The sequence below is a fragment of the Heterodontus francisci genome, chromosome 6 (assembly GCF_036365525.1).
Source record: "Heterodontus francisci isolate sHetFra1 chromosome 6, sHetFra1.hap1, whole genome shotgun sequence".
Taxonomy (NCBI): Eukaryota; Metazoa; Chordata; class Chondrichthyes; order Heterodontiformes; family Heterodontidae; genus Heterodontus; species Heterodontus francisci.
In genome coordinates, this window is record NC_090376.1 from 132104819 (window position 1) to 132176907 (window position 72089).

Sequence of the window (72089 nt, forward strand, 5' to 3'; positions counted from 1 at the left end):
TATTGGCAGTAAGAACAAACTCTTTAAATTTATCCTACATATATATCTGCCATATTAGCGCAGGGTACTTCAAGCTATGGCATAAATTTCCTTATGATAATGAATGAGAATGAGCCTTTTGCATCCCTGCTTCATATATGGGTGGCATAACAGCCAGATGAGATCTGGGCACAATATAGTGAGGGCCTGGAAAAAGGTCCTTAAAAGGTATTATAACATGAAAAAGCTCCCACAGCAATGCTACCTACTACGAAATATCAAAAAGGGCGGATTAGAACATAATGGACCTGCTCTGGTCTGCTATCCTCTTTCCTTGCTTTGTAGTTAACTACCTCATGGCACCAAAAAGGGTTTTTATTCCATTGGCCGTCTACTATCAATGCTGATGCCCCACTCATTAAATTTGTCTTCACAAATTGGAAACTGAGCTATAACTCCAACATTTTGCCTTCCCTTGTGTGCACCACAGCTGGGTAAATCTAATATTCACTAGCTATACTAGTTAAGTGGCAATGTATATGCTTGAAAAGTGTGAATGCAATATTATCATGGGGTCATTGTGATTGGTCATTTTTTTCTGCGCTTCCCACTGTCAAATTCATGTTTCATAAAAATTCCCCCGACTATCATTGTGAACAGATATCATCTAGAAATGGCAGATGCTAAAATCTACCAAAAAAAATTAAAATCTACTTCATACCAAAATAGGAAAATATGTTCTTGAAGTTAGCTCATTTTGGCTGATCACAAATGCTGACTTGTTCATCTATTAGAGAATAATCTTTCATCATTTAGTAATATTTTTCTTAGTATTGATAAACTGGATCAAAATGATGCAATATTTCCTTTCCTGTTACAAAACTGAAATTTAAAACAGCTACCAAAATAGCTGCAGAAGTTTTAGTCAATGCAATTTAACTTGTTCAACATTTCTGCTTTATCTTTTTGTATGTCCCTTTTTGTATGATTATCAACAGGAAAAAATTAAATATTTCAAAGGAAAAGATGCAGTACAATTGAAAAGCCCAAGGAAACTTGAAGGACGGGTAAATGTGATAGGAAATACTTTCAATGTAGCGTACTTCCGAACTGTTATAAAATGCAACATGTCCCTAAATCTTTATCTCAAAGAAGCACTGTCTTGCTCATTGATGAGAGATAAGCAGAAGTAGCATGCAGATTTACAACAATAAAGTGAGCCTTTCACAATGCAATGTTTAATTTCAATAAGTGTGATGGAATCAAAATTTGCAAACACCAGAAAGTGGCTAGTCATACACATTTTTGTAAAGACACTTGTCATTGTCACATCCTATTGTCTTAAAAGTGTTTAATAAAACAGCTGAGCTTTGTGCACTTCAAAATATATATGTTTTGAAAGGCTCACAGTTTATATCTTCTGATATGATCAAGAGTGAAAAAATAATTTTAACCTTCATCGCCTGGGTAGTAAACTGACAAGTGTGAATCGCCACCCATTGTAGGACCTGCCCAAGTTTCACTTTGCCAGAATATTCCAACCATTAATCACCACTTGAATAATAAAGTTATAGCATACCTGTTTTAAAGTTTAAACTTTCATTCATTTTAATTTTGTTCTCTGATCCTAATTTTTGAAGTACTGTTCTAGGTTTACCTTTTCTATTGCGTTAGATAGTTCAATGAAACTATTAGACCATCATCTTCAAGAGATACATACTTGTTCAGCTTATTAATAATAAATTGTTAGAAAACAGTCCAAGACAATAGTGCGTTTCTACTTTTTGTGATGTTGGGACCTTATCTTGAGTCTCTTGCCTTCATTTTAAATTCGCCAAATAATACAAAAATTATTTTTTGCAGTGCATGTAATACCTTTCTTTAAGCTAGCAAACATCTTACTTTTTAGAAACAAAGCTTAGGCATCACAAAACACTTGGCATTCGATGAAAGGATTCATTTGACTGGGAAAGCTTGAAAACATATCTGCAAGCAGTGAATCAGCCATATAAGGAGTATCAGAATTCACAAAACAAAACTTCTGTTTAGTATTTTGCCACATGGCTAACATGATGTCATTCCGAATGGCCTCCTTCTGTGCTGTAATCGTTCTATAATTAATTAAAATCGAACTGAAAGAGAAGTGACATCAGACGTGTTTAATTTAAGTAACATGGTTTAATTATTAAATTGTAATGATTTAGCAGATACATTGTGCATTTCAGTTTTACAAACAGTATGGCTCCTTTTCAGTGTCCCTGTTCCTCCAAACACCAATGAGCGATTCCGAAGCTCAGCTTTCATCACATTATCCACATGAATGAGATCTGTTGTTTGACCAGTCATTATCATTTTCTCCTATTAACATAGTACTGGGGTCCCTCAAACTAAGACAAAGTTCTCAATTACATCTCGATTTCTGCCACATTGGTCTACATGGTACACAGCCACTGCTGGGAATAAAATCAACATGTTACTCATTTACCACACTCTTTGATTAATGAGCGTCCTATCTGCATGACTGGAAACTAGTAATTGGTTTATACTTTGTCACTTTGTTAACATATATTAAATAAAAACAAATGTGTCTGCAAATAAGCATGTAACAGCTCAGTGCACAATTCAGCCAGCCTGACACTCTTGCTGTCTGCTTTGCAAATGTAAAGCACTCTCTCTCCACTTACACAGCATCTGTGGAATGAAACAAGACATGTACAGCAGCTGTCTTAAAGGTACAGTACCATTGGATTCCCATTCTGTAAGCCACAAGTTACTGTGCACAAAGAATCAAGGATAGCAGTGGAAATACAAGTCTGTTAACATTTTTCAAATTAAAATATTTCGGACAGATTTAAAGATGTACTTATCACAGTACGTTTTTGCACCTGGATTATACCTTGGAAACGATTCAAAACTGTATCCAGCATGAAGCTAAAGAAATTTTCCATTGTCACATTTATTTCTCCAAAATGACTGTAGTTTGTGCACAGACATTTCCAGATAGTGAAATGCAATAGTAACATGATCTTTTTCATTTTCACCCATCCACTTTGACCTTCTCTCTTTGCCCAATAACCTGTGAAGGTCACTTGTCCAGATCCTAAGCCTCTATCAATGCCATTCTGTCAGCAGTTATTTAGGTGGTGCCTGAGAATAGCTCTTCATTCTTCCTTCCCTGTGGACCTCTATGTGGTGTCTTCCCACACATCTCAGCTAAAATAGGGAACCGAGAAATGAGGGTGGGCAAATTAATCCACATTCTACAACTCTGCCAGAAAATCATACTTGATAATCCTTTTTAGTCAGACATTTGATTTCTCTCCTTGTCTTGAAATAGATTTAGATTTCTTTCAATTTTATTGATTAGTAGTTAATAGTAATCCATCTGAAGGATCCTACTTCAAAAATTCACAGAATTTATTCTGTCAATTTTAGTACATTACTTTCACTGTTCTTTACTGGAAGCTAAATGTATTTTGGCTGCCGCATTGAAGAGAACCTCTGAGTTCATTATACAACTACATATTGTTGGGTAATGTGTACAAAGTAGTGCCTGTGAAAAATATATCAGCACTAATTCTGGGAATTACTACAAAATCTGGTGTCAATTGTGCAGGTTTTTATGATTTGAAAGCTCAGAGGGGCAACTTTAAAATTTCTAAAAGTCAACTGTAAATGCACTGGGATTTGCCTAAAAAACTAACTTGACAATTATATTTATTAATTATGATTGCAGCTTTAGATACTATTCACTAAATAGCTGAGTCACAAAACCAGGGAAGTCTAAAGTTTAAGCCCTGGTCTCTTCTGAGTTGGCCACTCTAACTTGGCTGTGATGCCCCTCATGGTTGGCTGCTAACACTCACTGCCGAGGTTCACAGATAAATAATGCTCATTTGGGTTCAGCTATTGAACCATAGCCCAGCAAGGCGTCAACACAATCAGTAACAGACAGATAGAAGAAAATTGGCAGGTAAAAACTGGCCTGAGATCCAGAGCTAATGTTTATTTAAAATGATCTGTTCTGATTTCGAAGTAACTGGTCTAGGAACTGTAATTCCACAAAAGTTCAGAATTCCCTTGGTAATTTCTGAATTCTCTCCAATTTGTTTTCCTCTTGAACTCGAATCTTTTCACTATAAACTTCTCACAATCTGCTTTCTTCCAGTTATTTCATTTAACTTTTTATTCCACTTGTTACCCACCTTTTTATTATCTTTTAAGGACTGGGCCGTATCCTTTTCTCCAGTCTTACGTTTGCAATTTCTTTGATACACAACAGAATATTTTGCAGCTTTTTACAACTAAAAAACAGCAGGTCCCAGACACCAAACTAGTGCATCATTGGCCCCGGACTTCAAAGTAACAATTCTGAATATTAAAAAGAACCCAATGGGGTGATTTAATTAGTTGACTGCAATGGGTTCCAGGGCAGACAGAACTATCTCATTCACAATGGGAGCTGCCAAGTCCTCTTGTAATATGCTTCATTTACAGCAAGCATTAAATGAGGAAGGGTAACTTCCTGCTTGATCTTGCAATTCTGCACAAAATGACTTTAGTTCTGCATTGGAAAGTAATTTCTGACAAAACATAATGTGGAAACTTACTGTCAGGGGTAAGATATAAGGGGCGGGGGGGGGGGTGGGGAAATCAAAATTCTTAAAATCATACCAATGTCAAGAGTGACTTCCAATAATGTCTAAGTTTAATCTTTGCAAATGTTATTTTCAAAATGGCAGACAAAAATTGAGAGGAGTGAAAGCTAGTTCCAGGAAGGGAAGTGGTGAAACACACTCCAAGTCTAATACTAATCCAGGCAAAACACTACAGGGGAAGATTACCTTTGGGTGTGTATAACAACCTGCTTACAATTTGGTCATATATAATCTGCAGTGGAAAGCTTCCCTCAATCCTTTTACTTTGTGTCGTCAGATTTTATACCAGACTTGGGGTTTAAACAGAATACTGAATGACAAGCAATTGCCTATCGAATTTACCACACTGATCATGGGCACCTGCAGAACATGCCCCTCTCCCCAATAAACAATACCCTAAAAGGGACTATTTTGGTGCATTGACCGGTCCCTCGAGACCTAGCGGAGGAGTTAGTGACCAGAACCCACATTGTAATAAATTAAACAATCGAGACTGCTGAATAACAAACATTTATTCATGTTGTGCACCTCCATACCAGTGGAATAAAATTAGTTAATGTCATCGCTCTGTGCTATTGATTGCTTCTTATCAGAATCACTAAAGTAACATATTTGAACCATAGTTTCCAGCAGCAACGCTTTATTTTGGCTGTTATCTTATGCGCTACATGTGGTTGTCTCTGGTCCATTAGTGGGCATACCTGCTTAAAGTCTAACCACACCATTGAGTGGTCTCACTATATTGTCCTACCATAGTACTCACACAAAGAAAAAGGTTAAGAAAAGATCCATTCTGGCGCAGTGGCCAGGCAAATATCCTCCAGCTCCTTCGAACAGGATAGGCAACACGGCATTGAAGAGAGGTTTGTTTATTGAGGAAGTCGCTCCTGTGATCCTGGTGAGTTCACCCTCTGCAGAAGACATACTCGGTGTAGCTGGTCCAGATCTTGTCCTCTCCCTGGTCACTGGCATAGGCACAAGTCCCGGTGGAGCTGCATGCCAGCATTTGGAACCCAGCCTCCGCCAACAAGTCAAAGGCCTGCTCCAGAAAATTGAATTTGAGATAGTAACGGGACGTGTACCTCTCGGGAGGGCGGTCGGGGTCCCTGCTCTCATTCAAGGTCTCCCCAAACACCTCCTTGGCCAAAGAGGTCTTGCCACACACGGTAATCCTGGCCACCCTTCTGAACTTGGCATCCGCTTGGCAATCTCTGCCAATGGTATAAGACCCCCTGTAGCCAACAGTGATGTAACCTGACCTCCTGGTCTGGGTGCTCTCCGAGGATGAGGGTGGGCTTGGTGGCACTAAAAGCGAGGATGTGACCAGCCGGGGCTTGGCTGTGCTGGATGCTCCTTTGACTCCCTCCTCCTGGTCGCTGCCCTGCCAGTTCTCCTCGTTGACGGAGTTCTGCTGGTTGACTTTGAGACTGAGCTGTCTGACCAGTTCCCGGAGCTGGAAGTACTCGGCTTCGCGTTGCAACCTGCTCCTCTCGGGGAAGTAATCGGGCAGCACTAGGTTCAGATCCCTCATGTAATCCAGGACATAGCGGAATAAGAAGCCGTCCCTGTCCAGGAAGAAGCGCCCCTTGCTGTCCTTGGGCAACTCTTTGGGGGTTTTGCGGCTGAACATGTCCCAGAGTAAAGAATCAGGGACAGCCACCAAGGTGCGGTGGCGAGTCACATAAACTTGACCCCCGACATTCAGCTCCACCACTGCGGGGAAAGGAGAGTCCCCGTTCGGTAGTTCACAGAGACTGTCTGCGAGAGCCATTTCAGGAAGGTAGCAGAGACCCCAACTACAGTGTCTGCTGGAAATGCAGTCTGTCTTATGTAAATATCAGATGTGGGAGGAAGAGATTTAAATGTGTGTGTGTGTGTGACGTTTGGTTTCAGCAAATCAACAAGTTGGAAACAGAGGCTGACAATTTCTCTCCCTCCAGCAGACAGATAAATATTAACCATGAAACTATTCGCATAAAACGTGTAGGAAGTAGCAACTGGAACTTCTACTGCTTTTTTTTTACGTCCCCGCTGCCGGTTTCCCAAAGCAGTTTAAAACTGAGCAGAACTGCTCCCAAACAGAAACCGTGTCAAAGTTACAAAACTCTTGCACTTTTTTTTTTGTTTAACTCTTTAGGGGTCGTTTCCGATCAACTCTGCAGATTATCTCCTCCGGGGAAATGTGCTATCGGCCGATTGCCTGATCATTTATTTAAAAAAAAAACATTTTTTTAAATGCAAAGCACATGATGATGAACAATCTCCGAGATACTCAGTTTATTTTTTTAAAAGCCTTGTCTGTTCATAGAATGCAATCATTAAAAAACAGGAGCCCAACCGCAAATAGTATGAACTCTCGGTGAAACATCACCCCAAATATAAAGAAGTGACGGCTGGAGCCACAAGACAGTAGTGCGGATATAGACTATTGCTATAAAATTTAATGAGTAAATCGAAACAGTTGCAACTTCAGGCATTATTCCACTGAATCTCTTGCATGTAGTGTTTGCAATAAGCATCCTTTACAATGAGATATACAATTGACAATGTCCATAACAACTTCAATCCAGATTTGATCGTTTAAAAGTCCATGTTTTTGTTAGTTGCACAAATTTATTTGGCAGGGAGTCGCCCATTTTTTGATATTAACGTCAGGAGCTGCAGTTTTACAAGACTCTTTTGTGCCACCGACGTCAAACTGATCCGAAACCCGAGACGTGGGAGAAATGTGTTTTTCTTTTTTACCCAATAATTTCAGAGGCTTCGGCACTATTGAACTTCAAATACTGGCCCCATATTAAGACCCTACCCCAGCCCTCCCGATTCCACCTTCCTCCAGAAAGTTTTGTGTTTATAATGGAGGCTGTGGGCCCTCTAGTGGATTTTTAAAAAGATTGTACGGGACAATCCTTAATGAAACAGTGAAAGGGTTCACGTGGTGGCCCTGACACCAGCCTGCCATGTTCGCTGTTAGATATTCCTTCCTGCACTCAGCTCAGATGATGCTCAACACCGAAGCATTACAAACGGATATCTACCTTAACTCTCTCTGTAATATTGTGAGAATTAAATGTATAGATCAATAAATGCCTTACTTATTGCTCTCAGTCATTATGTTTCAATGGGTGCATCTTGAAATTGGTTTGTGATAACATATTCTTCAGATAAACTGCAGTTAAACAGTGAAACCTCCACGTAGTTTGCAGCAAAATGCTTACCGAAAGTCAGATCTGCATGTCAGCCAACCCCCAGCTTTCTTCAATAGATCCAACACAAATCTCTTTCGCCCTTTTCACATACTAACTACAGAACTAATCAGCCACAATCCTAATCTCTTGCATTACTAAATTGATGGAAAACTGAGTTCAGATTTACTTTAAAACACAGTAAAGATATATTCTCTGTTGAACTTGCCTTCAATCTTTGTACCCATTTCAAAAGTGACATATGCAAATTACTTATACCCAACAATAATTTTTTTAATACTCTAACAGAATTCTATAAAATATAATTCCATGCCAGTCAAGGTTTGATGCAGTTCTCTGGATATATCATCTTTATACTAATACATAATTAAAGCCTGATCAATATTACATTTATTTATAGGATCTCAATATCACGGAAACAATTTCTAGTGTGATTACAATTTTGCTTCAGGGCATCAGATGAAAGCTGGATAAAGTCAACTGATATCCAAACACAATGGAATGCTTTAATTAAATTTCTCCACATAATACATTGGAAAATATGAATGTGAATTTGCACCATGAGTCAACTTAAAGGCACAATGTCATCAATAATTCCTGAATTGTAGGGCAACAACGTTCAGAAAGAATTACAGAGAATCAGTAAAAAAATACATGCATATGAATTTGTCACGTGTTTATTTTCAACAGTTTGATATTGTGCTCTTCATAAGAAGGGTTTTCACTGAAGATTTCTTATTTAAAACATATCTATGGGTCCTTTATATTTAAAAATAATGGATTTGTTATAGTCTATCCTAATTTTGATTTGCTGAATTCTCTGGTTGCATTAAAGAATTTCTAAATTGTTAGACTAAATATTTAATGAAAATTTATTTTACAAAGGGTGTTGTTTTTATTGACCAACATCTAAAGTAGTTATGTTTCTGCTGAATACTTGATCCTAGCCATTTTATGGTGATAGCAGTTGTAATCACAATTTCTATAGTGTTGTGCTGTGTTTTCTGAAGTCTTCATGAAATGATAACCACAGGCTTTACATTCGGATTCAACACAAAGACTATTTGTCTTAACTAACTACATTGCATGATCTCAGGTCTTTTCTTCACAATGTGTATGTGCTCTGTGTAAGCCCTGTATTGAATGTGCCTCTCAAAATGTCTAATGATATCATCGGTTGCATCAGTAGCCTGGTCCCTTAAACTTATGCTTTCTTAAAGGTGACATCACCACTACACTACATTACAATTTCAAAAGGATTAATTGACAAGAGTCTAGGTATAATGTGAGTTTTCTATCAGGAAAACTCACTAAGATTTATTTTAAATACTTATGCTTTTAAACATATTGGGCTGAATTTTACCAGTCCCTCAACGCCTTGGGTCGCGGTGGGGAGGCGTGTAAAATGCTAGCGGGAGTGGCCTGCCTCGACCCACAATGCCGGGAAAGCCCTGTCACATATTAGCGGTGGGGGCGAGGCCTCGGTGCGGCCTCCCTGCCACTTGACGGCGGGACCTTCATTAAAATATTAAAATGAGGATAATTAACATTCAAATGTTAAAACACGCAAACACTCCAAGCAGAAGGATTGCCCACGCATCAACACGAGCGGGCGTTGAATTTCTCATCCACAGCTGTTACATAAGTTTCTAAATTCACTTGAAAAAGCCCTTCAAAACACTCCCACAGGGGATGCAGAGACCAAGTGGGCCCACATCAGAGATGCCATCTATGACTCAGCAATGACCACCTATGGCAAATGTGTGAAGCGGAATGCAGACTGGTTTCCATCTCACTTCGAAGAGCTGGTACCTGTCATAGACACTAAGCACATTGCACTGCTGAACTACAAGAAAGCCCCCAGTGAGTTAACATCCATAGCACTTAAAGCAGCCAGAAGCGCTGCACAAAGAACAGCCAGGCGCTGCGCAAATGACTACTGGCAACACCTATGCACTCATATTCAGCTGGCCTCTGACAACGGAAACATCAGAGGAATGTATGATGGCATTAAGAGAGCTTTTGGGCCAACCATCAAGAAGATCACCCCCCTCAAATCTAAATCAGGGGACACAATCACTGAGCAATGCAAGCAAATGGACCGCTGGGTGGAGCACTACCTGGAACTGTACTCCAGGGAGAATGTTGTCACTGAGACTGCCCTCAATGCAGTCCAGTCTCTGCCAGTCATGGATGAGCTGGACGTACAGCCAACAAAATCGGAACTCAGTGATGCCATTGATTCTCTAGTCAGTGGAAAAGCCCCTGGAAAGGACGGCATTACCCCTGAAATAATCAAGAGTGCCAAGCCTGCTATACTTTCAGCATTGTATGAACTGCTTTGCCTGTACTGGGATGAGGGAGCAGTACCACAGGACATGCGCGATGCCAATATCATCACCCTCTTTAAGAACAAAGGTGACCGCGGTGACTGCAACAACTACCGTGGAATCTCCCTGCTCAGCACAGTGGAGAAAGTCTTTGCTCGAGTCGCTTTAAACAGACTCCAGAAGCTGGCTGAGCGTGTCTACCCTGAGGCACAGTGTGGCTTTCGAGCAGAGAGATCCACCATTGACATGCTGTTCTCCCTTCGCCAGCTACAGGAGAAATGCCGCGAACAACAGATGCCCCTCTACATTGCTTTCATTGATCTCACCAAAGCCTTTAACCTCGTCAGCAGACGCGGTCTCTTCAGACTACTAGAAAAGATCGGATGTCCACCAAAGCTACTAAGTATCATCACCTTGTTCCATGACAATATGAAAGGCATAATTCAGCATAGCGACGCCTCATCAGACCCCTTTCCTATCCTGAGTGGCGTGAAACAGGGCTGTGTTCTCGCACCTACACTGTTTGGGATCTTCTTCTCCCTGCTGCTCTCACATGCATTCAAGTCTTCAGAAGAAGGAATTTTCCTCCACACAAGATCAGGTGGCAGGTTGTTCAACCTTGCCCATCTAAGGGCGAAGACCAAAGTACGGAATGTCCTCATCAGGGAACTCCTCTTTGCTGATGATGCTGCATTAACATCTCACACTGAAGAGTGTCTGCAGAGACTCATCGACGGGATTGCGGCTGCCTGCAATGAATTTGGCCTAACCATCAGCCTCAAGAAAACGAACATCATGGGGCAGGACGTCAGAAATGCTCCATCCATCAATATCGGCGACCACGCTCTGGAAGTGGTTCAAGAGTTCACCTACCTAGGCTCAACTATCACCAGCAACCTGTCTCTCGATGCAGAAATCAACAAGCGCATCGGAAAGGCTTCCACTGCTGTGTCCAGACTGGCCAAGAGAGTGTGGGAAAATGGCGCACTAACACGGAACACTAATGTCCGAGTGTATCAAGCCTGTGTCCTCAGTACCTTGCTCTACGGCAGCGAGGCCTGGACAATGTATGTCAGCCAAGAGCAACCTCTCAATTCATTCCATCTTCGCTGCCTCCGGAGAATCCTTGGCATCAGGTGGCAGGACCGTATCTCCAATACAGAAGTCCTCGAGGCGGCCAATATCCCCAGCTTATACATCCTACTGAGCCAGCAGCGCTTGAAATGGCTTGGCCATGTGAGCCGCATGGAAGATGGCAGGATCCCCAAGGACACATTGTACAGCGAGCTCATCACTGGTATCAGACCCACCGGCCATCCATGTCTCCGCTTTAAAGACGTCTGCAAACGCGACATGAAATCCTGTGACATTGATCACAAGTCGTGGGAGTCAGTTGCCAGCGATCGTCAGAGCTGGCGGGCAGCCATAAAGGCGGGGCTAAAGTGTGGCGAGTCGAAGAGTCTTAGCAGTTGGCAGGAAAAAAGAAGCGCAAGGAGAGAGCCAACTGTGTAACAGCCCCAACAACCAATCATATCTGTAGCACCTGTGGAAGAGTCTGTCACTCTAGAATTGGCCTTTATAGCCACTCCAGGCGCTGCATCACAAACCACTGACCACCTCCAGGCGTTTGCCCTTTGTCGCTCGAGACAAGGAGGCCAAAGAAGAACATTCAAATTAATTTACCTGCCGACGGCGGCTGTCCCACGCCAATTTTACGGCCAACCGGCTGCGTCTCGCGTGCCTTTGGAACCGAGGGGAGACACTGGTGGGGAGGGGGGAGGAATAAAATTATCAGGGCAGTGGGGGTGGGGGGGGGGGGAGGTGGTGGGGGGCAGGGAGCAGGGAGAACATTTTTTATTGGCTGTGGGGATAGTGGGAAGGGGTTGAAGGGCAAATGTTAGGAGGTTGGGGGGGAAAATGTGGGTTGGGAATAAAGTTCCTTTTGATGATAATGCCCCGTAAACAAACATTAGTGGGGGGGGGGGGGGATGGATAGGAAAGGGCCTACAATATTTATTTAATTTTTCGTACATAATGCTGCACAGTACAACTTTAAATATTAAAACTTCTGCTAATGGCTTGCAGACCTTTAAAAATGGAACTGCGTCTGCGCAGTGGTGCCGGGCGCTGTTGCCGGGGATGCGGCGGCCGCCCCCTCAATGCCATTGGGAGGCGGCGACTCCGCCCTCTCCATTTAAATCAGCCCCCGCGCATAATATCGTGTTGGAAGGCTGCCACTTTAACAGCGCGCCGCCGCAGAGCACAGCGCTGATAGAATTCAGCCTATTGTGAACAATTCTTTACAGTTATAGTGTCTTTCAAAAATGCTGAAACTCGACAGAATTGTACACTAGCTGAAACAAATACTATTGCATGTGGCTGTAAAATTGCAAAAGTTGACAGATTCATGCCTACTATCCAAATTGGCTTGAAGTTTACAACCAAAATATTTAAAATCAAAGGTCGATTTTTTTTGTGGGACTGAGGGTTGACCTTAAAGATTTTTAAGCTGGAAGCAAAGAAAAATTCTATTCTGGATTTTCTTGAGGGATTTTATTTTAATAGTGGCTCCTCCACCACCACCCCCCTGCACCCACCTTTAACATCCTTGTCTGAGAGATTGTTCAGACAGTCCGCCAGCAGACTCTTACCAATACAACCAATCACAATGAGATCTGTGAGAAATAACTGTCCCTCCAACTTTTCTTTGCTGCCTATAGGGAAGCACTGGGGCACTAATTGGCACCAACCCCTGATGACATAGCTCAGATGCACTTTTGGAGGAACAACATGGAGACACATCACAAACTATCTGGCACTATTTTGTGAGGAGTCCAAGGGCAAAAGGACCTGGGGGTGCATATTCACAAATCTTTGAAGGTGCCAGGAAAACATTAATAAAGTGGTTACGAAAGATTTTCAAAGATGGGCATTGAATACAAAAGCAAGGAAGTCATGCTAAACCTTTATAAATGACTGATGAGGCCTCAGTTGTTGTATTGTGTATCATTTTATAGAGAGATACAGCACTGAAACAGGCCCTTCAGCCCACCAAGTCTGTGCTGACCAACAACCACCCATTTATACTAACCCTACATTAATCCCATATTCCCTACCACATCCCCACCATTCTCCTACCATCTACCTACACTAGGGGCAATTTACAATGGCCAATTTACCTATCAACCCGCAAGTCTTTGGCTGCCACACTTTAGCAAGGATACCAAGACCTGGGAGAGGCCACAAAGGAAGTTAACACGGATGATACCAGTGATAAGGGAGTTCAGTTGTGTGCAGAAATTGGAGAAGCTGGGATTTGTTCTCCTTGGAGTGGAGAAGGTTAAGGGGATATCTAGTAGAGGTACTCAACATAATGAAGGGTTTTGATAGAGCAAGTAGGGAGAAATTGTTTCTTTTGGCAAGTTGGTCAGTAACCAGAGGTCATAAATTGGTACAAGAATTAGAGGAGAAATGAGGAGACATTTTTCATACAAAGGGTTCCAAAGATCTGGAGTGCACAAAATGAAAGGACGGCAGAGTCAAATTCCATCAGAACTTTCGAAAGGTAATTGAGCATGCACTTGAAGAAGTCTAATTTTCAGGGTTATGAGGAGAAAGTTGGGATTAAATTGGACAGCTGTTTCAAAGAGCCAGCACAGACATGACAGGCCAAATGGCCTCCTGAGCTGTAAGGTTCTATGGTTCCAAACAGAATTCATTTTCTAGAGGGTCGCAGGTGAAAGCATTGTGGCTTGGAGTGTTTGGACTCCAATGCATTGTGCTACCAAGAAGCAATTCCTGTTTCATAACCAGCACAATAATTAATGTGAGGCTTTTGGATCTAGTGACTAGAACTGCTCAGCAGTCATCTCATTTTAAACCGCTTTAAGATACAAGTACAGAAACAATTCCAAGACTATTTTGATTTTCCCTAGTCTTATTTTAGTTTGGGTAGTTATTAACTAAGCTTGAATTTTAGTAATAACCATCATCCCACAGACTTGAGTTCATATGAGACTCCGAAACAACTAAAATCATGCTGGTGAATACACACTATCCTAGCAGCAATCATGTTGCATTCATCCTGCATCAATCTGCTGTGCCAGCAATCTTCCTGCCACCACATCAAACCCATGGGCGACAAGGACGATCCACTCTACACCTGGTTAATGACTCCCCTCCCCAATGCCACCACTCGTGGCCAGCACACATATAATGAGCTATGCTGCCACAAGGAACATTATCGAGCAGACTACAGGCTGCTAAAGCAATGGTTCTGCTGCTAGGATCTTTAAGGCATTTGGATATCATTTGTATTTTTGTTATGCTGTGAGGCATTTATTAATATCTCCTGTATTTCGGTTCATAAGTAAAATGTAACCAGTTGTGGTGCGGACCAGTGTGTGGACCTCTGCCGGTGGTACAAATGTGGAGGCGAGGAAATCGGGATGAAGGGAGAAGTAGTCTGACCCAAGACAGCATCGCTGGGGTTCATATTGGACTTTTAAAAAATAAAAGACAATGCAAGTAAACTAGGACACACACACACACACACACACGGATCATGGCATATCACTGATGTGATAGACTGGGCTGTTAAAACATCAAACAGCCTGTCTACAACCACATTCAGGGACAATGGTCTTTTGAAATAAGTGTGAATGATTTCCTTCTTGCCTTATCAAGATGTATATATCACATTCATGGTGATGCTAAGACATCGTCCATTAGATGCTGCATCATGGTTGGGTCCTCAAATGTTCTCATGCATTTGGCCACCACTTCCACTCTGGAAAGGATGGGCTCCAAGCTCTACGCAAAGTCTACTCTCCCTCTAAGGCCTTCCGCCTCAGACACCAATGGTTGGCCTGGTAGCAGTTCTTGAGTATCTGACAGCAGAACTGCACAAAGGAAGGTTTGAGGTGAGGAAAGGTTGGTGGTTGGTAGAGTGGGGGGAGGCCATGCGGTGGGGAATGGGGAAGCAAGAGGCACATGGTTACACCACCTGCAGCTTGTACATAATACCAGATTGCAGGATGAGGGTGAAGTGGGATTCCAGAAGTTGCATTAGGCAGGAACATACCATCATCCTTGGTGGCTTCAGCAACACCGGATATCACTGCCTCAGTGACAACTTCTCCAATCGGCTCCAGCACCGTCTCCTCCATGGGGGTGAGCAGATACAGCCAGGTCTGTCCCCCAGCCCCTCCCCCACAAGTCCCACCTCCCCCCCCCCACAGCCCAGTTAGCTGCTGCTGCCATCTATTATGGGCCACCTTGTCCTGCAAGAGTGTCTGTGAGGCATTGCAAAGTGTTTGACTGACGTGCCTGCCACAGTTGAATAGCTGGCAGTATGTGCAAGCTGTGAGATTAAAGTAAGCGACTTGCAACGAGGGTGAGGTGAAGCAGATGAGTATGAGGTTTGAGTCCTGGTTGATGTCGATTGTTGATAGATGAGTGAAGTGGGTGTATTGATTGGAGCAGTGTGTGAGGTGAGTGGTGCAGTTAGTAGTATTTAGCATGTAAGGATCCATTCACTGACCTTGACTAGTCGTGTGAGGTCATTAAACTTCTTGCGGCACTCCAGCTGGATCCTCGCGCCAGGCTTTGCCTTTGACTGCCATGGACGCCTGCTCCCACTGCCTTCTGAACACTTGTCTGGAGAGACTCCTGGCCTCCTGAAGTAAGAGAACCTCTCTCCCCCTGTCCACCTCCTGTACCAATGACTCCAGCGCAGCGTCCGAAAACGTGGCAGCACACTCTCTTGCCTGTTGTGCCATTTTGATTCCTTCCTGAAGGTATTCAAATGCTGCCCAGCCTCATTCAGTCCCCACTGCAGCCAGAATGCACCTCACCTTTAAAAGGTGTAGTCTGTCTTTTAGGTAGTGCAGACTAGCTTTAAGTGGTGCTCGCCTCACACAAACTTGGGCCCCCTGCTGAGGCGCGCAGCCACTCAGCAGCGTGTTCAGTGTTGGGCTGCATGCCACATTCATGGAAGCAGGCAGGCAGCGTGAAGTTTGTGTGCTGCCTGCCTCACTTTTGATTGGGGTAATCGCACATCGCCATCTCCGTGCCTGATTTTGGATGCTGTCCAACTTAGCCCTCGTTCTCGTTTTTTTTTGTCTCTTCTAAATAAGTTATTGAAGTAAGAACAGAAAATGCTGGAAATACTCAGCAGATCTGGCAGCATCTGTGGAGAGAGCAATTGAGTTAATGTTTCAGATCGATGACCTTCCATCAAAACTGGGAAAAGTTAGAGATGGAACAGGGTTTAAGCAAGTGGAAGGTGGGAGGGTGGGAAAAAGAGCAAAAGGGAAGGTCTGTGCTAGGGACAATTAGACTGAACCTCCAGGTGGGGAATTAATCACTAACACGCTGTGGGCTTAAAACTGACTGACTGACCCACTCCCTGCATGTCAGGACAGTGAAAATTCTGCCCAGTATGTACAAATATCCTGTAGTTGAGGATAATAAAAATGCTGAGCTTAAGAAGACAAATAAGGTCTGTCTCGACTAATGTAGGATTAATTTGAATATAATTAATCTAATTAGAATGTAGCACCAACATATGGAACTGGTGTATTAAAGATAAATTTAATGTGGAATGGATGCACTGGTGAGATCCAGGATGATACAGACTGGTACTAGATTAGGACAGACCTGGGAGATGACGGATTCCTAAGAGTGAATAGTACCCAGAGATGGAAAGAAAGTGCTGGGTGTTTGGATAACTGGTATCTATACTGATGCCAATTGCAAGGAGACCCAAGTGTTAATTCAGCAGAAGGCTGACATCTGGTCAGACACTCGGGAAAGCTGATTTTACATCCCCCCGCCCCCCACAAATATTACTTGTTAACTTAAATGGAGAGTAAAATTAGGCAGGGTATAAAACCAACACTGCACCCGACCCCTTCAGTTTGTCAACTGGAGGTGGATAGGTTAAAATTGCTCCCATTGGGCTGGGTGTAAAATTAGCATTCCATCTGATCCCATGAGTTTCCAACCTGGCACATTAGGTTAAAATTGCCCCTTCTCTCTCAATGCAATAAAGTTTATGTAAAGTCTGGGAAACAAAGAGCACATTGCGAGCTGTCATGTGGCTGTGATCACAAGGGTACATTAGGAGAGGGTCTGTACCCACATGAGGAGCTGCAGTGAACCTCCAGGGTACAAGAGATGTCAGCTGGCCGTGCAGTCAGGATGCATTGGCACTATTACAGTCAATGATGCTTTTTTATTGATGGTGGAAGTTCTATCGTTAAATGAAGATTAAATTAATTCACATATCGTCATGTGAGGACAGAAGCCAACCTATAGACCACAGTTACTAAATTCTGCAACCACACGCATTCTTCATTTCTCATGTCTTTAAATTCTTCTAATATGTTTCTTCAGATCATCTCATGTTAATCTCACCTCAGCTATTTAACTTCCTGTTTTTCTTTTAAGCATGTCACAGATGTAACATGCTTCATCTCTTGTCTGTCTGTTTCCTTTTGTTCTGTTCCTATTTAGAGCTATTCATTTAAAAAGCAATCAAGTATGTAAGATCAGGGAAACAAAAGCTAGAAAATAGACAACAAAGAAGTTGTTCAGTGATAAGTTGTATACGCTTCAATGCAAGGAATCTAGTAAGGCAGATGAGCTGAGGGCATAGATAGATAGTTGGAAGCATGATATCATAGCTATTATTGAAACATGGCTTTAAGAAGGGCAGGAATGGCTGGTCAACACTCCTGGTTACAGGGTTTTCAGACGGGATTGGTGGGGGGGGGGAGGGGTTGGGGGGGGGGTGGTGGTGGTAAAAAGGAGGGGTGTCCGCAACCTTGGTTGAGGAAACAATCACAGCTGTGAAGAGGGATGATATGCTAGAAGGAACATCAAACAAAGTCATATGGGTTGAACTGAGAAGTAATCTCAGTGCTTGGAGTGTACTCTAGACCCCCAAACAGTCAGAGGGAGATAGAAGAGCAAACATGCAGGCAAACTGCTGAGAAGTGCAAAAACAATAGGGCAGGAATAGTAGGGGATTTCAACTATCCTAATATCAACTGAGACAAATTCATAGATAAAGTGGATAGGAAGGGCCTATCCTGTTAGCAGAGAGATCAATAACCAGGCAGCATAGATTTAAAGTAATTGGTAGAAGGATTAGCGGAGAGTTCTGCAGTAACTTATCCACCCAGAGGGTGGTGGGCATCTGGAACTCACTGCCTAAAAGGGTGGTAGGGGAATAAACCCTCATCACATATAAAAAGCAATTGGATATGCACTTGAGGTGCTGTAGCCTACAGGGCTATGGACTAAGAGCTGGGATTAGACTAGACAGCTCTTTCTCGGCCAGCACAGACACGATGGGCCAAATGGCCTCCTTCAGTGCCATGAACCTTGCTATGTTTTATGTTACTATGTTTCTCGTGGTGTCTGGTCCCTCCACAGATACTGATTGACCTGCAAGTATTTCCAGCAACAACAACAACTTGCATTTATATAGCATCTTTAACATTGTGAAACGTCCCCAAGGTGCTTCACGGGAGCGTGATCAAACTATATTTGACACCGAGCTACATAAGGAGATATTAGGACCGGAGAACAAAAACTCAGTCAAAGTGGTAATTTTTAAGGAGCATCTTAAAGGAGGAGAGACCGAGAGATTTAGGGAGGGAATACCAAAGCTTCGGGCCTAAGCAGCTGAAGGCACGGCTACCAATGGTAGAGCGATTAAAATCAGGGATTCACAAGAGGCTAAAATTGGAGGATCTTAGAGGATTGTAGGGCTAGAGCAGGTTACAGAGATAGCGAGGGGATGAGGCCATGGAGCGTTTGAAAAGAATGATGAGAATTTTTAAAGTGAGGCATTGCCAGACTGGGAGCCAATGTAAGTCAACAAGTGTAAGGGCACTTTCTGTTTATGTTTAAAATGGACATTGGTCAAGTCAAAGGTCTTCCATAGGCCTGATTAATATCATGGCTGTTATCCATTGCAGAAATGTACTACTGAATCATTTTGCAGCAAAATACATTGTACGTTGTTACTCTACAGATAGATGGTAAACTTCCAATAAAGATAAAAAAGACTTGCATATATAGCCCACATTTCACAGCCAATGAAGAATTCCTGAAGCGTAGTCACTGTTGTAATAGGGCAGTATACTTGTGCACAGCAAGCTCCCACAAACTGCAATGTGATAATAGCCAGATAACCTCTTTTTTCTCGTGATGCTGATTGAGGGATAAATACTGGAGAGGACACCAGGGATAACTCCCCAATTTGTCTTTGCAATAAGAACAAAGAACAAAGAACAGTACAGCACAGGAACAGGCCATTCGGCCCACCAAGCCTGCGCCGATCTTGATGCCTGCCTAAACTAACACCTTCTGCACTTCCGGGGCCCATATCCCTCTATTCCCTTCCTTTTCATATATTTGTCAAGATGTCTCTTAAACGTCGCTATCGTATCTGCTTCCACCACCTCCCCTGGCAGCAAGTTCCAGGCATTCACCACCCTCTGTGTAAAAAACTTGCCTCGCACATCCCCTCTAAACTTTGCCCCTCGCACCTTAAACCTATGTCCCCTAGTAACTGATTCTTCCACCCTGGGAAAAAGCTTCTGACTATCCACTCTGTCCATGCCGCTCATAACTTTGTAAACCTCTATCATGTCGCCCCTCCACCTCCGTCGTTCCAGTGAAAACAATCCGAGTTTTTCCAACCTCGCCTCATAGCTAATGCCCTCCAGACCAGGCAACATCCTGGTAAACCTCCTCTGTACCCTCTCCAAAGCCTCCACATCCTTCTGGTAGTGTGGCGACCAGAATTGCACGCAATATTCTAAGTGTGGCCTAACTAAGGTTCTGTACAGCTGCAACATGACTTGCCAATTTTTATACTCTATGCCATGGGATCTTTAACAGCTCATCAGAAAGACAGCACCTCCGACAGTGCAGCACTCCCTCAGTACTGCACTAGAGTGTCAGCCTAGATCTTTGTGCTGAAGTCTCTGGAGTGGAACTATGAACCCACAACCTTCTGACTCAGAGGCGAGAGTGCAAGCAACTGAGCCACAGCTGACAATCAAAATAAACATTTTTGTTGGTTTTATTGTTTCATGCTGTTCTTTTACTGATGGCATGTTCCAGCCAAAGCGCACAAAGGAAATGTGTAATGTGAAAAAAATTATAATTATATTATTCGAATTTTTATTTGCAGTCCTTAAATTTTGCTGAAAAGTCTAGGGTTGTCTAAAATTGCTTCATAAACCACAACATTGGGAAGCAAAAACTGGCGACCATTGCATTCACCACTGGGTGGAGCCATATTAAAATGATGATTCAAGTAGGGCATCCTGTGTCACAGATATTTTGATTTGATTAATCAAAAGTGCAAAGAGAAATGAAAAAGAAATGAGTTAAATCGATTCTGTGAAAACAGTGCAAGAGCAGAATGCAGTTACTAGAACCAACTTCTGTCCTTCAGTAAAGCATTTTGGAACATTATGTGACTTGAAAGGTGCTATCTAGATGTAAAATATTATGGTGGAACCAGCTGTTAATACAATGTAAACACTTCCTAGTTTAAAATGGGTGTGCTGATTCATGTTGCGTTTTCTCTCTACATTTTAACTAGAATTGATACAAATTGCACATTGAGAGATTGTCCTGCACGAATTTGATCAGTTCTCTGCAGCAGCTTTTTCATTTTAAGTTTATATAGCTTAATGGCAGCACAAAAAAAAATGCTGTTTAAAATCCAGTCAAACACTGGACCTTGTCAGAAACAGAGTACAAAAAAACTTCTGTATTGAGTTCAAACTCATTCTGGACTCCTGCACTGAGTCAAACAGCTACTATAACAATAACATTTCCATACTACTTTATAGCAACCAAACAGGGTTGAATTTAGTGAGGCAGCCCCTAGTACCAGCAATGGGACTGGAAATGGGCACAGTTCCCGATCATCACGTGGATGGCCGCCCCATCACGATCACACGGTGAGTGGCGGTGTTGCATTCTGGAAGTGAGGGGCCCCCTAATCACGAGCAGGGGCAGGAGGCAAGACGCCGAATACAGTGTCAGATAGCACCATATTTAAAGGTCTGCCAACCCTGCCATTCACCCCTGCCAGGTTTAAGAAGAGTGCCTTCCTGAGTACTGTCTGCTGCCCCGAGACCCCTTCTGCTGCCTGATAGTCAAAGAGCTGAACCCGAGCCTGTAGCAACCATGGCTGAAGGAAGACACCGTGTGGCCCCAAGGTTTAGCGACGCCTCCCTCGAGATTCTACTCCAGGCTGCAAGGGAAAGGCGGGAGGGCCTCTTCCCCCGTGATGGCAAAAAGAGGTCCTCCTGCCTGACCAAGCAAGCCTGGACAGAGATCACAGGGGAGGTCAGCAGCCATGGGGTCACCCTCTGGACATGAGTACAGTCACAAAAGGGTCAACAACCTAATTCGTTCCTCCAAGGTGATCGTTCCTTACCTCTCTCCTTTCGAGGGATTGCATGAGGCTACGCAGGAGAAAGCGGGACATGGGGAGGGAGGCTCCAGACTAGTATAGGTAGGTGGTAGGGAAATATAGGGACAGGTGAGGATGTGGTAGGAATATGGGATTAGTGTAGGATTAGTATAAATGGGTGGTTGATGGTCGGCACAGACTCGGTGGGCCGAAGGGCCTGTTTCAGTGCTGTATCTCTAAAAAAAAAGCACGGGCAAAGTGGAGTTAAGCATCACCTCATCCTGACAGATGCATGGATGCATGCCTCACAAACCTTATTGAGTTTTTTGACAAGGTGACCAAACAGGTGGATGAGGGTAAAGCCGTGGATGTGGTCTATATGGATTTCAGTAAGGCGTTTGATAAAGTTCCCCACGGTAGGCTATTGCAGAAAATACAGAAGTATGGGATTGAAGGTGAATTAGTGCTTTGGATCAGAAATTGGCTAGCTGAAAGAAGACAGAGGGTGGTGGTTGATGGTAAATGTTCACCCTGGAGTTTAGTTTCTAGTGGTGTACTGCAAGGATCTGTTTTGCGGCCACTGCTGTTTGTCATTTTTATAAATGACCTGGATGAGGGTGTAGAAGGGTGGGTTAGTAAAATTTGCGGATGACACGAAGGTCGGTGGAGTTGTGGATAGAGCCAAAGGATGTTGTAGGTTACAGAGGGACATAGATAGGCTGCAGAGCTGGGCTGAGAGATGGCAAATGGAGTTTAATGCGGAAAAGTGTGAGGTGATTCACTTCGGAAGGAGTAACAGGATTGCAGAATACTGGGCTAATGGGAAGATTCTTGGTAGTGTAGATGAGCAGAGCGATCTTGGTGTCCAGGTACATAAATCCCTGAAAGTTGCCACCCAGGTTAATAGAGCTGTTAAGAAGGCATATGGTGTGTTAGCTTTTATTAGTAGGGGGATCGAGTTTAGGAGCCACGAGGTCATGCTGCAGCTGTACAGAACTCTGGTGTGGCCGCACCTGGAGTATTGCGTGCAGTTCTGGTCACCGCATTATAGGAAGGATGTGGAAGCTTTGGAAAAGGTGCAGAGGAGATTTACTAGGATGTTGCCTGGTATGGAGGGAAGGTCTTACGAGGAAAGGCTGAGGGACTTGAGGTTGTTTTCGTTAGAGAGAAGGAGGAGGAGAGGTGACTTAATAGAGACATATAAGATAATCAGAGGGTTGGACAGGGTGGATAGTGAGAGCCTTTTTCCTCAGATGGTGATGGCAAACACGAGGGGACATAGCTTTAAGTTGAAGGGTGATAGATATAGGACAGATGTCAGAGGTAGTTTCTTTACACAGACAGTAGTAGGGGCGTGGAACGCCCTGCCTGCAACAGTAGTAGACTCGCCAACTTTAAGGGCATTTAAGTGGTCATTGGATAGACATATGGATGAAAATGGAATAGTGTAGGTCAGATGGTTTCACAGGTCGGCGCAACATCGAGGGCTGAAGGGCCTGTACTGCGCTGTAATGTTCTATGTTCTATCCCGGCCACAGGCCACCTTCCTTCAAAGCTTACCCCCATTAACTCCCCTGAGAGCAGACAGGAAGATAAGCTACATAGGATATTCCAGTAGGGGATGAGGGGCTGCCACTAGCAGAACTGTCATGTAGATCTCTCTGCGAAGTATGACTATCTCCTTCTTTCCACTTGCAGGACAAGAGGGCCCATAACAGTAGGGAGATATCGCGAACTGGTGGAGGCATCCCAGACATCAGGACTCTCTCCATGGCTCAGTAGGAGGCACTTGAACTAGCGAGGACACAGGGCAGCCATTCAATAGCTGATGGTGAGACTGGATTCTCCGTGCAAGAGAGTGAGGATTGTCTTCATTCGACATACAGTTCACTTCTGGAGATCCACATCACGCATGGCTGACATGACGAGATCTGCTCATCCTAACCCACATAGGTTTGTGTTCTCTCATACAGGTTGGCGTCTGCAGGAGACTTCAGTAGAAGGGGGACATTATTCCACCTCTGAGAAGGATCCGGAGCCAGAGGAAGCACCGTCCCATGACTTTCCTGCACCTTCCACCAGTGTAGATACTTTCACCTTGGTGGGTTTTTGCTCAGCTCTAAAATCAGGGTCACAAGCTTGTGAGAGCACCACACATACACCCGAGCAGCTGGCCGAGGCTGCGACAGCTGAAGCCCCTGACAGTCGGAGGACTTTGGGTGGCCAGGCCCATGTTGAGCCCCAGGCTGATGACGAGCCTCTGATGTAAAAAGCACAGGGCATGCTGGAGTTGCGGGAGAGATAAGGCAACATCTGGCAGAGATGCCAGAGGCCATGCGCAGCCATGAGTGGATAATGGAGGAGTCCATCCATGCCATGACTGCTGCCATGTCTCAGGCATGTAAGTGCATGGTTTCATCCATCGAGAGGCTGGTGACCCTCATGGAGAGCCAGATCCCATAGATGCATGTAGACCTGCGCACCATTGCCTTGGCCTTCAGCTCGACGCAGCAATGGCAAGGCAAGAGAAGGATGAGGCACCTGGAGACTTTTCCTGCTCTTCGCCCTTCTCTGGTGAGGTTCAGGTGAGCCTCGAAAGGGAGGAGGAGAGGCTGACCTCCATAGCTGGGGGCTCCCGTCAGGGCACTCCGAATGTGGACACCGGCTTCTCAGCCCCATCGCCAGTGAGCCCAGCTCCAGCAGCTGTGACACCTGAGGACAGTCCCACACCAGTGCCGGACACCCTCAGGCAGCCAGGGCTCTCCAAGCCTCAGGCAGCAAGAAAAAGCCCGCCAATGTCATCACAGGCCAAGAGGCAGCCTGATCATCAGACTGTATCCAGCCCAGCTGTTGTCACTGGGATCATACCTAGTAGGAACACTTGCAAATGTATTAAGAAAATCGCCTAGGCACACTTGGGATTCACGGGTGCTTCACATCTGACACGTAATAGTTAATATAAAGTTCCTTTGTTCAAGTCATTAACAATAATTGTCTGAAAGCCATATTCCATTATGCCTTAATTGTGAGCTGCTGATTTCCCCCTTCCCCCTTAGTGGAATGCCAATGTAACCACAGCCTTCATTAACATATGATCTCCCATAGGCACTAGTACAGTTTGCCGCTGGGCACAAGTCAGGGAACACAAATGGAAAGGAGGTGACAGTCTACATGCATTGGGTTGAGTCTTTCTTGGTTTCTGTGTGAGTGCGCATCAGGGAGGCTTGAAGCGTGTGATTGTGAAGTTGTCTTTTGCCTCCTTGGTACGTTGCTCAATCTGCCTGGCCTCCAGTGCCAGGACTTCACCATTCAGGGACGCTTCCTCCTTTCCCTCCTCTGCATCCTCCTCATCAGTGGAGGATTGTCGCTCAGGCATCTCATCGTCATGTAAGGCCTCCCTCCCTCTGCAGTGCTCGATTGTGTAGAGCACAGCAGAACACCACAATACGTGAAACCCTCGCTGTGACATACTGCGGGGCTCCACCACATCGATCTCGGCAACAGAATCTCATCTTCAGCAACCCAATGGCCTGCTCGATGGTCGCTCGGGTGGAGCCATGGCAAGTGTTGAACCTCTCCTCCGCTGCGGTGCAAAGGTTCCTCACAGGCATCAGTATCCACGTCTTCAATGAGTAGCTGTTGTCCTCGAGAATCCATCCCTGAAGGTGAGCAGAGTGCCTGAAAAGCTGTGGCACCTGGGACTGTCGAAGTATGTAAGCATCATGGCTGCTTCCCGGGAAGTGGGCACACATCAAAAGGAAAAGCTTTCAGTGGTCGCAGACCAGTTCAACGTTGTTTGAATGGAAGCCTTTCCTGCTGATGAAGGTGGCTGGCTGGTCCATGGGAGAATTGATGGCCACATGCGTACAATCTATCACACTCTGCACCCGGGGAAACCCAGCGATGGCCTTGAATCCAATGGTCCTCTCTGCCTGACTGTCAGGGTCAGTCCAGTAGCTCACATATTCGCAGGCTCTCTTGAACAGGGCATTGGTCACCTTGATGCAGTCATGAGCTGCTGCCTAGGACACCCCACACATGTCTCGGTGGATCCTTGAAACGATCGTGCATAAAAGTTCAGTACCACAGTAATCTTTAGGGCCACTGGCATAGGGTGACCCCCAAATCCCATAGGTCGCAACACGTCCTGCAACAGGGCACATACATTGGTGACGGTCTTCCTGCATGGCTGTAGTCTTCACTGACAATGACATTTGGAGGTAGCTGATTCAAGTACAGTACACTCTCTGGCATATGTGGGCCCTTCTTGGCATTGCTCTTCGTCTTGCTCTTGTTGTGGAGTTTCATGGGCAGGCGCAGAAACCTGTTGGCACTCCCTCCATCGGAGGCGCCACCTCATGCCATTGGGGCGGGGGGGGGGGGGTCCAAAAATACAGGGTGCATGAGGCCCATGCCAGGTGACCAGCAGGCCTGTAGATCGCTGACAATGCAGAGATGACCCTGTCTTGGCAACTGAGCTTTTGACAATTCTCTCACTGGAGTCCCTGATGGACCTCAGAACCCAACCTTGCTGATGTCTTCCAGCAGCATGAGTGACCAAACATCTCATGCTACAGTTGGTCTCTCAAAACAGGCACCCAAGTTCAAGCCCCCCCCCACTTGCAGAGACACTAGACCCCAACCCCCTTTGCAGAGACCCATAGTCACCGAGCCCCCTGTCAGGGACCCCGAGACACCAACCCTCCCACCTTGCAAAGACCCTGAGATCCCGACCCCACCTCACCCCTTGCAGACCACACAGCAACACAGTCCGATAAATGGCCTCTGCACCTCCCCTCTTCCACTATACAGCACTGTTCATGGCTGCCTACCCGTCGTGGCATTGAAGCCTCTCACTTCAGTGCCGCCAGCTTTTAATGGTTGTGAACCTGAAAGCACATGAGTGCTGCCCATCTTCCTGTAAATCACAAGGCACCATTAAATTGAGGTGAATTAGCTACAAATGCATTACAATCAACTGCTCAGCTATTTAAATTAGTACCCTATCCCGTCGGGATGGCAATTCAGCCTTGGTGCTTTCCCGCCGCTGACTAAATCCGGAACCGACGACACAACACCAGATTTCCAGGCGGATGCTTCTGACCCGATTCCCTGTGCCCCCCCCCCCCCCCACGCCACCATTCACGCTTTAAATGCCCACATTAAATTCTGCCCTGTAAGTGCAGGTCAGAAAATCACAAGCTTGCTGCCATAGTGCAAATATAGGCTATATCCAGAATCAGGGTCTGACCTGAGTGAGGTAGGGTCGAATTTTATGGGCCCTGCAGTGGAATCTGTGGCGTGAAGGGTGATTAAATTAGGCAGCAGGTGTTTTTTCAGATTTCCAACGGCAGGATTATTTACCGAAATTATGTGGCGTGTTTGTGGCGTTCGGGTGCTCCCCCTGCACGGTGGTGGATTGCAGCTTTGCATTCATTTACATGCCATGAATACTCATTACCCTACACTTAGTTCCTATTATGTCTTACCTGCCAGATTAAATGAACAGTGAGTGCTATTCCCATGCCTGCCCCGTTTCACATTCATTTGAACGTAATGTGCAACTTTTGGCTTCGTGCTGTTGAGTCTGAAGTCAGTGTTTTTCTTTCTGGAACCCATTGGCAAAAGAACACCAGCATTGTAATGGATGTTTGCCTCCAGGCTCAGCCCCAGCAAGGGTGATTCTTCTCAGGGGATGGATGCAAAGGCATGGGTGGGTCAACATGGGAGGCTACTCAGGGAGGATAGGGTGGGGTTACCAAGTCTAGATGAAGAAGCAGGGAAGGGAGGAGGGTAGAACTAAGAGTGGGTTGATTGGGTGCATGAAATATCAGGGGAGGGAAGGAGGGAGTGTCCAGGGTGTGTATTAGCTGTTTTTGCGACTGAAGCTGGATGCGGGCAGCTGTGAGGTTGTTGGGTAGATTTGGGCATTTCAGTCATAAGAACATGAAGGACATAAAAGGAGGGATGAGTGCTGTCACCGCCAGGGACCTGTGGGGCAAATTTAGGGTACTGGCTTGCAGAGGGAACGGTCACGGGAACAGCTGGCAGACATTTAAGGGGATATTTCAGAATAGATACATTTCAACGAGAAATAAAAATTCCAAGGCTGGGTAACCTATAATTGTGCAAAGATGAGAGGCAGGTCAGAAGATTGGACATAATATAAAAAACAGCAAAGAATAACTAAAAGATTGATAAGAAAAAGTAAAATTAGAGTACGAGAGAAAGCCAGCTAGAAATATAAAGTCAGATAGTAAGAGTTTCTATAGATAATTAAAAAAGAAAAGAGTTAACAAAGTGAGCGTTGGTCCTATAGAAAGTGAGTCTGGGGAATTAAAAATGGACAATAAGGAGATGACAGATGAATTGAACAAATATTTTGCATCAGTCTTCAATATTGAGGATACAAGTAACATCCCAGTATTAGCTGTCAGTCAGGAAATGGAAGGGAGGGAGGAACTCAAGAAAATTACAATCACCAGGGAAGTGGTACTGAGCAAATTGTTGGAGCTGCGGGCTGACAAGTCCCTGGGTCTTGATGGACTTCATCCTAAGGTGTTAAAAGAAGTGGCTAGTGAGATAGTTGATGCGTTAGTTTTAATTTTCCAAAATTCCTGAGATTTGGGGAAGGTTCTGTTAGATTGGAAAATAGCGAAAGTAACTCCTTTATTCAAAAAGGGAGACAGAAAGCAGGAAACTACAGGCCAGTTAGCTTCACATCTGTCTTAGGGAACATGTCAGAAGCTATTACTAGAAACGGTATAGCAGGGCATTTAGAAAAATTCAAGGTTATCAGGCAGCGTCAACATGGTTTTGTGAAAGGGAAATCATGTTTAACCAATTTACTGGAATTTTTTGAGGGAGTTACATATGCTGTGGATAAAGGGGAACTGATGGATGTATTATACTTAGATTTCCAGAAGACATTTAATAAGGTGCCACATCAAAGGTTATCACAGAAAATAAAAGCTCAAGGTAACATATTGGCATGGCTAGAAGATTGGCTAGCTAACAGGAAACAGAGAGTCGGCAGAAATGGGTCATTTTCAGGTTGGCAAAATGTAATGAGTGGTGTGCCACAGGGATCTGTGCTGGGGCCTCAACTTATAACAATTTATATAAATGACTTAGATGAAGGGACTGAAGGTATGGTTGCTAAATTTGCTGATGACACAAAGATAGGTAGGAAAGTAACTTGTGAAGAGGACATAAGGGGGCTACAAAGGGATATAGATAGGTTAAATGAGTGGGCAAAGACCTGGCAAATGGAGTATAATGTGGGAAAGTGGGAAATTGTCCACTTTGGCGGGAAGAATAAAAAAGAAGCATATTATCTAAATGGTGAGAGATTGCAGAGCTCTGAGATGCAGTGGGATTTGGGTGTCCTAGTGCGTGAATCGCAAAAGGTTAGTATGCAGGTACAGCACGTAATTGGGAAAGCTAATTGAATGTTATTGTTTATCACATAGGGAATTGAATACAAAAGTAGGAAGGTTATGCTTCAGCTATACAGGGCATTGGTGAGACCACATCTGGAGTACTGTGTACAGTACTGGTCTCCTTATTTAAGGAAGGATGTAAATGCGTTGGAGGCAGTACAGAGAAGGTTTACTAGACTAATACCTGGAATGGGCGGGCTGTCTTATGAGGAAAGATTGGACAGGCTAGGTTTGTATCCGCTGGAATTTAGAAGAGCAAGTGGCCACTTCATTGAAACATACAAGGTCCTGAGGGGTCTTGACTGGGTGGATGTGGAAAGGATGTTTCCCCTTGTGGGAGAATCTAGAACTAGGGGTCACTGTTTAAAAATAAAAGGTTGCCCATTTAAGACAGAGATGAGGAGAAATATTTTCTCTCAGACGGTCGTGAGTCTTTGGAATTTTCCTCAAAGGCAGTGGAAGCAGAGTCTTTGAATATTTTTAAGGCAGAGGTAAATAGATTCTTGAAAAGCACGGGGGTGAAAGGTTATTGGGGGTAGGTGGAAATATGAAGTAATCAGTTCAGTCATGAACCTATTGAATGGCGGAGCAGGCTCGAAGGGCCGAGCGGCCTACTCCTGCTCCTAATTCGTATGTTCGTATGTCACAATCAATGGAGTTAGATGGATTCTGTAGGGGGGCAAGGTCGAGACTTAGGGTTGGGTACTCTACAACAGAGTCGGGAGGGGAACAGGACTCAGCAATAATATTCAGTTTTATTTCAGGAGGATCAAGGGTCAGAGTCAGCATTTCGATGGTAACAGGAATAAGAATGGGGGGCAGGAATGGCATGAATAAATTTATTGTGACACTGTGCACTGTAATGGGGGAGGTTCAATGGTAACAGAGGGAAGGTTTAAGGTTACATTGGGTGGGTCAAGTGTGATCGGTTCAGACTGGAAGATGGCAGGAGAAGGTTGGGAGGTGGGGAGACTTGCCTTAAATTGCAACCGCACCATTTTCTCGATCGATAATGAAAACACGTGACCAATGAAGGATTGCAAGGCGAGTGGGAGGAGATTGTAGATGGGTACTCAACCTAGCTGCATCTCTAAGGCACAGAGAAAAAGACTGCACATTGCCTGGATGGTTCCACTGACTGGCAACAGAAGGCTGAATTGGAATGTTATGCTCACTTCATTATTTGCAAAGCTGCAGCGACATGGGGTTTCAGACCCCAATTTGTCTAATAACATGGGAAGAGAAGCACATGGAGTGACTAAGGATGGATCTTCTTCCTCAACCTGATGCCTGAACGCCAGCAACAGGCAGAACAAGAAGGTAAGGATGCTGCAACTGACAACATCCAGAAATGGCATTATTGAAGACAGGCACTGGCACATCATCGCATCCTCAGGACAAGGACAAATGACCTTCAAATGTCTGAGGGGCAATGCCAGAGACGCACAAGAATGTTTTGTGAAATGCTCACAGAAAATTCTAAGATCCTGCAGTATAACCTGCATCCACTTTGGTTTTGTGGGACACCCATGCCACTTTCCCTCGAGGTTAACTCTGCACTCAATTGATTGCGTACCTGTGTCTTCCAGGAATGAACAGGTGACATATGTGGCTTATACAGTCTGTGACAGATAGTAGTATGGAAGAGGTGACCATTACCCTATTTCTTTGTGCCAATAATTAATCTGCTTACCTTTCGACGAGGACAGCCATGCAGCATGATCGGTGGACATCGTCACCATTGCTGGTTTCCCTAGACTACAAGAGGTTATCGACTGCACTCATGGGGCTATTAGAGCTCCCTGAGAGATGACTGCTGCATGCATGAATTGCAAAGGCTTCCAATATTTGAACGCTGAACTGTTTTGCGAGGATAAGAGAAAATTAACATAGCTTTGAGAATATTTCCAATGGATCTGTCACAACTCATACATCTCGATGAAAACACAGCCGCATGAGTTACTGAAGAATGATCCAAATTGAACGCCTGGATTTATCGTGACAAGGGTTACCCCCTTGCCACATGGTTGATGACACCAGTGCATCATCCCTAAAATGGAGCTGAAGATAGATGCAGAGGTACTCAGGTGCTCTCACATACACCAGAGGTATAATGGATAACACCATTGGCATTTTTAAAATGCCCTTACGCTGCCTTGAAAAGTCTGGAGGGGCTCATCGTGAAACACCAGAGAGGGTCTCGTGAATCATGGTTGTCTCATGTGTATTACACAACCTGACACTTAGACACGGTTACTTTCTGTCGGTGGAAGAAGAGGAGGAACAACAGTTCTATGCAAATGAGGATCACTTTGAAGAGGGTGAGGAGGACAATGCAAACGCTGCTGTAGTAAATGTAAGGACCATAGAAAGACATGCAACAGGCATCAGGCAGAACCTTATATTTGTATTTCTCTAACAGTAACTCAATGTAAAAGTGATGTTGACAGGAGAAAACATACATTCTCCGATTATGTTCACAAAAGCCTGAGGTCTTAATCATTCTGTAATCAAAAAGAAGGACTCTTCTGACAACATCACATAAACCTGCAGTGGAGATGTTACAAATGGCCTGTCTGCTATCCACTTCATTGAAAGTGACAAGCGTCTACATTGAAAAATTTTGAAAAGCATCAAGGCATTAACCTGCACACATAGAAAGCTGCAACTTTGCAGCACTTTGCTGTGCATAGCAGATGTCATGTTCTGTGGCCTATGATTCATCCGGGAACACAACAATGCTCGGAAAGTAAGGTTGTGAGCATGAATAGAAGGCATGTTTGCACTTTGAACATTGAACAATATACAGATGTAATACAGCCATCATCGAGGACTGAAGGCTAACATAAAACTGAGAAATAGACAGTGGACATTTTCTAAAGACATTGCAAGCAACAATGCATTCCTTCCATACACCTCAAGTTAGCAATTTCCTCTTCAAATGAAACCAAACAACATTTTATGAGAGTGGATTACAAATTAAAGTAAATAAAGATGTATTTAAATTTGATTAAAATATGGACAATATTAACAGTACCCATGCCATCTTCATGCTCATAAGTTTTTCATTTTACGTTTTCTCCCAATACATCTAGGTGCTACCTCAACATTAGCAGCTGAGGTGGAGGCAGTCTGCTCAGTGCGCTGTCCCGTTGCTGTGGATGACCGTGTTGGGCGTCCTCTGGAGGAACAGGGCCTTGATGGCTCCATCCTACTGGGGGTCTGCAGCAATTGGGCTTGAGTATCCACTGTGTGCTCACCTGCTGGAGGTAAGGGGGTCAATGTCGGCAGGGAGGATGAGACGCCGTTTACCCGGAGGGTGTCCTGAGAGGAAAAACCTGGGGCTGGCACATGCTCCTCCTCCATCGATGTATACAATGGCACCTGCCTGTCTCCCTGAGGAGAAGGAGCACACGTAGGGAGGTCCAAGTTCCTCATCCACCTCTTGCTTAGACTCTGCAACATGCAGCCCATGGCAACAATGATGGAGTGCAGGTCAGATCGCATATTGCTCGAGTGCTCAACCAGACTCACCATGGAGCTAACCAAACTCTAGACTGAGGAAGCTATTCGCTCATATGCTTGGGACATGGCAGATGTCATGGCCTGCATGGACTCCTCCATGGCACACGCCAAGCCCTGGGGGAGGCAGTGACGTAGCAGTAATGTCACTGAGCTAGCAATTCAAAGACTCAGGCTAATTTCTTAAAAACACGGTTTCAAATCCCACCATGGCAGCTGGTGGAATTTAAATTCAATTAATTCATTTTAAAAAATCTAGAATTGAAAGCTAGTCTCAGTAATGGTGCCATGAAACTATCATCAATTGTTGTACAAACCCATCTGGTTCACTAATTTCCTTTAGGAAAGGAAATCTGCCAGCTTTATCTGGTCTGGCCTACATGTGACTCCAGACCCACAGCAATGTGGTAGACTCTTAACTGCCCTCTGAAATGGCCTAGCAAGCCACTTAATTGTCAAGGGCAATTAGGGATGAGTAATAAATCCAGGTCTTGCAGGCGATGCCCACATTCCATGAAAGAATTTAAAAAATGCATGACCTCAGGCATCTCCAACATATTTTCCACATGGCTTTTTTACACATCCAGCAGACTTATCACTACAACAAACAAAGGATGATCATGAGCGTGGGGCTGAGCAGGGGTCTGGTTCCCAGCAATCCTCCGATTGTCAGGGGGCCCGGCTGGCACATCAGCTGCTGGGACATGTCTGTATGGTGACCACTAGATTGTGACCCTGCTTCTAATCTTGAATCCCCCGCGGACTGTGTGGATGTATCTGCGCTGGCGGAGGTGGAAGAAGAGGCGGGTGACAGTGCACCCTCTGAGGCATTGGTTTCATCTTCCTCCCCAGAGGAGTCGTCTTGGGCCACGTGACGGTTCAGGACTCGGGTGCCGGTACCTGCAGTGGAAACACAAACAGAGGCACCTTAAACATCAGCTTTACATGAGCTCACACACTTTCCTTTTGTGTCCACAGATGGCTGCAAGAGTGGGAATGACACTTCATCCCTATGCCTTGTGGATCCTGCCTCGCCATCTGCAATCACCCTGCCTCCCTCCTCTCTCGCGATCTCTGACGCCTCCTCCTCCTCAGCCAGGGTCAGCACCCTGATATCAGGGACACGTCCTCCCATTTTAGCTTGTTAATGCTGATTGAGGTGAGTCTATCCTGCAGGAGACAGTCAAAAGATGCATCACAACCATTGCATAACATGCAACGACATCACTCATTCCGCAGTGACACATCCAAGCACATGAACAATTCCAAATGTCCACTTTGTGCACAATCATTTAGTGAATGGCACCGACGCTGCTCACGCTTTCCACTGCATGCCTTATCTAACCTCTGTCTTAAAGAGATGGAGCCAGGCAGGAAAAGAATGGAGCTGCTTCACCAAGACCACTTCCCCTCACCGATCTGAGCAAGTCATTGATCCATTTGTGGCACTAAAGCCATGTTCAGCACATCACTTCATGGCTCGAGACCTCCTCCGCTACCTCCATCCAGGCCCCCTTGGTCAGATGGGAGGCTCTTTGTACCCCATCTGCAGAGAAGAGGACCTCCCCTGACGGCCTAGAGGAGAACCTGCAGGGAGGCATCACTGAAGTGTGGGGTGGGATGCTGCCTGCTGGCTGACATCTGCTGCACTTTGCTGCAGGGAAAATAAATGATGTGAAGTTGGTGCTGGGCTCAAAAATTAAGGGAAGCTAAAGCATTTTGAATTAAGTACAAGCTTTACTTTAGGTTCCTATGCAGAGACTTACAAGACAGGAAGGCTTCTGATGCTTGTGGCTGCAAGGACAGAATGCTTTATATCCATGATGATCTGGGTGCTTGGTCCAGTGACGGCAGGTTCCACCAATGAAAGGCCATCCCTGCCGCATAATCCCATGTGTCTCCTGTGCCCGTCGCTGCACGATTCATTTACAAATAAACTCGCATGGGATATGGGAAAAATGGCGGAAGCAGAAGTTACGCCAACTTCTGGTCCCACCGTCGGAAATGCCGCCGCACTCATAAAATCCCTGTTGTATAGAGAGGCACCTTGAAGGAGGTGAAGTCTTATTCTACTTTGCTCCAGAGTCAGGCTGGTTTTAACAGCTGATCTGCACTGAGGTAGGACATGCATGCTTTGGGTGCAAAACCATCAAGTGCTATGGGTTTCTCTTTTGGGTCCCAAGTCCACTGAGGAATTAAATTGTTGGTCTGACTACACTCCAGCTTTAATAGACTACTGCTCAGCTTGGAGTGTAAATGCACATTGCATGTCTGAAGGTTTTAAGAGAAATGATAACCTGACCATTTGACAGTAGAGCCTCTTGATATCTGTCTTCTACCAGGCTGGCATCTACATACTGTTGCATCTCCATTTATAGATGGGTGTTGTGTTTTTCTGACCTGGAATGATGAGCACGTCGTGTTGGGTCACATCTAGCTTGATCAGGTTCTGGATGTGGCCTCGAACAACATGGGCACTCTCTGTCAATACATTACAGGTCTCCGTGCTTGGCTTCCTGCTTGAGTGCTCAAATACTTGTAACTGATCACAGTCAGGTGCAAACATGTTCAGCAACAAAGAAGGCAGGAGCTGCTGCCTGGTGCCAGAGGCAAAGACAAGTGGTGGCCATGATGTGGTCTGCTGCTGCCTTGCCATGGAGAGCAGGCAGCTTCCTCAGAGGGGCAGCAGAATGAACAGCTGAGGCACTGGTTCCATAATATAAAAAAACAGTCCTGTGCTGGGCCTAGTGTAAGATCTCTGTGGGCTGAAAAAATTTCTGCCTCAAACAACAAAGTTATTCCTCTGCCCTCTGCGAGCCTGACAGCTGTGCACTATCGTGCACCAGAGTGGTCAGGCTATTCAGATTGCTGTTTGAAAATCGTGGTGCAGACACCTCCACCTCCTTTGCGAGCTCTTTCATGAACTTAACGGCCCCTTAACTGGAGGCGAGCACTTTCCCCATTACCTCTCCCTCCCCCCTGCCCTCACATTGAAAATTACGAACTGTCCCAGAGACACCAGGTTCCAGAGAAGACCTCCAGGACCGTGATTTTTAAATCACAACTGCACCAGCTCCCAAGCCCAAGGCCCTTTGAAAATCTGGCCCTGTATTTCTGATTCCCTTGGTTGCATAAATTTTTTTTTCTCTTTCTTTCTACTGGTTCCCTTTCTGGCATAGCCAATGCGAATTTTGAAAGGTTCTTTTTTATCTAAACTGCATTTGCACCATTGTGATAACGCACAAATATAATTTTACACTGATACTGAAATAAAGTTTAACACTGTCTTATGACCACATTTTGAGGCTAGACCCCATCTACTACACCAAAATCAGACATACTATACTATATTCTATACTAGTGACAATGGAAAGAGCCATTGAGTTTAATTAGTGATTGTTTAAAATATTTGTTCTGGGGTTTGGGTTACTCTGGCATAACGGCATTTATTGGCCATCCCTACATACCCTGAGAAGGTGGTGGACCTTCTCCCTGAAATGCTGTTTTGGTGAGGTGTACTAATGGCAATGGTGCTCCAACAACAGTGAGCCAGGATTTTGGCCCATTGACAATGAAACAATATTGATATATGCCCAAGTCAGGGTGGTGTGCAACTTGTAAGGGAATTTGGAGGTGAATATATTCCCACGGCATTGCTGCTGAGTGGTTGATATCACAAGGGAGGGAAGTAACCTTGGTGAGTTGCTAAGATTCATTCTGTCGATCATACATAGAGCAGCAACAGGTGTTGGAGGGGATGGACACAGAGTCCAGTAGCAGACGCACCGGTCAAATGACTTGCTCTGTCCTGGATGGTTTCTGCTACTTGAATGTTATTGTCGTTGTCCAATACCCCACTTATTTGACTTTGCTCTATCACAGCCTCTGCATAGGTAATACAGTTTACCCTAATTAATGTGCATTCTTATAACAATTTCTCCTTCTCATACTCTTTCTTTAAATGTTTATTTTGGCTGGACATTGATGAAAAGAAGTCATAAGATTAATCTTCGAAAATCTGTATTTTTAAAGATATTTATCAAAAAAAGTCATTTTACAATTATTGCTGTTTTTGCATTCATAAAATATACAAAAAAAGTTGATTTACATTATAAATTTGCTTAACATGCAACTTCCATAGCCAGTGGCTTAACTCTTCAAAGTCACAAGAAACAGTTTACTCACCAATTAAAATGGAAATTTGAATCACTTTCAATAGCTAGGAGCAACACTGATCCTTAACATTTTAATTAAATGCTTTTGAAGAAAGTAATGCAATTCTTTCCGACCTTCGTATTCAGAAAACAGGGACCACGTCTTGATTTCAACCGTGGATCATTACAATTAAGGCTGCGGATCAGATTTGTACTTGTGTCTTACCTCTGCTTCAGCCCTGCTCAGATGGACCAGAATTGCTGGAGCTTCATGAATTTCAGTGCCATCTTAAACCCCACAGTGACCCAGAATCAATGCCACATGTGCCACCATCATTGCAGAAAAGTTGCCAAGAGATTAAACCTCACAAAGATATTTCAAATATGGTACGGGGTGATGCCTGTTGAATGATCACTTGTGGCAAAGTTAAGAAGTGTTACTGTTATAAAATGACTCAAACAAGTAGATCAGGTGTGCAGGCTTTAAATTCCCTCAGGAACAAATAGTTAGAGATACATCTCACATTGAGATTCCATGAGGGCCTCTACATCTGTAATTAGTGCCACTTGAATGATAAGGAGAAACACTTCAGTTTACATTTGACTGAACAAAATGTGTTAGCCATTCCTGAATTTACATTTGTTAATACTCAAATTAAAGCAATAATGATTCTGGATGCAATAATTTTGTGTTTTTGATGGTTCCGAACTATTAACTTATTAAAAACATAAGAGTTTCATTACTGCATGATACTAATGCTGTCATTAAAAAATACAACACAAATTGCAAAAACAATATGGTAAAATTTACATGGCTGCGCTCTCAGTATGGAGCCTCCCTTGGTGGGAATAGAGTGAGCAACCACTGGAAAATAATGAGTGGCATATGTTGGATATGCCAATCTCCATATTGTTTAAGAATAGTTAAAGTAGAGGTCCCAGGAAGAAGCAGACCCCTGCCCGCTCAATTAGTCACTGCCGTTCCTCTCTTTCTGACATCTTATGATACAATCTACATTCATCATTTTCGTGCTTAGTTTAGTTTTTTTTATTTGTTCGGGGGATGTGTGCATCGCTGGCTAGGCCAGCATTTATTGCCTAGTCCCAATTGCCTTTGAGAAGGTGGTGGTGAGCTGCCTTCTTAAACTGCTGCAATCCATGGGGTGTAGGTACACCAACAGTGCTGTTAGGAAAGGAATTCTAGGATTTTGACCCAGCGACAGTGAAGGAACACCAATATAGTTCCAAGTCAGGATGGTGTGTGGCTTGGAGGGAACCTTGCAGGTGGTGGTGTTCCCATGCATCTGCTGTCCTTGTCTTTCTAGGTGGTAGAGGTCGTAGGTTTGAAAGGTGCTGTCAAAGGAGCCTTGGTGTGTTTCTGCAGTGCATCTTGTAGATGGTACACACTGTTGGCACTGCGTGCCGGTGGAGGACGGAGTGAATGTTGAAGGTGGTGGATGGGGTGCCGATCAAGTGGGCTGCTTTATCCTGGATGGCGTCAAGCATCTTGAATGTTATTGGAGCTGCACACATCCAAGCAAGTGGAGAGTATTCCATCACACTCCTGACTTGTGCCTTGTAGATGGTGGACAGGATTTGGGGAGTCAGGAGGTCAGTTACTCGCTGCAGGATTCCTAGCCTCCGACCTGCTCTTGTAGCCATGGTATTTATATGATTACTCCAGTTCAATTTCTGATCAATCCCCCAGGATGTTGATAGTGGGGGATTCAGTAATCATAATGCCATTGAATGTCAAGGGGAGATGGTTAGATTCTCTCTTGTTGGAAATGGTCATTGCCTGGCACCTGTGTGGCACAAATGTTACTTGCCACTTATCACCCTAAGTCTGTAAGTTGTCCAAGTCTTGCTGCATATGGACATGGGCTGTTTCAGTATCAGAGTCGCGAATGGTGCTGAACATTATGCAATCATCAGCGAACATTATGCAATCATCAGCGAACATTCCCACTTCTGACATTATGATGGAGGGAAGGTCATTGATGAAGCAGCTGAAGATAGTTGAGTCTAGGACACTACCCCGAGGAACTCTTGCAGTGATATCCTGGTACTGAGATGACTGACCTTGTTACAACCGAGGTGGGAGGAGTGCACTGTTAATTCAATCTCACTTCTCCACAGGTCTCAACATAGCAATAAATTTTCGCACTTGGTGAAACTGTCAATTAGATACTCTATTTCTCCCCAGAATAAAGCACACCGACCAGGTTTCTTCAATAAACAACAAAATTATCTGTTTATTATAAACCAAGTCTTAACTAATAATTATGTAAATACACGCGAATTGAAATATCAAAGCCCCTTATTTTTATGCTAGGCCTCACACATATACTCACATACACAACCGGCAAACCAGGAGAATAAAAAAAAGGGATTTTTGTTTACAGTTGTTACAAAGAAGAAGAAGGAATAAAAATAACTTATAATGGATAGCAGGTGTGGAAGTCCTTTGCTTTGGCGAGGTGCCCCAAAGGTGAAAAAGGCTGGCATTAGGAATCTTTCCAGGCAAAGTTGATAAACAGTCTGTTTGGGTAGACATTCAAAGAAATTCAACTACAGAAGGCTTCACATAGGTCTTTCATCAGGTGTGCAGCAACAAAGGTTTCAATTCTCACACATTCGATGCAATGTCGTTTTAAAGATGCACGGTTTCTGCAAACATTCAGGATTTTTTCAAAATACATATAACTTCATATAGGATTTGCTTTTCAAGAGCAGGGATTCTTCAAAGAGAGGTAACAGTTGTCTGGATTTTCTTCTGATCTCCTGGCAGGTCTGTAAGCAAATTCCAACTGCCTCTTTTAGTCCAAAAACCAGCTGGCTTTTAACAGTTCAAAATGAAACCTACTTTTTTCCAGGCAAGTCCTATGATAATCATAAATCCTGTCTTGTCACAACACAACCTCCGCTATGTTTACTTGAAATCCTGTGCCTTCCAGTAAAAACTTGTTCACTGGTCAATCTTTTGTTGACCTTCCTTTAAAAAAACACCCACAAATTTCAGCAATCTCCAGATGATTCAATGTCCATGAAATCCTTTTCAAGCTACAGATTCTCAAGCTTTAACAAAAAATGATAACCTCATAGCATGTTGCGCTAGGTATGACTCCAACCAATGGAGAGTTTTCCCCCTGATTCCCATTGACTCCAGTTTTGCAAGGGCTCCTTGATTCCATACTTGGTCAAATGCTGCCTTAATGTCAAGGGCAGTCCTCTCACTTCACCTCTGGAGTTCAGCTGTTTTGTCCATGTTTGGACCAAGGCTGTAATGAGGTCAGGAGCTGAGTGGCCCTGACGGAACCCAAACGGAGCGTCAGTGAGCAGGTTATTGTTGAGCAAGTGCCGCTTGATAGCACTGTCAACGACCCCTTCCATTACTTTGCTGATGATGGGGAGTAAACTGATAGGATGGTAATTGGTTGGGTTGGATTTGTCCTGCTTTTTGTGCACAGGACATACTTGGGCAATTTTCCACATTGCTGGGTGGATGCCAGTGTTGTAGCCTTACTGGAACAGCTTGGCTAGTGGCTAGTTCTGGAGCACGTCTTCAGTACTATTGCCGGAATGTTGTCAGGGCCCACAGCCTTTACAGTATCCAGTGCCTTCAGCTGTTTCTTCATATCATTTGGAGTGAATCAGTTTGGCTGAAGACTGGCATGTATGATGCTGGGGACCTCAGGAGGAGGCCGAGATGGATCATCCACTTGGCATTTCTGGCTAAGATGGATGTAAATGCTTCAGCCTTTTCTTTTGCACTGATGTGCTAGACTTCCTCATCTTTGAGGTTGGGGATATTTGTGGAGCCTCCTCCTCCTGTCTGTCATTTAATTGTCCACCACTATTCACGACTGGATGTGGAAGGACTGCAGAGCTTAGATCTGATTTCCAGCATCCACAGTATTTTGCTTTTATTTTAGATCTGATCCGTTGGTTGTGGGATCGCTTAGTCTTGTCTATTGCATGTTGCTTCCACTGTTTGGCATGCAAGTAGTCCTGAGTTGTAGCTTCACCAGGCTGACACCTCATTTTTAGGTATGTCTCGTGCTGCTCCTGCCATGCCCTCCTGCACTCTTCATTGAACCAGGGTTGGCTCCCCAGCTTGATGGTAGAGTGGGGGATATGCCAGGCCATGAGGTTACAGATTGTGGTTGAATACAATTCTGTCACATGCTGATGGTCTACAGCACCTCATGGATGCCCAGTTTTGAGTTGCTAGATCTATTTGAAATCTATCCCACACAACATGCTGGTGGGTACCCTCTGTGTGAAGACGGTACTTCATCTCCACAAGGATTGTGCTACCAATACTGTCATGGACAGATGCATCTGCGACAGGTAGATTGGTGAGGACGAGGTCAAGTAGGTTTTTCCCTCACCACCTGTGCAGATCCAGTCTAGCAGCTATGTCCTTTAGGACTCAGCCAGCTTGATCAGTAGTGGTGTTACTGAGCTACTTTTGGTGGTGGGCATTGAAGTCCTCACCCAAAGTATATTCTGTGCCCTTGCTAACCTCAGTGCTTTTTCCAATTGGTGTTCAGCATGGAAAAGCAGTGATTCATCTGCTGAGGGGTGGGTGGGTGAGGGCGGGGGCAGCAGGTGGTAATCAGCAGGAGGTTTCCTTGCCCATGTTTGACGTGATGCCGTGAAACTTCATGGGGACCAGAGTCAATCTTGAGGACTCCCAGGGCAACTCCCTCCAAAACTGTATCCCACTGTGCCACCACGTCTGGTGGGTCAGGACATACCCAGGGATGGTGATGGTGGTGTCTGGGACATTGTCTGCAGGGTCTGATTCCATGAGTATGACTATGTCTGGCCCTTCCTTGACTAGTCTGTGGGACAGCTCTCCCAATTTTGGTCCAATCCCCCAGATGATAGTGAGGAGTTTGCAGGGTCAACAGGGCTGGGTTTGCCGTTGTCGTTTCCAGTGCCTAGGTTTATTTATTTAGAGATACAGCACTGAAACAGGCCCTTCGGCCCACCGAGTCCGTGCCGACCATCAACCACCCATTTACACTAATCCCATTACCCTCTCATATCCCCACCTTCCCTCAATTCCCCTACCACCTACCTATACTAGGGGCAATTTATAATGGCCAATTTACCTATCAACCTGCAAGTCTTTGGCTGTGGGAGGAAACCGGAGCACCCGGCGAAAACCTGCCAGGTGGTCCGTTCAGTTTCATTCCTCTTCTTAGATTTTGTAGCAGTTTTGATAAACTGAGTGGCTTGCTAAGCCATTTCAGAGGGCAATTAAGAGTCAACCACATCGGAGTCGCATGTAGGTCAGACCAGGTAAGGACGACAGATTTCCTTCCCTCAAGGGCATTAGTGAACCTGATGGGTTTTTACAACAATCGATAATGGTTTCATAATCACCACTTGACGAGCTTTTTAATTCCAGATTTATTAATTGAATCCAAATTCCACCATCTGCTGTGGTGGGATTCGAGCCCATGCCCCCAGAGCATTAGGTCTGAGGCTCTGGCTTACTAGTCTAGTTATCACTATGCCACCGCCTCCCCTATTCTCAGCTGACTTTTGCACAACTCCTTCTTACTTCCTCGATTATTTCTATTTGGGCTTTCAGGTGATTTTGTTTTCTTCGTGGTTTGCTATATCTCTCCTGTCAGAATAATGTGCTTCCTTTGCACATCAGCAACAACTTGCATTTACATAGCACCTTTAACATGGTTAAAATGTCCCAGGACGCTTCACAGAAGCATTAACAAACATTTTTTTAAAATCAAACATTCATTCAAATGGCAATGAAAATTCTATCTTGTATTTTCCATTCGAGATCAGCTTCCTACCTGATTCTCCATGGCGTAATAGTGCTGTTGTATTTAACCTTAGGCTTATGAATTTATGTATCAGGACAGGAAATGCCATCAAACCACAAGGTGTTCCTCTAATCTTTTGGCTGAATTCTTTTGCATATGCTCTAAACATTTCTTCCATCCACCTCCCAAGAGAAGAATATCAGCAGAGAACATCATGTCCACACCTTTTATAATCTGAAATAATGCATCAGGTGCCCTCTGTTTTGCTCTCTCCAGAGAGTACAAACCCAAAGCATCAAGTCTATGTTCATCATTCAATGATCTCAGGCTGGGATCATCCTTGTTATCCTTCTCCGTATCTTTCTTTAGAGTCACAATATTCTTTCAGTGGGGGAAACTAAATACTGGGCACAATATCTGAAAGCCTTATATAACTCTATTAATGTGTTTCTACTTATATAATGAATTATCCAGTTAATATTGAATCAACATTTAATCAAATGATGCAGTAATTACAAGAATGCATTTAGTCACCCACTTCTAGGTTACCAATCAGTTCTGATGGACTGAGAATATGAAATCTACTGCCTGTTGTGCTGCTCTGCATCTCACCTTGTGTTAAGAATCAGAGAACGATTAAAGCTTTGAAATTGGTGTGGATGAGGGTGTCAGGCAGCATGTTGGACTGTCAGTGTTGGAACACCTCAGAACTTTGCCAAGTTCCCAATCCTTCCCCAAAAATAATCTGCCCAAGTTTCTGTGGTGAAATGAGTGAACAACTGGCAGCTGGAGACCTGCAGACAGATGCTGGAGAAAAAGAGTTCATAATGGAGGACAGAACGGAATAAAGAAGGACTTGTATTTGTATAGCACTTTATACAGCCACAGGACCTCTCAAAGCACTGTACAGCTGATGAAGTACTTTTGAAGTATAGTCACCATTGTAATGTAGGAAATAAAGGAACAAATAGAAGCAAATGTCAACGTGAAGTAAGAAAATACAAGTGGCAGAGAAATGGATTATCACCATTTAGTTATGACACAGTCATCTTAGTTAAGGTAAACTATGTAACTATTTTAGTCAATATTGTACACCATGAGATCCAGCTAATTCAGTTTTTACATTTGAATTTGCAGACATTGTGTTCTGAACATGTTCTGTCTACTCAAAGATATAGATTAAGGTTTTGACTGTAACTCGATTTACTTCGTATGCTATTCTCAAATAGCTCCATTGTAAACAACTAGTAAAAGTCTTCTTCAATCTAAAATTACGGTAGGAAGTTGATGGGCATTTTAATATAGACTGAATTTAATATAGAACAAGCTCATTACTAGAACACATTACTATTTTGAATTCCAGTTCCAATTTCTCATCCATTCGGCAAACAAAAAGATTGTTTTCCCATCTCACTGAACCTTCAAGCATTGAGGATAAAGTGTTGTCAGGCTGAATTTAGATCTTTTTTGCATAATGACAATCAATGTACTTCATAAAATATCACTATGTATGACCAAGTCATTAAAATAATCATTTGTTACCCCTGAGACTGGTATATTTTTCACAACAGTCTACTACAATGTATTATTGAAGGGAATTTAGAACTACCAATGATGATAACAAAAATGAATTCATGTTTGTGCTTGAGAGTGGAATATTCTGTAAAAGGAGTGAAAACTAAAATATATTTACAAAAATAATGGTAGCACCTATGACTTTCACGGCCTTAAAGTTATATGACTTCAGCACTGTTTCTGGATCTGGATATTTGACAAAGTGCATCTCAACACTCGGGCATGCACACGTGGTATAAACTATACTGACCAAGGTTTTCCCAACATTGGTAATGTGCCACTTTTGGATGAGTTGTGAGGCGTAATTTTCGAAGAGTTGCACCATCGGGGCTGTGCTTGACCAGGGATTGGGCAGAATAGTGTTCGTGCAGGTGAACAGTGAAGTGCCATGTGCATCATAGTATTGTTTCCCCCACAGCCCACCACAATTGTGTCATGCAGCTACTGTTGATTAAACGAATGTTGGAAAAATGAGTCAGTGCTCTTTGTATGCTTTCCAGCTTATGTTCTTGAAGATGCACCAAATGGCATTTATTTTATGTCCATGCCTTGTTTGAAGGAAGAGTACTTTGGGGGTGAATTCCCCGTGTTCTCCCACTCATTTGCCATAACTTTGGTGGAAGGCCTGCAGTAACTTCTTAAAAATGGGGTAAATGTCATTTACACCATTTGTCCAGAGTTTCCACAGCTCTTCCACTGACGCTATGGTGGACAAGTGGGAGAACATCCGTGGAAATTCATCCCCAAATGTGCAGAAGGTGCCAACACTGACTCTTGGCACATTTCCTGATGCCACTGAACTTCTTTTTCATTTGATCCCATGTGCGGCAGATCTAGAATACTACAATCACTTGGTTAGGAGGCCAAGAAAGCAATAAAGGGAGTGGGAAGGGTAAATTCAGAGGCATCATTCAAGCTCATGTATGGTATCCTTTCTCTTCATTGTTTATTTCTTCATTTCCTCAATCATTCATTCCCTCACACATAGGCCAGATAGCAGCATTTCAGTGAAACACTCTACAATTAATTGCCTTGTGCATCTATGTTCCAAGGAGTATATTACTGCACATATAAAATATGTTCTTCTTTTGCTTCTTTTCCTGGTAGCGAAGAGAAGGAGCTAGACCAGCCAACAGTACAGCCTCGATGTAGCATTTCACAGCTCCCATGGCAACAAGCACCAGTGGATATATATATGTCCACAGAAGTAGAGGGAACATGGTGAAGCATTAAACATGAGTGAGAAAGTGCAGGTGTAATTTCAGGAGATACAACCTACTGGCTAAAGGGTGAGTTGTGAAGCCTCTTTCAGTTGCTGTGCTGAAGGTTTAAACCTCTCAGGGCCTGTCTACAAATCTGGGGAGTCAAACTGACACAGCCATTACGTAGAGCATCAATTACCTCATTGCTGCCCAGGGACCTGCTCCCACACAGATATCTGGCCACGCTGAGGAGTGTCAAGCAGCAGAGGAATGGCAGGAGTTGTCATAGAGAATAGCATTCTCTTACAGCACAACGCAACGTTCCAAGCTCCTTGCCACTCCAGTCAAATGATTTGCAAACAATATACGAGCAATGACGGACCGGTAAAAGCCCTCTGGTCCATCCAGCCTGCCGACACAATTATGACACTTTATGTATCACAATATATATACACTCTACCCCACCCAAAACCATGTGATTTCCTGGGAGGGGCAAAAACCTCGACAATTTGAAGGGGGGAAGAATTTGGGAAATTCCTCTGTGACGCATCTGGACGATTGAAACTCGTGCAGTTGATCACCCTGGTTCTGAATTCCCTGAAGTACCTACCTTTTGTAAGCAGTAATATTCAGTTCAGCCAGAATGAGGGCTAACTCTCGCTTGAAGAAGTTCAGCAAATCGGTGTCCACCACATGAGATGGCAGCCTATTCCAAAGGTGCACTCTTCTCTGGGAAAAGAACTGTGTCCTGACTACAGGAGGATCGTCCATTGTAGCTGCAACACAACCACTTTATGAGTTTGCAGGGTCATCAGGACTTGGAATGTTTGGGTTGCCCACTGTGACATTTAGAGTTTTTAGAGTCATTTACAGTACAGAAGCAGGCCATTCAGCCCATCAAGTCTATGCCAGTTCTCCACCGAGCTATCCCGTTAGTCCCACTCCCCCATTCGATACCCGTAGCCCTGCCAGTTTATTACCTTCAAGTGGCCATCCAATTTCCTTTTGAAGTCATTGTCTCAGTTTCCACCACCCTCATTACCACTCGCTGCATAAAAAAGTTCTTCCTCATATTCCTCCTGCATCCTTTGCCGAAAACCTTCAAATCTGTGTCCCCTAGTCCTTGTACCTTCAGTTAATGGGAACAGCTTTTCCTTGTCTAACTGATCTAAGCCTGTCATAATCTTGTACACCTCTTAAATCTCCGCTCAATCTCTTTTGTTCTACGGCAAACAACCCCAGCTTTTCCAACCTAACCTTGTAATTTAAAATCCCCCATCCCTGGAACCATCCTGGTAAATCTCCTCTGCACCTTCTCAAGGACCCTCACATCCTTCGTAAAGTGTGGTGACCAGAACTGGACATAATACTCCAGTCGGGGTCTAACCACAGCTTTATAAAGGTTCAGCATAACTTCCCTGTTACCAACAAAATAATTTTTAAAAACTTTTCTTCCCAATTAAAGGGGAATGAAACTGCAGGATACCGCTGGCATTTTGGCTGGGATTTTATGTGGCCCCCTAAGGCAGGATCGGTGGTGAAGGGGGTGCGGAGGGCCCATCGTCTCCCTGTCGCCAAGCAACCTTCCCGGGGGCAGGATAGACCACTTAAGGGCCTCTTCCCGCCGCTGCTGGGATCTTACCAGCAGCTGGAATGTGGGTGGGGGGGACCTTCGTCATGCATGGAGGACGCTTTGTAACATGAGGTGCCCTCTCTGAGGGGTTGGGGGAAGTTCCTTCCTTCGTGGACAATTTGTGGCCCAGGGAGAATCCCTGCCAGGTACCAATTTACCCCCTGACATTCCCCCTCCCCCTGGACTGCACGACCATTCCCCCACATCCCCTCCCCGGGGCCTTCCAGACTGGCCCCGGCAACCCCACCTCACCTACTTCTGGTCCAGGGTTCCAGCGATGGGCCTGGGTCCAAGGCCTCTGCAATACCAGCATTGGCCACCGCTCCCAGTGGCACTGCTGATACAGCTGAACTGCCGGCCCTCTGACTGGCTGGCAGCTTTTGGAGGTGGGATACCCATCTTTATAGGGATAGGGGATCCCAGCTCATGAAACCTGGAGGTTAAAAGACAGTGGGGTGGGGGGGTGGGGGCGCAAGAAGGCCGAGGTGAGGTTCCCCCCACCTTTTCGGCCTGCCTCCTACATAAAATTGTGCGGATCAGTAACAGAGCGTGGGCAGAGAAGACAGAAAGTCAGGGGAAGGAAAAACTGCATGTGTGAAAGTTCCTAAGTACAACATTAAGGGCCATAGTGTAACATGACAGGAAAATAAAGAGAAAAATACGAGCTCAAGGTGGGGAAAAAATGAGGGCAAGTCTGAATCTATGCAGAAAGGTCTGCAGAGGGAGGTAAAAATTGTTGAATGTATGGTATTATGTAATGGGTAAGATTTTTCAGAATTCCTATATTTTGAACAGATTCAGGGGCGGAGCTATTGTAAAAGATAGGGGGGTCGGTGAGGTGGGGTGAGGGTGGGCATGACAGATATCCCCATTCTTCTTCAAATCCTGCCATAGGATCTTTTATGCCCAGTTGAGAGGACAAACAAGGCCTCAGTTTAACATCTCATCTGAAAGATGGCCCCTCCGACACTGCAGCACTCCCTCAGTACTCACTGGAGTGGCAGCTGAGATTATGTGCTCAAGTCTCTGGAGTGGGACTTGAACCCACAACCTTCTGACTCAGAGGCGAGAGTGCTATCACTGAAAATATTATTTGTCAAGATATATATTTGAGTTGCTGGGGAAGCAGTACAGCCACTTTTCCTAGCCGACTGTATTTGAGTATATTACACGGATGTTTGAACCAATCAGACAAGTGTGATGATTCTTTGTGCTGCAGGTACATTTACTGTGTGAAGGCTCTATACAGAGTGTATGCATCCCATAACAAAAGCAAAATACTGTGGATGCTGTAAATCTGAAATAGAAATCAAAAATGCTGGAAATACTCAGCAGGTCAAGTAGCATCTGTAGAGATAAAAAACAGAGTTAATGGGCCGGATTTTCAAAAGCTGCTGAGAGCGGGTACGAGTGTGATTTGAGTATCACGTTCTCGGAGGTCAGCACTGGGTCCTGCCACCTCTGGAATGCAATGCTATTTTCAAAGGACCTCCAGGAGGGAATGGACGGACAGGCAGGGCGGGGCGCATGCCTCCAATTAAGTGCCCGTTGAGCTCATTAAAGAGCTCATTAACAATGAACAACTTTTAAAGTCTGGGAACAGGGAAGGTGTCATGGGGAGAATTTGACAGGGTTGTGTAGACATGAACAGTGTGAAGGGCCATGAGGGATATGGGAAGGGCTGATTGAAATAAAGCAGAGACATCAAATGAAGCTCAGCTGCTTCAGATGTGCCTCAGTGCAGCCATTGCTGCAGCTGGAAGAGTTGAAGTTCTCATTGGAGAGTGGCAGGAAACCAGAGAGGGAAGTGAGCCTGCTGGCATCACAGGTGCAGCTGGGGCTGGCACAGGAATGCCTCGTGAATGTACCAATCCCAGCTGAGGGAGTTGAGATGGGAACAGGCTACTCAGATACTGGACAGAGCAGCCATATTGAGCTGCAGCAAAAGCAAGCTCTTAGACAGCAGGAGGTCAGAGGAGCACAGCGGGAGGTTGCAAGAGGAGAAAGGAGCTACCCAAGACATCGGGTGCACAGCCCAAGAGTCAGCTCCCTGCAAATGACAAACCATTTTCCGGACGGCAGGGACTACACCCACTTTGATGCAGATGGGCCTGCACAGGGACAAGGGGCATTGGTGTTTGATGCCATCGCTAGTTTCCCCCCGTGCAGGGCATCATCGCTTGCGCCCATGTGGCCATCAAGGCACCCAGCGACCGGTGGTGAGATTCAGCTACAGGAAGGGCTTCCACTGCATCAACATCCAACTAGTCTGCGACCACAACAAGAGAGCTTCCTCCATGTGTGCGCTCACTTTCTTGGCAGCTGCCATGACTCCTTCATCCTCCACCAGTCCAGGCTGCCTTAGTCCTTCACTCCAACCCCCAAAGTGCATGGATGGATCCAAGGGAACAGATGAAAAGATGGTTACTGATCACTCTACAGGAGCCACAGACAGAGGCAATACAGCCAATGCCACTTGCTCAGCAGGCCAACCATTGAGCAGGCCATCGGAATTCTGAAGATGCGATTCTGGTGCCTGGACCGGTCAAGTGGCACCCTCCAATACCCTCTTGCAAGGGTCTCGGTCATTGTGCTGGTCTGCTGCACTCTCCATAACATGGCCCTCCAGAGAGATGTGGACCTTGAGGACAGTGAGGCCCTGGAAGGAGATAGCTCATTAGGGGAGGAGCAGGAGGTAAGAGAGGAGGAGGAAGTGGGGGGGGGGCAGATGACACTGAACAGAGAGGTACCCCTGTTGCACGATGAGGTGGCTTTCTCCTGCTACCCTCTGGGAAATGGACCTCCCTCTCCCTCACGGCCTCCAGCACCAGATGCAGGTAGGCATTGATGAAGTGAGGGGCTGCCCTGACCCTAAGCCAGGCCTTCAGCTCCCCTGTGACATCTCACTTCCCTCTGGTGCTGTGGAAGGCAGATCTCCCCCTCAGGACAACCAGCAGCCTCAGTGATGGCTCCTGTGGAAGTCTACATAAGTCCCACATTTGATCTGACCCACTGCCATTTTCAATCCGACTGGCTCTAAGAGGACAGGAAATGTGTCTCCATACTAATTAAGGTCTTCCCCATTTGAAAATTGCAATCTGAATCAGCTTCCCATAGGAGATGGGTTTCTGACCCAAAACCAGAACCTGTTCCTGTTACTCGCCTCCATAATGAAAATCCAGCCCATGGTTTCAAGTCAATGACCTTTCTTCAGAACTGGGTCATTGACCTGAAAGGTTAACTTTTTCTCTCTCCACAGATGTTGCCTGACCTGCTGAGTGTTTGCAATATTTTCTGTATATATTAGGATTAGTTTTACAAATGAAACACTATTCTCCACAAAGTATTATTTTTTCTCATAATCATTGTTTGATGTTTTCTGCGAGGGACTACCAGGAGATTTTTTTTGACGCATTAGAAACTCTACATCCTGCCATTTCAATTTGCCTCTTTGCTTCTTGCCCGCTGCACCACATTCTCCAAGCTCCAGCCTCTAGCTGCCACCAACATTAATGTACTAGGTTGCATTAGCAGGCAGAAGGTAATTGTGCCAAAAGCAGTACATTAATCTACATTGCTATAAACCGTATGTGCAAATACCATAAAACATTGACTGCACTTTGTTCCACCCAACATGACATTCAACAACATTTCTCTGCTGCATTCTAGCTCTTGGAAAAATTGGGGGTGGGGCTTATTATACACGGATACTACACTTTTACTAAATCTGCTACTCCAAGGTGCATTATACATTGTGAACATATTATAACTGCAGGTTTACAGTGCTGATCATCTCCCATGTATATTTTACAAATAGAAAGGCTGGTTTACAGAAACAACATTGCTACAAACACATCTCTGCTGAGAAATTCCAGCATTTTCCGTTTATATTTCGAATTCTGTGCAACCACAGTATTTTGCCTTGTGTACACATTTCTAAATTGTATAATTGACAGCACTAGTTTATCGCTCCCCATCGTAGCCTTTATTTTGTGACTCATCACAATTTTGTGCCAATCTTTCTATCTTCACCAGATAAACAGTCCACCAGTGCATAGAATTACATAGAATATTGCAGTACGGAAACAGGCCATCTGGCCCATCGAGTCTATGCCGGTGCTTATGCCCCACATGAGCCTTCTCCCACCTTACTTCATTTAACTCTATCAACACATCCTTCTATTCATTTCTCCCTCATGTATTTTTCCAGTTTCCCCTCAAATGCAACTATTCTATTTGTCTCAGCTACTCCATGTAGGAGAGAGTTCCACATTCTCACCACTATCTGAGTAAAGAAGTTTCTCTTGCATTGCTTATTGAATTTATTTGTGACTATCTTATATTTATGGTCCCTGGTTTTGGGCTCCCTACAAGTGGAAACATTTTCTTCGTGTCTGCTCTTTTGACCCCTTTCATTATTTTAAAGATATCAGGTCACCTCTTTCTTTTCTCGAGACTCGCACTCTATTTAATGACATTTTTTTATTGGGCGGCACAGTGGCGAGCACCGCAGCCCAACAGCTCCAGTGACCCGGGTTCAATTCTGGGAACTGCCTGTGTGGAGTTTGCAAGTTCTCCCTGTGTCTGCGTGGGTTTTCTCCGGGTGCTCCGGTTTCCTCCCACAAGCCAAAAGACTTGCAGGTTGGTAGGTAAATTGGCCATTATAAATTGCCCCTAGTATAGGTAGGTGGTAGGGAAATATAGGGACAGGTGGGGATGTGGTAGGAATATGGGATTAGTGTAGGATTAGTATAAAAGGGTGGTTGATGGTCGGCACAGACTCGGTGGGCTGAAGGGCCTGTTTCAGTGCTGCATCTCTAAACTAAACTAAACATTTATGGATTGTGAGTGTCGCTGGTGAGGCCTACATTTGCTGCTCATCCCTAATTGCCTTTGAGAATGTGGTGGTGAGCTGCTTTCTTGAACCACTGCAGTCCACATGGTGTAGGTACACCCACAGTGCTGTTAGGAAGGGAGTTCCAGGATTTTGACCCAGCGACAGGGAAGGACCAGTGATATAGTTCCAAGTCAGGTTGTTGTGTGGCTTGGAGGGGAACTTGCAGGTGGTGGTGTTCCCATGCCCTTGTTCTTCTCGATGGTAGGGGTTGTGGATTCTGTCTTCTTCTTAGGCAGTCCCTCGGGAACGAGGGTGACTTTCTTCCATTCCAGGGTTGTGAGTCTTTAGGTGACTGAATAGTCTAATTCTGAATCCACACACTCTGGCACAGGTGGGGCATGTGGTGTTTGGTGGGATGCTTGAATTTCCGAATGCTCCTTCCGCTGTTTGCACTCGGTCGCTGCCTGGACACGTCGATGTTGTTCGAACTGGCTGGCTCCTTCACGGATGCTTCTTCTCCATTTTGGGCGGTGTCGGGCAAGAGATTCCCACAAATCAGTGGAGATGTCACATATTTTCAGGGAGGCTTTAAGGACATCCTTGTAGCATTTCCTCTGCCCTAATGGTAGGTAGCCACTTGCCGTGATGGAGCTTAGCGATTATAAGGTGTCGAAGGGTGAGTTGCTGCAGTGCATATGAACACCGAATAGAAACGTCCCCAGCCCTTCAAGTGGCATCATTATAGAGTCTTCCACAGGGGGGAAAATACTCATGAATGAAATTTAGGAGCAAAAAGTCAGATTGCAAATATATTGAATAGACAGAGGGGCAAATAGCTTGGAGAAACTGAGAACAGGGTGCTGCAAAAACATTAACCTTGCATTTCTAGTATTTTTATTTCACCTTTCCACTTTCCTTGTTTTAAATCTCAGGTGAATGTAGGTATTTAGCTCCAGGTCCGCTGGTTTGGTTTTGCAGCTTATGAGATGCGACTGGCTGCAGCTGGAATGATAGTGAGAGTTTGTGCAGTGGCTCAAACAGGGATTCGCCATGAATCAGCAAGGGATTCATGTGACTCGGGCTCGGAAACAGGAACCAGCATCATTCTGTACGAAGCTGAGATCAGCTGCGGGGTTGAATGTGTGTGTGTGTGTTCCGAGCCGAGAGGATGGGGATCGGGCTGTGGAGCGTTGCCTGCCTTTGGCTGACTTTGCAGCGAACCCCCAGCGCTATTGCCTGGGGACCCAGACAGCAGACATGGCCAGTGCCTTACAGGTGGGTGTAGCCCAGGCTGAACATAGTGAACTTGCTTTGGCTACTAGCTCTGCGGAATGCGGAAGTGATCCCTCAGGGCTTTTGGAGTGTATTGAACACGAGTTTCAGATTTGGAAATGAAACATGAATAAAAACAATGTCACTGCTCCTTTCTAACAGTCTGTACTCTGGGCTAAACGATAATACTGCAATTTAAAGTATGAAACTGTAACACCCCCCTTGGGGCCTTAAGTTCAATTTCTTTTTGAGAAAAAAATAACATATTTCTATAGTGCCTTTTAGGTAGTAAAACATCCCAAGGCACTTTATCAAACAAAATTTGAGACAGATGACCAAAAGCTTGGTCACAGGGTTGGGTTTCAAAGGGCATCTTAGAGAGATGGGGGTAGGCCAATGCTGGAGATATTGAGATTACAACAGGACATGTAACCATGATGCTGGAAATACTCAGCAGGTCTGGCAGCATCTGTGGAGAGAAAGGGTTAACGTTTCAGGTTAATCTTTAGCCTGACTCGCTGAGTATTTCCAGCAAGGATTTCTTGTTTATGTTTCAGAATTCCAGCATCTGTAGTATTTTGTCTTTACAACTGTACAGTTCATTTTAATTTAATGATGAAACATTTAACTTTTTAAATACAAAATAAAAACTTAGCCGGGCCCAATGTTGCAAACAACATCAAGTGCTGGTCTGTGTAACTCTCAACTAGTTGGCCCAAAAGGTTACCTAAGTACATTTATTTTTCCCTGCTAGGTCTCACCTTATCAAGAAATAGCAGATATGCTCTCACGATCATATTTACCAAGAAGCCTTTCACCAAGTCTTGTTCCTGCAAAGCAACAATTGTCCAGATTAACAAAAGTCCTTTTGTCCTGTCCATTCTGCAGTTTAGTGCACTGTGCTTAATCCAGTGACTTGCATAGAAAAAAAGATCGTGACCCGGTGGATAAAACTCTGACCATGTGACTTCCTGAAACACCATCAAACAGAGGGGAAAGATGGGAATTGAGAACTCCCCAAAGTCTTCTTTTTTTTTCTTTTGGGCCTCCTTATCTCGAGAGACAATGGATACGCGCCTGGAGGTGGTCAGTGGTTTGTGAAGCAGCGCCTGGAGTGGCTATAAAGGCCAATTCTGGAGTGACAGGCTCTTCCACAGGTGCTGCAGAGAAATTTGTTTGTTGGGGCTGTTGCACAGTTGGCTCTCCCCTTGCGCCTCTGTCTTTTTTCCTGCCAACTACTAAGTCTCTTAGTCTTAGTCCCCAAAGTCTATACTAAATAAAATGAGGAAAAACTGCTGGCATTGTGTACAGTTCACTAATTTTCTATGTTTCCAGTGGAATTTTACTGTTTGAACTGGGAACCCAGTGACTGGGGTTCGGTCGCCTTTTTGACAGCATTAGCTCACAGGTTTTGAAGTTGGAAAACTAGCTTTAACTGGGGGACCACATGAAGGTTGCTGTCTCATTTGTCGCAAATTGTGACTGTGTCCTTCCAAGTCAGACCATCGCCCACATACTGAACTCTTGCACTGAGATCATTCCAGGTGGCATCACAACTGTTCACATTGCATCAGCTGAAGCCATTGAATTGACTGTTAATTTCGACATCGAACTATAACTGCTTCCCAGTCATACGAATATTGTTACGACCAACCGCTCAAGTCAAAGCTCCCAATCAAAATATACGATTCTGATTGCAGTGGGAACAACGCACTGTCACTCCACAGATTGCCTAACATATCACTTTAAACTTTCCAAATTAAAGAAAACCACAGCCAAATTGATTCATCTATTAACCCCCCAAATGCAGTGAACCAAACCAGGTGTCTTTAGATCAACAAATTAACTGTTTATTAGAAAAACTAAACTCTTAAACACTACTAAGATATAAACAACATTTATCAAAAAAAAAGTCCTTGCAGATTTGATTTATGCTCCTGCCAAAGTGGAATCTTCCAATGTGGAACAGTCCAAAGTTGTTTGAAGTCCTCGCAGCTGTCCGATTGGGGAAAAATGGATCTTCAATAGTCAGATAGTCAGTAATCTAGTTCAGCAGTTGAAGTGATGCTGTTCATCTTCCAGTGATGAACACAGCAAATACAGTTCAGTAGTTAATGTAATTGGTTATTTTCTTTTAAAAAATTAATCTGGCTTGACTTTTCAGAATTCTGAGAGTATAATAAATAGGGTTTAAACAGACAGAAGGAGAGCTGTCTATTATTTCCTTCAGTATATGCTGGCAGACAGTCTGTGTGTCTGTCTTAGAACATTGTCTCCACTAAAAGCCAGTTCAAAAGATAATAGCAACATTGTATCTTGATCCTCAGTCTCTGAGTGACTGTATCCAAGGCAACCAGGATGCATCCTTTGAAGCTGGTTGGTTCCCTCTCCATATGGTTGTATCCAACGGCAACCAAAATGCATCTTCTTGGTAATTCCTGAGGCTTGCTTGTTCTTAAAGCAGTACTGATCCTTTGTTGTCTTAAAGACACACCACATACTTAAAAAAAATAACAGGATCATAACAATATATATATATTCATGTTGCTACAAGGGCTTTTAAGAGACTCAAACAGACATGGCAAGTGCCTAACAGGTGGGTGTAGCCCAGGCTGAACAACAAAAGACTTGTTTTGGCTACTAGCTCTGTAGAATGTGGAAGTGATTCGCTCAGGGCTTCAGGAGTGCATTGAAAATGAGTTTCAGATTTGGAAATGAAACATGAATAAAAACAATGTCACTGATTCTTTCTAACAGTCTGTACTTTGGGATAAACAATAGTACTGCAACTTAAAGTATGAAACTGTAACACCCCCTTGGGGCCTTAAGTTCAATTTCTTCTTGAGAAAAATAACTTGTATTTATATAGTGCCTTTTATGTAGTAAAGCATTCTAAGGCACTTCAAAGGCACTTTATCAAACAAAATTTGAGACAGATAACCAAAAGCTGGCTCAGCAATAACCTGCTCACTGATGCTCAGTTTGGGTTCTGCCAGGGCCACTCAGCTGCTGACCTCGTTACAGCCTTGGTTCAAACGTGGACAAAAGAGCTGAACTCCAGACGTGAGGTGAGAGTGACTGCCCTTGACATTAAGGCAGCATTTGATTGAGTATGGCATCAAGGAGCCCTAGCAAAACTGGAATCGATGGGAATTGGGGTAAACTCTCCGCTTGTTGGAGTCATACCTAGCGCAAAGGACGATGGTTGTGGTTGTTCAAGGTCAATCATCTCAGCTCCAGGACATCGCTACAGGAGCTCCTCAAGCTACTGTCCTAGGACCAACCATCTTCAGCTGCTACATCAATGACCTTCCTTAAATCTTAATGTCAGAAGTGGGGATGATTGCATTAGGTTCAGCACTATTCGCAACTCCTCAGATACTGAATCAGTCCATGTAGAAATGCAACAAGACCTGGACAATATCCAGGCTTGGGCTGATAAGTGGCAAGTAACATTTGTGCCACACAAGTGCCAGGCAATGACCTTCTCAAACAAGAGAGAATCTAACCATCTCCCCCTGACATTCAATGGCATTATGATCGCTGAATCCCCCACTATGAACATGGGGGTAACCATTGACCAGAAACTGAACTGGAGTAGCCACATAAATACCGTGGCTGCAAGAGCAGGTCAGAGGCTAGGAATCTTGCGGTGAGTAACTCACTTCCTGACTCCCCAAAGCCTGTCCACCATCTACAAGGCATAAGTCAGGAGTTTGATGGAATACTCTCCACTAGCCTGGATGGCTGCAGCTCCAACAACACTCAAGAAGTTCAACGCCATCCAAGACAAAGCAGCCCATTTGATTGGCACCCCATGCCCATGCACAAACATTCACTCCCTGCATCAACGATGCACAGTGGCAACAGTGTGTACCATCTACAAGATGCACTGCAGCAAGTCACTGAGGCTCCTTCAACAGCATTTTCCAAACCCGCCACCTGTATCACCTAGGACAAGGGCAGCAAATGCATGGGAACACCACCCCCTCAAGTTCCCCTCTAAGTCGCACACCATCCTGACTTGGAACTATATCGCAGTTCCTTCACTGTCGCTGGGTCAAAATCCTGGAACTCCCTTCCTAATAGCACTGTGGGTGTCCCTACCCCACATGGACTGTAGCGGTTCAAGAAGGCAGCTCACCACCACCTTCTAGAGGGCAATTAGGGATAGGCAATAAATGCTGACCTATCCGGCAAAGCCCACATCCCTTGAACAAATAAAAATTAAAGTCATTTAAGGTCACAAAAACCTAGAGGTTCTAAATCGATTGCTTCGCCTTGCCAGAGGTTTGCCAAATTTGAACATATTCCTGGCGATATCATCACTTGACCTGTTTTCAACTACCTCACCCAGTCAAGCAGCTCAGCCTCCCCATTTCCAATAGTTTCTCAACAAATTAACAAAAGTTTTCAAAAAAATAGAAACCATTTTTTTTCCGTGGCCTTATGATTTTTCTCCCAGGTTACTTGCAATAGCAATTAATCTTTAATTCCTGGAGACTCTAGGATAATCCTGGAGAGTTAGCAATCCTACTTAGCCACGAGACTGACTCCTTTCTGAGACGAGATATTCTCCATATGGGTGAGCGTTACCTACTGCTTCACGTTAGATCGTCGGACTGTGGATCTTTCCTTTTTTTTTCTCCCTTACAACAGTATTTTGTTAAATTATTTTACACTACAATTCTTCTGTCTAATTTTGACTTGATGTTGGATCGTGCTTTACTGAATTACATTATCTTTTCAGGCGATTTGATCACCGGCCCAAACCTGATCCATTCTGCCAGCCCATATACCCATTCTGCCCCACAGGCTCTCCTGATGGGGGGATTCCCCAGATGAAAGACCAGGATATTATTGAAGTTTATCGGCTTCAAACCCCCGTCTGGGAGTTCAAATATGGAGACCTGCTTGGCCATTTTGTGAGTGTTTATAATTTTTTTTTAAGAAAGAAAATGAATCAGTTTAGATTTGTATTGACCTGACCTGGGCACCTAATACTCAAGGATATAAAGTGTTCTGAAAAGATAGAGAAGGAAAAAAAGTAAGTGGGGTGGCGGTACTGATTAGGGAAGACATTGTAATGTTAGAAAGGGGAATATCCTTGATTGGGAATGGACAGAATCCATTTGGTTAAAGTTGAAAAGCAAAAAGGATATGATCACACTACTGGGGGTATTCTATAGTTCTCCAAATAATGAGAGAGAGAGGAGCAAACCTGCAGGGAAATCACAGAGATGTGCAAGAACTATAGAGTGATGATATTGGGGGACGTTAATTACCCAAGTATCGTTTGAGGTAACGTTGGAGTAAAGGGAAAGGAGGGGGAGGAATTTCTGAAATGTGTTCAGGAGAACTTCCTTGATCGGTCCATTCTCAGCCCAATTAGAAAGGAGGCTGGATCTGGTGCTCAGAAATGAAGTGTCTGTGTATTTAGGTAAGAGTGATCATCATATCATAAGGTTTAGACTGTTAGTGCAGAAAAGCAAGGAACGATATAAGGTAGAATGTCTAGATTGGAAGAGGGCTAATTTCAATGCAATGCAAAGGGATCTAGCCAGGATAAAATGAAACCAAAGTCTGACAGGAAAGAAATCTGTGGAACAATGGGTTATGGCGGCACAGTGGTTAGCACCGCAGCCTCAGAGCTCCAGGGACCTTGGTTCAATTCTGGGTACTGCCTGTGTGGAGTTTGCAAGTTCTCCCTGTGACCGCGTGGGTTTTCGCCGGGTGCTCCGGTTTCCTCCCACCGCCAAAGTCTTGCAGGTGATAGGTAAATTGGCCATTGTAAATTGCCCCTAGTGTAGGTAGGTGGTAGGGAATATGGGATTACTGTAGGGTTAGTATAAATGGGTTGTTCTTGGTCGGCACAGACTCGATGGGCCGAAGGGCCTGTTTCAGTGCTGTATCTCTAAATAAATAAATAAATCTTTACGGAAGCGATGCTTCAGCTATAGACTAGGTACATTCCAACAAGGGCGAAAGGTAGGGGAACCAAAAACAGGGCTCCTTGGATGACAAGGGAGATAGAGATTATGATGAAACAAAAAAGTTGGTGTATGATGCATGTCAGGTGAATTCTTCATGTGAGAACCAGGCCAAATACAATAAGGTGAAGAGGAAAATAAGACTGACAAAGTGGGAATATAAGAATAGAATGGCAGTTAACATAAAAGGGAACCCAAAAATCTTCTACCAGTATGTAACTATTAAGTGGGTAGGAAGTGGTGCAATGGGGCCTGTTAAGGACAAAGAGGGTAATATATGTTTAGAGGCACAGGGCAAGGCTAGAACACATAATGAGGACTTTGTATCGATGTTTACTAAGGAAGAGAAATCTGACAAAATATTGGTAGAAGCAAAAATTGAGGGAGGAGGTGCAGGAAAGGCTGGCTATGCTTGGGATAGATACATCACCTGGTCCAGATGGCTTGCATCCCAGGTTGCTAAAGGAAGTGGGGGAGTAGTTAGTAGAAGGACTTGCCATAATCTTCCAATCTTCCCTAGATATAGGGGAGGTGCTAGATGATTGGAGAGTGGCAACTGTGACATCCTTATTCAGGAAAGGGTGTAAGGAAAGTTCTAGCATGTACAGGCCAGTTAGTTTATCATCAGTGGTTGGTAAGGCTTTGGAAACAATAGTCAGGGGAAAAAAATCAACAGGCACTTGGAGAGATTTGAGTTAATTAAGGATAGCCAGCATGGATTTGTAAAAGGCAGGTCACGCTTGATTAATTGAATTTTTTGATGAAATAACAGAAAAGGTTGATGAAGGGAATGTGATGGATGTTGTCTATATGGATTTTAAGAAAAAGTTTGATAAAGTACCACATAAAAGGCTGGTTAACATAATTGAGGCTCGTGGAATAGGATGGTCAGTGTCCAAATGGATAAAAACTTGACTTAAGAAAGGGAACCCAAAAATCTTCTACCAACATGTAACTATTAAGTGGGTAGGAAGTGGTGCGAAGTAGGAAGCATCGCTTCCTTAAATATAACCCATTGTTCCACAGATTTCTTTCCTGTCAGAATTTGGTTTCATTTTATCCTGGCTAGATCCCTTCGCATTGCATTGAAATTAGCCCTCTTCCAATCTAGACATTCTACCTTATATCGTTCCTTGATTTTCTGCACTATCAGTCATCGTGGTAAAAGGGTAACTATGACACTAAAATAGATTGCAGCTTTCAAACTTGGCGTCCCCGAGTTCTTTTTTTTTTCCAAATTGTCTGAGACATCTTTCTGTGTGTGATGTGTGCTATGTGGTCCCCTGTTCAGGTTGCAAGGAGGCAAGTAGCATCTGCTGAGGCTCCCAATGCTGGACTGAATCGGGTTATGGTACATGTTCATGTTGTGGTCAGGAGTATGGTGATGTACTCATTGTTTGATGCGCGATGCCACTCATCTTGCTATTTGTGAGGGGGTTCTTGGTCCCTATGTGCAGCAGGATTTGCTATTGGAATTGATTAGGATCACTTCATTGAATTGCAATCATGGATGGAACTTTATATTTTTTGAAACACTTTATCTGCATATTGTGTTAAAATGTGTGAATGAAAATGAGCTGTGCAAAACATGTAGGGCTAAACGAGATGCAGATTAACTGCCATGCATTTTAGTAGTCGGATTGAAGGTGAAGTGTTATAATGTGCTTAATGAGGTATGAACTTTGACAAATGTAGGACGTATACCAAGAGCATCGAGCAGGATACTTATTCCCACTTTATTGCCTTTTATTATCTTTCAAGTTTAGAGTGTTCTAATTTGCACCAAAAAATGCAAATTTTCTACAGGATTTCCACTCCAGATAATGTTAGATAACTTATTCAAAAGTACATTAAGGGAATCTTCTAAATAGGTTGAGTCCAGACAGGTTTGAGGTTTATATTAGTGATGATAGATGATCATTGATTTTCGTATTTTTTTTTCTGATCACAGCATATCATGCATGATGCAATTGGTTTCCGGAGCACTTTAACAGGCAAAAACTACACCATGGAGTGGTATGAGCTCTTTCAGCTTGGGAACTGCACCTTCCCACATCTTCGACCTGGAATAGCAGCTCCTTTCTGGTGCAATCAGGGAGCTGCCTGTTTCTTTGAAGGAATAGATGATTTACATTGGAGGGAAAATGGGTCCTTGGTAAAAGTATCTGAAATAACAGGTAAGTTTGTTGACTAACAAACCAATACATACAAAGATCAATTGACTATTCAGAAAGGTACTTTCGTTGACCTACACATGAAAGGATTCACATGATTTAAGGATGATATTTAGAATAGGTTCAGTGGCAAACATAAAATTAATGCGCAGCTTAAAAGCAATAAATGTTTTAAAATGTGAGCATAAACTGCATAATTCGGTTTAAACTGCAGCGTCCAATAGCTGAATTCTCTTGGAATGCAGGTCTTCACTTAAGCCTATTGGGGCAAAATTGCCGTTTGTAACAGCCTGTTTCGAATACACTCCTTTCTAGTAGAATCAATATTGCAAAGTGCACTGTTTAGTAATATTAATGCTGAACTCCACTTTTTCCTACTAGTCCCTGCTGGTGTTGAGGAAACTTAACCAAAATTGCTTAAAAAATGCATGCAAAATTTCGATTCTTTCCTCTTTGAATTTTACAAAGCCCCTGATAATGCACCAGGTCATTGGCAATGTGCAATTTTGTCACAGGTTGGCTTTGTTACTCTGGAACCTACCTTGAAAATGCACAACTGGATTATGGCAAGAACCTTGTACTTTTGTCACTCTCGAGAGCTTTTTTAGTAATCTTTGTTTTGTGGAGGTTATTGACTATGTGGAGGCTTCTCGATTTCACCAGGAAAGATATACTGTTGAGCATATTGTGGGCTAAGTTGAAGATTTACGGTGTGAATTAAGCTGCTTATAATGGACTAGTTTGTGCCTGGCTGGTTTTGTCTGTTCTACGTGGCTGCCATACTGGAAATACAAACAGCAGCAGAGTGCAGATAATGTAGAAAGTTGAAAGGATGGCATTATATATTTATTCAGTGTCAAAATTATTTGTAGCTGAAGCTTAGCATGCAGCCACTGATAATGGCACTAAATTTTAAGTTGGTAATTCTCTTCCTGTACATTGCATGCTTGGAAGATCAGCTTTAGCTGTGGTGTACAGTGCATGTACAGTTGTCTGGCATCTGGGTATAGCAATTCTCTATTTAAAAAAAATCTTGAATCTCAAGCCAAATGATTACACATGATTTCAGTTTATAGTCTATACAAGTCTCACTAGAATTCACATGTTCCAGTAGCTGCTTAAGCTCTGATCTTGCAATTTAAACATTCATGAATATTCAATTTAGGAAGTTTGTTTTAATATCATGTGTTACTCTTATTTATCTGTACTCAGGTGAAATATTCAACAAACTGGCCAAATGGGTGAAAGAGGATAATAGAACTGGTATATATTATGAGACATGGACTGTTCAAACTGATCCCACTCCAAACACCAAAGTGTGGTTCGAATCTTATGACTGTTCAGCTTTTGTATTGAGAACTTACCAGACATTGTTTGAATTAGGTGCTGTCTTTAAGAGCCCTATACAAACCAACTATACCAGAATATTCCTGTATAGCGGCGAGCCGACTTACCTTGGAAATGATACCACTATATTTGGGCCACACAGTAACAAGACTTTCGCAAAAGAAATTACTTCCTTTTATTTTCCATTTAGACCTCCTCATTCAGTGAAAGAACTGATATCAAGTCTGTTGGAAATAGTTGATAAGGTTGTAATAGAAAAGACCTTTTACCTTTACTACAATTTTGAGTATTGGTACTTGCCAATGAAACCACCCTATGTTGGAATAAAATATGAAGAAATACCTCTGCCATCTAAACAAAATAAATTGACAGGTAGTAAGCAACATGTGCAGAAGAAAAACAAATGATGAAAAATTAAGTTTTGGCTCTATTTTTGTATGCTAATTCATCTGTAACTCTTTCCTAGTTTTGTAATTATTGTATGTAGAAGTAAAGTTATTTGATATTTTTGTCCTTTTTACTTCTGTGCACCAGTAGACGTCCATACAGTGGAAAATAGCTATCACAGCTGAAGAACAACAATGTACGACTGTGGAATTGGTTAAAATTTGTTGACGCTTTTGATTGTATCAACCAGATTATTCCTTCCCCTCCCCAATATTCAGTATGAAACAAATTCCCAGAAAAAGCAGCTAAGGATGTTGATTGATTATTCAGCTCCTTTTTGATAGAATTAAACATCTGCTTGCGAGCAGGATTAGAGTTTATATAGAGTTACATATAAACTGTGGTGGTCAGATCGACCATGAGATACGCTGCTGAGGCCAGGAAAGGGAGGGACAGGAATGCTGTTGTGAATAATGATGTTTTGGGAATCGAAGAATATCCTTAAATGCATATATGACATTCCCAACTTCATTGTCCACTTGTTGGCTTGGACATGGTATCATACCAGCGTCTATACAACTAAGTAAATAAAGGTACAGCTGTTTTGCATTGGCTCAAGATTCAAAACCACAGCGAATGTGCACAATTAGTTTGGCCTTAATGATCTTTGACTTGTACAGGATATCATAAAAGTTCATATGTAGTGAGATAATTTGCATTCCTTCTGTAACTGTACACTGAGTGTTGACTACTTTGCCAATTTACATTATACTATTCATTGTTTGAGCTTCAGCGATTATAACTTGCAGAATTGTTAAGAGTTACTTATAAAACAGGTTCTCCACAGCACTATGATACTAATATTATTACATTTGACTCCTTTCTATACTGCAAATATCAAAGAAATTGAATGACCTTCTGTTTGAGTAAAGAAAGTGAACAAGTACAGAATAAATATTTTCCATGAGTCAGATCTTTTATTTAAGGCGAACACTTGAGCTGTGACCTGAATAATCATTACTTGTCTTTATTCTGTGTTCTACAGAAATATTTTAGCAGAGCTCCAACAAGAGCATGGTATGTCCGTAATACTTAGAGTAGGGAGGGACTATACTATTATCTCGCAATAATCCTCAGTGTGCTAAGAATTACGCTGACAACCAATTTAAAATTGTCTGTCTGGCTCAAAATGTGACGCGTTTGCTTGTACTGGAAGCTACATGTATTAATACACAGGGCCCTGTTCTTTGCAGAGAGAAAGAACATGTATACACATTGCGCCTGTTTCAGCTAAACAAAATAAGTGACAGCCGTTCGCTGGTTCATTCCTCAGGATAATGCCTTGACCAATTAGAGTCAAGTTGCTTGGTTTAAAATTTCAAACAAAGCTTGGCAATTAAATGTCAGTCACCATAAACTGGTGCATTCCCATGGCAACACCTCTATTGTTGTTTTCTTTACATTGGTATTCTTGCGAATTGTCCTGATGACTGCAAACAAAAAGCTTCAAACAAAATGTCTCTGTTTTTAGCATTACTCAAGTTCAGTACTACCAAATGACTATCAATATATTTGACTGGTAATTTTCAGAGAATGAAAATCATTACTTATGAGCTTACGGTCAAAATAAAAGACTGTATAAAATCAAGCATTTGAAATGTTTTTGTGTCTTCTCAGTTTTCAAATGTTATATATTTATGGTAGACTAATTATATTTTAATTAATGTCAACCATCAAAAGCAAAAATGAGCAGACAATATTCTGCAACATCTTTCATGGAGATATGAGGTAAGACACTTGATAAATAATATATCCGCGTATTTGTCTCAGGTGTGAATTAAGAATGAATTATAACACTATATAAGACTTCTTTTGATACAGTTTTTCCACAATCAAGGTAAGGTCCATAGGCCTGTAATTTCAGAGTTTGTTCCTTGCTCCCTTTTTGAGGGATGGAAAGACACATTTGTTACTATTGTCAGACAGGCCCTCCACCTGCCAAGACTCTGGCACACATTATTTTGCCACAAGAACATTAAAACTTAAAATTGCAAGCCCCTGACTGGAAAGACATTTTCATAGCAACAGGCAGTGTTGGAACAAGGGACAAAGGACCATGCCCTGACACATTCAACCAACAATGGACTTTTCATTACCAGATGTTGAAGCATTCCAGGTTAACTACTAAGATGGCTGAATACACAGAAGAAGTGGTCAGAACAGTTTTGGTCACATGACTGTTGGAGTTTTTGAATTTGAACTTCCAACAGAGGATTTGAACTCAGAAAGCCATGTACTCCTGTTTGGAACAGAACCTCCTCTCCAGTCCTACCTGCCTCCATCTCTTTCCTATGGAACTGAATCTTGTGAAAACATGTGAACCTCAAAGAGGAAAAAAGTCTCCTCCGTGAACAAGGTTTAAGAAGAACACTGGACCCTGACAAACAACATGACTACCTATAATCAAGTGAGCTCGAAGCACAGTGAACAAAGAACTCTTTTGATATTGTCTCAAACCCCTCTCTACTATATTTTCCTCTCCTCTTTTCTGTCCCTATTTGCATGTGTGTATCGCTTATGCATGCTAGCATGACGCTCGTCGTATAGCCGTAGGCTTTAACCGTATTAGAGTTTAAATAACATTTCATCTTCTTTAAACCTCAGAATACCTGTGTGAATTGATTTCTTTGCCTTATAATTGGAAAGCTGTGAACAAGGATTCACAAAGGGGGAGTTCAACACACTGTGTGTTTAAAATTAAACCCTATTACAATAAGACCAGGTGAAGACAGCAAAAGACCCCTAGACACCTTTCATAACATTATGCTTTCAAATCCATTCAGATATTATCCAATTCCAATGAATTGTGAAATATATTGGTGAGGGGATTTGCGATTGCCTCTGCTTAAGTCACTAAATGGAAATTGTCAGAGACTAGAGTATTGTTTACCTTCAGAATCCTAAGCTTTCCTAATATGGCTTCCCTTATGGTACTAAGGGCTTCCAGTATGCTCTCTGCCTTATATTCCCTCTCAACTCAGGCATCACTTTCCCTCTTTCAGACACATAATAAGAGCAGGAGTAGGCCAGACAGCGCCTCGAGCCTGTTCCACCATTTAATAAGATTCCCTCTGATCCTCGCCCTTAACTCCACTTTCCTGTCCGATCACCATATCTCTTGATTCCCTTTAGAGTCCAAAAATCTATCTATCTCAGCCTTGAATATACTCAAAGACAAAGCATCCACAACCTTCTGGTGTAGAGAATTCCAAAGATTCACAAGTTCCGAGTGAAGAAATTTCTCCTCATTTCAGTCTGAAATGGCCAACCTCTTATCCTGAGACTGTGCCTCCTCGTTCTAGACTCTCCACATCTACCCTGTCAAGCCCTCTCAGAATCTTATATGTTTCAATGAGATCACATCTCATTCTTCTAAACTATACGCTCATTCTACTCAATCTCACCTCATAGGACAACACACGCATCCCTGGAATCAATCAAGTGAACCTTCGTTGCACCCCCTCTAAGGCAAATATATCCTTCCTTAGTTAATGAGACTAAAACTGTACGAAATACTCCAGGTGTGGTCTCACCTGTACAATTACAGCAAAATAAATGTTCCTTCATTTGAACTAGGTTTATTAATCCTTCTTCATTAGCTAAGAGAAATCCAATATTGCTTTTACTTTTGTTGGTTCCTTCACCTGCTCTTTCAAATTCTTGAAATACTTCAACAAATCCTTTGCATACAGATTGTCATCCGTGTAAATCCCTGTCCATCAGGCAGATTAAAATACCCTGTGATTACAACTGAGGTCTTAGCATTCGTCTTTTTTGTGACCTCCCACGGCCTACTAAATGTACAAGTTATAATTTGTGTTAGGCATCCACCAGTAAGAATGAAAGACAAATGCAGTTACAGCTTCACCAAAAGAAGATATGCTGCAGTAGTACCAAGTCACTACTGTTAGGCAAGAGAACTAAGGGTTACAGAATCAGATAGTGTTAAGTTACAGACTAGTCACCATCTAATTGACTGGTGGAACAGATTTGAGAGGCTGAATAACCTACTCCCGTTTCTATGTCACAGAGCTAGTTCGGGGTTTTCGCTCCGAATCTGCACAAAAGAGAAATAAATTAAACCAAGCACTTTTCAAAAAACTAAGATATGCAGAATCAGCTTGTTTTAAGGGGTGGGGAGGGGTAGAAGATAGAGATCTTTTTCTTCACACACTCAGTGGGAATTTTCAAATTAGCGAGCTTTGGATTGAATATCGAACACATAATAAAAACTCAGTGGTTTTGCATGCAAAGCGCTGAACATATTATTTGATGCCTCACTCACAAGGGCAGTGCAGTGTGCACTGAAACCTCCTAGGTTCAAGACTGAACAGGCTGTGTGATAACCTATTTGATAAACGGGTCACTCCTGCTCTTAGCAATTTGTCCATATTGTGGTTTTGTGCACCATGCAGCAAAGGCCTTAAGTATGGCATGCTGGCAATAAATCACCTGCAGTCGCCAAATTGTCTCACACCAGCAGCCCTAACTCATGGCTTTCCCCACTGGTTTCCCCACCTTTCAGCAGAAGCAGTCATACCCCAGCAGGAAGGTCATTCTGCCCCCAGTGACGGTTCGGATCACAACTCCCTGCATCTTTCCCTTGAGCAGACTCCACACAAAAATACCTCAATCCATTTAAAGTATGGTGTGGAAAACTTTTTCTAGGGAGCCTGTTCTCATCTACCTGAGTGTACAAGGGCAGCACAGTGGCGCAGTGGTTGGCACCGCAGCCTCACAGCTCCAGCGACCCGTGTTCAATTCCGGGTACTGCCTGTGTGGAGTTTGCAAGTTCTCCATGTGTCTGCGTGGGTTTCCTCCGGGTGCTCCGGTTTCCTCCCACATGCCAAAGACTTGCAGGTTGACAGGTAAATTGGCCATTAGCAATTGCCCCTAGTATAGGTAGGTGGTAGGGAAATAGAGGGACAAGTGGGGATGTGGTAGGGATATGGAATTAGTGTAGGATTAGTACAAATGGGTGGTTGATGGTTGGCACAGACTCGATGGGCCGAAGGGCCTGTTTCAGTGCTGTATCTCTAAACTAAACAAGAACAGCCCCCTTGGATAAAGTTGGATTATGCTGCAAGGTCTGAGATCTCGACCTGCTGCCTCCCAAATCTCTTGGGTGGGGTAATTGGGCTTTGATCCCAATCAGCTCACTACTCAGGTTCCCCTGGACAGTTGGGATCACAAAAGGCACTTAAAAAGCCAAATACAGGGAATCAAACAAAAACAGAACTGGAAACACACTGTAGTGAGATCAGGCAGTTGCTTATTCAAGTGGATCTTTCTTCAGAACAAAAAAATGTCTCTGGCCTGGAGTTTCCACATGTCTTTCACACAGTTAACAGTGCAATCTGGATAGGACTGACTGAGATAGTGCAAAAGATCATGGAATTTACAATGTTAGTTATGCCCACATCCACTTACGATGGAAGTTAGAGTCAGAGAGAGATATAGCACTGAAACAGGGCCTTCGGCCCACCGAGTCTGTGCCGACCATCAACCACCCATTTATACTAATCCTGCATTACTCCCATGTCCCCTACCACATCCCCACCTTCCCTTAAGTCTCCTGCCACCTACCTACACTAGGAGCAATTTACAATGGCCAATTTACCTATCAACCTACAAGTCTTGGCTGTGGGATGAAACCGGAGCACCCAGCGGAAACCCACGCAGTCACAGGGAGAACTTGCAAACTCCGCACAAACGGTACCCAGAACTGAACCTGAGTCGCTGGAGCTATGAGGCTGTGGTGCTCGCCACTGTGCCACCCAAAGTTCTGCAATCTTTTATGCTAATTCAAAAGTCAATTTGCACAAAGTTGGCTAAGCACCCCAGGTCAGCATGGTGAACAATTGCGCCTGTTCGGGGTGTACATCACATTGTGCCCAGGGTTCTGGGTGCAAAAGCCATTTTTTTAAGTTTAAATTTTAAAACATTGGAAAGGGGGTGCCTCCATTTCGAAGCGCCCTCTCCCTCACTTACCTTCCATTGCATCCTGCTGCTGCTTTCAAGCTGGAAGGTCTGCGATTGACCCTCCAGCTTCAAGAGCCCGCCCTCTGGCAATTAATTTGCTGCCCTGGGGGAAATCACAATGAGTAACAAGTAACTGTTTCCAACACGGTGTAGTTCAGAAGCCTGCAGGGAAGATCCTGCCTCAGGAGTCAGTTGAAGCCTCACTGCGGTCTGTTCCACATACTGATGCTATAGTGACTTTAAATTCAGTTTGAATGTGTTCATATTCCCTTGGTACATATAAACTGTGACCAGCAGTCAATTGAAACCATTGATTGGCCTGTTTCCTTAGCTGCAGCAAAATTGAATAAATTTTCAGTAGAAATTAGTTTAATTCAGTAATCTTCATGTTCCAGTGGCCATGTTCCAGTCAAAAACCGATGACACTACTCGAGTGCTCTGATTCATAGGAGATTTTACGCTTGGGTTTGTGCCAATGAGTTTGCGTGAAAACTCAGGCGCAACTTCACCACAGTCTGCAGCGTATTCCATGCACATTTTCACAATTGCACCCCTGGCAGAAACCCCAGGCCCAGGTCACTGTTAATCCTTGACTGTTCAGATGGTGAAACCTATTGCCCTGAAAACATGCTGTAAGAAGTTCTTTATGCTGCCTGATGCAACATAAATGAGACGCGTGGAGTCCAGTTGCATGCATTTACGCAGGTCTCTGGAGCTCTCATTGCTGCTGTTGTCCTGTTGCTGTGCTGTCTTCTGTTTGCTTGCCCCCTACTGTGACTTCTGGCTGCACCTTTGGAGCCAGATTTCTTGCATAGGTAAGCCTAGTGTCCTTCTGCACTACACGCCTTGCACAGGTCTTGAAAAGCGGGACAAATTTGTGGTGAATGGGACCAACATACCACACAACTTGCTTGCTCTTTTTGACCTGGTTATTATGCTGATACTGTTGACTGCACTGAGTGCTTGCAGCTGCTGTTGTCCAGCTGCAATGGCTTCATATTTTCTGCCATCTTCGAGCAGTGCATCAATGCTGTGACCTTCCTGTTTCCCCAAGAAGTCTTTCTGAAATGCTTCAATGGGTGTCGATACAATCCCCAGTTCCATTAGTCGCTCTGATAACTCAGCTTCTGAAAAATCGCATTCATTGTTCTTACTATGGCATCTACTGATAAACTGGTCTGTTGATTCCTGTGGCTGTTGCCTGTAGGACATCAATTCCAAGTGGTAAATTCTAAAATTCACTTGTAATCGGAGCTGATCCTCGAGCTTTTCCATATCTTTGTGGGATCTTTCTGGTCATTTTCAGATAAGCCTAAGTATTAATTCTGTGCAATCCCTCATTTCCAACTGCTATCAATATTTTCACAGCCTGTTTTTCTGGTTCTAATATTACTTGGTCTGTGAAGCATAACTGCATTCTTTAAAAAGTTGGCTCTGCACTGTTTCCCCTTTAAGAAACTCTCAGTTATTTAGACTTACCACTTGGATTGAGAGGAGCAGGTGTTTTAAGTTGCTCACTGTTTATCTTGCTTGCAGCCTTAAGCTTGTCTGTTTACACAGCAGTTCGATAGGTAGTTCAATTGATTTTCTTTTGCTAGGGTTATTTTGCAGCATTTAAGCTGGTCCGTTTACACAGCTGTTCACCGGGCAGTTCAATAGCTTTTTTTAAGAGTTTGTTTATATTCTTAACACTTGAGTGGCTTCATGGTATTTTTATAGCTGTGGCTGCATAACTGATAGCTATTCTTCATGCTCGAATGATTTAATGAGTTTTTATTTAAACTTTGGCTACCGAGATGAGACACTGCGGTGATCTGGGTTTTCCTGTGCTTTTTGCACTCGGATGCCTCCTGTAATGGCGCCAACCTCGATCAGCCTGGCAGAGGAGTCAGGTATTCCCCTTTTTTAATGGAACCTTGGCAAAAAAAAAAACAACTTTCTAAGCACTTCAAAGCTTTTTTCTCAAAGCAGTATCTCTCAACTATCAGCACAATTACTCACCCAATTTACTTGCAGCCTGTTCTTCTGTGCTCTGTCTTCTACTGCTGGGGGTAAGTTCCTTTTTTCTTACTACTGTTTGGGCCGGTATGTCTCTTGAATTTTCTCTTTTGGCTGTAGGAAAGGCCATTTCCAGAGCTGTTTTATCCGTGGTCTTCAACTTAGACTTTTTTCTTCTCACTACAGCTGCCACCATGTAATGAGTTATTTATGTTGTCTGATGCAACATAAATGAGATGTGTGGAGTCCAGTTGGTTGAAAATCTCAAATTGGTTTATTACAGCTAAATTATTGTTTATGGTACAGAGCAAATTATTTACAGAACCTTACTCTGGGTGTTACAGTTGCAGACTGACTCTGGCTTGTAGTCACATGACTGCATCCTGGTACTTAGCTCATTAGCATACTAAGATCTTAAAGGGATATCACTCTTAAGGCAATCACACAACACATGCAGTTAGTAACCTTCATCTTTTCTATGCCAACAATCAGCAGGGTAGAAATTCCTTGAGCAGTGTCACCAAGAAGCTACGCCCAAATTTACACCGATTTTTATGTACAAATTTCTTGTGTTCCGAATGTAGTATAAGGGTCTGAAAGGGTTAATGTTGAGAAAGTGTAAAGAACACCTCCTACCATGATGATGTAAGAGATCACATATGAGAGAGACTTGAGGAGAGATGCAGTGTGGCTTCAGAGGAGTCACACAGACTGGTGTGAAGCTGTACATAGTTGTATTGGAATAAAGGTTAATGTTCTAATTACTCAAGACTAAGGAATCTTTCTAAACTAGACTAATTAAGTATATTAAGGTGGCAACATACCAACTAAACGTACAGTACCAAATATAACTGTAGCGGAGCATAAAAATCTGGCATGACTGCTGTCTGCTTTTGCCATATATCTGATGGTTCCAATGTTGCTCTGACTGCCAAATTTCTCCACAGCATGTCAAATTAACTACTCAATGCTACCAGTAATATTTGTTCAGTGGGTTGTAAAGAGGATAGAACATTTCACAGTTCTTCATAACCAATAAAAATTAGATTAATTTTTGTGGCTTCACATCACTGACACGCACAAAGCAG

At 43.7% G+C, this 72089-nt stretch overlaps 2 protein-coding genes across 2 annotated transcripts; one reads left to right on the forward strand and one right to left on the reverse strand.

The window, feature by feature from the left end:
- Nucleotides 1–2137: 2137 nt before the first annotated feature.
- kctd12.1 (potassium channel tetramerisation domain containing 12.1) lies at nt 2138–6479 on the reverse strand. Its single transcript, XM_068034338.1, has one exon. The coding sequence runs from the start codon at nt 6406–6408 to the stop codon at nt 5542–5544; it is 867 nt and encodes a 288-aa protein (XP_067890439.1). The 5' UTR covers nt 6409–6479; the 3' UTR covers nt 2138–5541.
- A 46429-nt stretch (nt 6480–52908) lies between these two features.
- On the forward strand, nt 52909–64609 carry cln5 (CLN5 intracellular trafficking protein). Its single transcript, XM_068034339.1, has 4 exons — nt 52909–53066; nt 57814–57988; nt 61005–61230; nt 62440–64609. Exons 1-4 carry the CDS (start codon nt 52930–52932, stop codon nt 62979–62981), a joined length of 1080 nt encoding a protein of 359 aa, XP_067890440.1. The 5' UTR covers nt 52909–52929; the 3' UTR covers nt 62982–64609.
- The last annotated feature ends 7480 nt before the right edge of the window (nt 64610–72089 follow it).

Coding starts and splice junctions, on each gene's coding strand:
- kctd12.1 (XM_068034338.1), bottom strand. CDS start 6,408: ATGGCTCTCGCAGACAGTCTCTGTGAACTACCGAACGGGGACTCTCCT.
- cln5 (XM_068034339.1), top strand. CDS start 52,930: ATGTGTGTGTGTGTGTTCCGAGCCGAGAGGATGGGGATCGGGCTGTGG. Junction 53,067..57,813: donor ACATGGCCAGTGCCTTACAG/GTGGGTGTAGCC, acceptor TTATCTTTTCAG/GCGATTTGATCACCGGCCCA. Junction 57,989..61,004: donor GAGACCTGCTTGGCCATTTT/GTGAGTGTTTAT, acceptor TTCTGATCACAG/CATATCATGCATGATGCAAT.